The 69,723-nt window shown below is 48.5% G+C and overlaps 1 protein-coding gene across 1 annotated transcript; it reads right to left on the bottom strand.

Annotated features, from left to right (window-relative positions):
* Window positions 1-31,303: 31,303 nt before the first annotated feature.
* TNFSF15 (TNF superfamily member 15) lies at window positions 31,304-46,296 on the bottom strand. Its single transcript, XM_062505941.1, has 5 exons — window positions 46,279-46,296; window positions 45,352-45,840; window positions 37,828-37,879; window positions 37,035-37,082; window positions 31,304-31,839 (listed from the first exon to the last, which is right to left on the bottom strand). The coding sequence occupies exons 1-5, from the start codon at window positions 46,294-46,296 to the stop codon at window positions 31,412-31,414; spliced, it is 1,035 nt and encodes a 344-aa protein (XP_062361925.1). The 3' UTR covers window positions 31,304-31,411.
* Window positions 46,297-69,723: the final 23,427 nt, after the last annotated feature.

Below are 69,723 nucleotides of genomic sequence, written 5' to 3'. Positions count from 1 at the left end.
ACAGAGGTTAAACAGTGAAACTCCCCGGGATGATTGTGGCATGTCAGGGGGAGCCACGGCTGAGCAGTGTCTGTGGGGGCCAGCCCAAAGAAGAATGGGTTGAGCTGGAGAACAAGGGAACAAAGCATCCCTGCCAAAACGTGTCCTGCTGGTGCCTGTGACAAGGCAGTGCCACTGTCACCTCCTCACCTGTGTGCTGCCTGAGCAGGTCTGTGGAATTCCAGCCCACAGCAACCTGTGGGCCAGGTCCAACCCCAGTTATTGTACAGATCTGGTGGCTGTTAAACACACCAGCTTCCCCAGTCAGAGATGATTTCCTAGCAAGGCTGTGGCTGCCTGGATTTGCCGTGCATCCCAACTTCAGGACGCTCCTGAATCACTTGATCTGGCACTTCCAAGGCAAGGCCATGTCAGCACATTGGGAATGAATCACACCAAAGGCTGGGGACCTTTCCAGTCTCCTCCTTCCATCCCCATAAGGAGGAAAGTGAGATCCACTTGCCACTGGTAGCTGTGTCAGGCAGGAGCAACTCATCCTCTTCTTGCTCCAGGGTGTGCTGAGAGGTGGATTCCAGGCTGGGATCCCTCGTTCTGGGGGACAGCAGGCTGTGGCCAGTCCTGCATCATCCACCCCTCTTCCCAGATGTCAGGGCACAAGGCCAGAGCGTGCACAGCTCCTGCAAAGCCCACGGGCTGCCTTCCTCCTTCAGCCTGGATTAAAGGTTAAGGACCAGCTGGGCTGTTTTGTAATCTCATTACAGTAATGACCCCTTCACAGGATTTATCACTCCCATCCTGCTGTGCTTCCTCCTGTCCTGAAGTCTTGTAGGAACAGCTCTGTTGTGTCTGGATGCTCTGTCTGGAACACACAAAATTAGACCCTTATTACTCAGAGCCATTACAGCAGCTGGATCCCCATTAAAGCCTTCCCACCTCAGCTCCACAGGCAGCCCATGGCCAGAAGGATTGATGGGAGAGAAGATAAGAACAGGCCACGGGCTGGATCTGCATCAGACATTCACAGCTGTCCAAATTCCCTGTGCCAGGAGCACAGCTGTGCTTCCCAGGACTGTTTTTCCTGGGATATCTGAGAGATCTCTGATCAGTGGCTGACCCCTACGTTCTTCTGCCACCAATTGCTAACTCAAAAGGCCAGAGACCGCATAGTTATTTGGGGTGAAAGGGAAGGAAAATGTGACTTTTTGGGGAAAGTGTTGATTCCTTAAATTTCCTGGAAGCTCCCTGATGGTGTTTCCTTCAAGCAAGACCTGATAATTCATAGCAGGCAGCTCAGGAGCCTGGGCTTTGCTCAGGGCATGGAATGCACCCTTGGGAATGCAGCCTTGGGACAGGAGCAGCTCCTGGGCAGTGCAGAGAGCAGCAGGCACATGGCCATGTGGCCTGGAAATCCCGGGATCTGTGTGGCACAGGGTGGTGACCACACTGCTGAGGGAAGCTGGAGTCACGCACCAGTGTCTCACACCCAGCTCTGCCAGAGCAGAGGGAAATGGTTTGGAGGATTCAGGGATGAGGTGGGGCTGAACAGCTCGGGCTTGTTGAGAGATCTGCAGGAGTCACTTGGGCACTCCCAGGCTGGGAGAGGTCCTTGATCTCCCCAGTTTCCCATGGTATAATCACCTTTTGGACCAAAGCACCTCTGTGGTACTCGTGCAGTTGGGGTGGGGTGGGGCTGGCTGTGGCAGAGGGAGTCACACCCAGCCAACTCTTCCCACCTAGAAATCGGGGTGGAAAGGGTTAATCCAGGGAGAGGGGCTGTGGCTCTGGCCCAGCAGCACCCTGGCAGTGGTCACTGTGCTTTGGAACACACCAATTTTGCATCCTCCTGGTGCCTTCATGTCTCTGCATCACCTTCACAAAGAGGCCCTGACTCCACGTGGCAGCAAACGGAGGGTGTCACCCTAAAAAGCACAATTTCCTCATCACAGAAGGAAACGTGACAAACCACGCTGTTTGTACCTTACATCATGTGAAAATAATTCAAATAGGGCACTAGAAAGCCACCTCATTTCAAATGTATCATTTTCCCTCCAATCTTCCCCTGCTTTTCCTGTTTGAGAAGCTCCAAATATTTGTCTCTGTATACCTTCTTTATCACTCAGTGCTTATCTGCTTCCCACCCTGCTTCTGTTTTCTTCCTTATGGGCAAACAAGTCAGATTTTCCATGAGCTTTCTCCTGCAGACTCAACCCCGAGGATGTAAATCCCAGCATGGTCTGTGAGGAACATGGAAATTACTCCAAGGGATGTGGATGTCCCTGTGACAAGATAAAGGGCAAGGCAACTTTTGGATTACAACACTGGCAGTTCTGGTGCTGATGCAGCTTCTCTGAGCACCCTTTGAGTCTCTCTCTCCTCCCTGGATCCATCTCCCCTTCCCTCTGTGGGTTCTGGGAAGGGGAATCTGATTCCTCTCAGCCTAAAGTCAAATATTCCTCCTCCCTTCCTACATTTCTCTGCTGGGGAAGAGCCACTGAGCTCCCTCTGGGGATTCCCAGCACTGCTAGTCTCATGCCCAGATTCCTCCCAGAAGGAGCTGTTTACAAAAAGGATCTGCAGGAAGGATCTGGGAAGGTTTGCATTGGCATCTGTTGGCATTTGTGAGGCATTTAGAGAACAAAATCTGAGTAGAGCTTGGCTTCCTTTTCACTCCAGGACTGAAACAGGAACATCTGTCAATGCCAAAGGAACAGATACGAGACACATGTTTGGTTATTTAGTGCTGCTTTTCATTTAATGATGGAAAAGTCCCCCGAGGAGGGTGAGAAATGTGATTTTTCACTCATGCTAAAGCAGAACTGAATCCAGCACAGGGGGGACCATCCACAGGGAGTGGAGTCCATGAGCCAGGGGTTCTGTGCCTGCTCCATCGTGGGGTGGCTGTTGGACCCTTCTGCAGTGAATTTCACTGCAAACAGAATTTTCCTTGTTAAAGAAAACTCACTGGTTACATGCAGTTATGAACAGGAAAAGCAAATTTATTTGAGATTCTCCAGCAGGATGGAGTCAATAGTTGCAGGATTTATGGAATCACAGAATCACAGAATGGTTTGGGTTGGAAAGGACCTTAAAGCTCATCCCACCCCTGCCATGGGCAGGGACACCTCCCACTGTCCCAGGCTGCTCCAGCCCCAGTGTCCAACCTGGCCTTGGGCACTGCCAGGGATCCAGGGGCAGCCACAGCTGCTCTGGGAATTCCACCCTGTGCCAGGGCCTGCCCACCCTGCCAGGGAACAATTCCTGCCCAATATCCCATTTATCCATCCCTGCCCTCTGGTTCAGTTTGAACCCATCCCCCTTGTCTTATCACTGCAGTTCCTGATGAGTAACAAACATTGAACAAAGAAAACATTAAATCAACATTTAATCCACGGGATTTTCAAAGCTGAGTAACATTTTAGGAGAGGATGGAGTTATTTCAGGTCTTGCATCTGCCACTGGAAATCTTTCCCACTTTAAAAGGAGTGGGTCTTTAATGATGTGGGAAAATTAAGGATGCATATTTGAGTTGCTCATTTGTTAAAGTCCATCATCACTGTAGGATATTTTAAATCTATGCAATTGAGCTGAACAGCTTTATGAAAATTAAATGTGCCTTTGGCACTGAATTTAAAACAAAATGTGTCCCACGGAGTATGAGATGGGAGATCACAGGTAGAGATGCTCTGCTCCCACAACTGCCATAGTATTTTTAGTTATTACATTTGTGAAAAAAACCTTGGTTTTGGTGATGTAGTTAAAGAAACCACAAAATCTCTCAGTTTGGGATTGGAAAGATGCATTTAGTGATGCTCTGAGAGAGCCTTACCCCAAAGTGGGATTGACTGGGGCAGTGCTGCAGGGCTCTGCTGGAATCCCTGAGCTGAGCACTTGGCAGGACCTTGTGCAGCCAGGAATATAGATGGAAATCCTGAAGAGACCATCAATGTTGATGAAATTTCCTTCAGAGACTAATACTCTTCAAGAGAATTTTTTATCACTTCCAAATGAGCTTTATTTGGGCTGTTCTAGGGAAGGACACAAAGAATTTTCCACACTCCTTGGAAACACATTCAAGTTCATCAAGAGTTTCTTTAGCCCATCTCCCTCTCTAAGTTTCAGTACAGAACTTCAAGTCTCTGCAGGTGTAATAAAGACTAAATCCTTTGCTTCAGAGCTGATAGAGGTTTCATTATCCACAGCTTTATATAATTTCAGCTGGAAGTGATTCAAGTTGTTGCCTCATGAATAATTGCAGCAATGCCAGAGCCAGCCCAAGCCAAGGGAAAATGCTCATTTCATTCAGTTAATGCTGGGGATGAACAGACACAAACTTTGAGAAATCCTTGCTTGTACAAGGCAGCTTTAAAATTTCCCACCCCTCTTAGAAATTAAAAGTGCCACCAGAAAGAACTTTTGCTGTGGTAGGTCCTGATTTAGGTTATGGATGTGGGCAGAACTTTTGTTTCCTGAGTTGAATCCCTGTTTCTGTCTTGGTGCCTTTGATTCTCTCTCATGGGTGAATCATTGGTGGAGTTTCACTGAGAGCAGCACTCAAATTTATTTCTCACCTTTAATACTTGTTCACAGCTGCTCTGGATCTGATTTCAGCTGTGCAGTTGTTGTCAGGTGACAACTGAGGGAAAAGTCCCACTTGTGTTCCAGTGCCATTGATTTGGAGACTTGTATGGGAATTTACCTGGCTCCAAAACATTGGGAATGTCCAGCTCGTGTAAGGCTGAGACAAATCAGTGAGCAAAGATATGTTCACCTGCCCAACCACCTTGATTATTTACAGAACATATTTGGGTCCAGACTTGGTCTAGATCTCAGTTCCTAGTTTGATTCTGCACAGAAAAGTATTTTTTCTTTTTTTCTTTTTTTTCCTTTTTCTTTTTTTCTTTTCTTTTTTTTTTCTTTTTTTTGGTGTTAATATTGTGTTTAACATCTGATAGCTCCACGAGCTGCTGAAACCTGATTTCATTAATCCTCCCTTTTGTTGGACTGTGTTTCCCTCTTTTTCTGCACCTTACTAGGATGCAAATAAAACCCCAATTTTGCATCAGAAGAGAAGAAAATAGGTGGTAAATTTATACCCTTTTTGTTGCAAATATGGCATTTTGGAAACAATTTTTGGCATGAGATGCTCTGCACCCAAGAAGCTCTGAGTGCAGCTCCTGGGCAAGCACCAGGGCAGTGCTGCTGCTCCAGGGGTGTTTTGCCACTTCCCTCCTTGCAAGTTCATATCCAAAATGGACAGAGAGGCCAGAAAAGTATTTTATTTAATAGGGGAGTTCTCAGAAAGATTTTGTGCTAAAAAAGGAATGTGAGTTCAGACAGTGGTCTGAGTTTATTGTGTTTTTTTTTTCTGGTTTCATTTTTTGTATTCTTACTCTTAAATGCTGAAGAATATTGCTAAACTCCAGAGAATGGGAGAACAAATCAAATTTGCTATTGCAGCAAAAGGGAGCAAATCAATTTGGTCAGCTGTGCCTTGATCAGCTGTCCTGGGTGGGGTGAGGTTTACACTGGACCAGTGCCAGCTGTTTTCCTCCTCTCCAGGAGATTTGATTTGGCCCAGACTGGAAAAGTGAAAGTGCTGGGAGCTGAAAATCAAAAGTCTGCTCACCTGGGAGGTGATGAGTACAGGCTTGAAGAGAGCTCTTGGGAAGGTGACTCAAAGAATGTCGAGTTCCCTGCTCTGGAGGAGATGGGAGAGGTGCCAAGGATTCTAAAATCAGTTGTGCTGTTCCTGAGGAATGATTAATCCCTATGTGGGATGCTGTTTGCACAGGAAGGGAGAGGCTGGGGAGCCTTTTGAGTGTAGATGCTGGATGGGGCAAGGTTTCATTTCAAGGTTTCTGTGTGCAATTGCCCTGCAATCATTTGTACTCTTGTGCATGTACATGTACATGTACTGTTGAGGAAACAGGAGGGCCCTGGGGGCAAGGGCTCCTGTGCTTAGGGCTCCCCACACCTCAGGACAGAGAGGGGCCATGGAAATACTTCATAGAGGATGATGAAATCCTTGCTGTGAAGTTACGGAGGTTGGTTCTCCAGAGGAATACAGTCATGGAATCACTGAGGCTGGGAAAAAACCTCCAAGATGATGGAGTCCCAGCTGTGCCCAATCCCCACCTTGCCCCAGAGCACTCAGTGCCACATCCAGCCTTCCTGGGACACCTCCAGGGATGGGCACTCCAAACCACCCTGGGCTGCTCTTCCCAAATCCTGACCATGCTCCCCACGGAGAAATTCCTCCTGATGTCCACCCTGGTGTCCCCTGGCCCAGCCTGAGGCTGTTTCCCCTCATCCTGTGAACTCAGCACCTGGCAGTGCAAGCTGGGCGTTTTGGAGTTGGGTGAGACTTTTGCATCAAAAGGAAAATCCACAGATTTTCCTGGCACTTAAACTGGAAATGGAATTAGATTTCTTAATTATTACAATACTGGGTCGCCTGCTGCCACCCGGCTCTAAAAAACAACCCAGGGAAACCCTTTCTGTTCCTGGAACTGGTGGAGGAACGCTGGGCATCATCCACCCGAGAAAAGAACCACCTCTGCTGATCACTTGATAACACCTGTGAGCCATGAAAGGCCATTTGCAGTCCAGGAGGGGTTTTCTCCTTGTGTCACTGCTCTTTGGGGTTGTTTTGTCACAGGCTCAACGTCCCAGGCAGAAGATTCAACTCACTCCTTGAGTCAGGTGGCACTGAGCAAGTATTCAGCTCTTTGCAAACCTTGTTCTGAGCCTTTTTGCTCTCAGCAGCCAGGGGATGACACCGGGGCTGTCACATCCCTGTGCATCCAGAGGCTCTGCCTGGGGCAGGACAGTGGGAGGTTCTGGCTCTGGTGTCCTGCAGCAGCCCTGCTCAAAGGCACAGTGAGGTTATTTCATGACTCAGCTTTGTTCTGGCAAGATCTTTTGCTTGAAATTGGCATCCAAAAGAGGCATTGGGGGGGGGGGGGGGGGGGCGGAACCCTCTCTTTGTTCCCTTTAAATCACGGCCCAGCATCCTCCTGCTTTCCTTGCACACACTGCCAATTCCCATCACTCATCTGAGAGTTACAAACTCTGCTGGAAGGGCTGTTGGACAGCTGCTTTGGCCTCTCCTAGCAAAGAAAACATTTGTGTTTGTTTCCTACCCTCCTGAGGGAGAGCCAGTGCTTTTCTCTGTCCTCATGTTTCCATATGTGGCTTCCTTATTCTCTAATTCCATGCTCTAGACCAAAGTCACTCACATTTTGCAACATTCCTGAAGCTGCTCAAAACTTCTCATCCTCCCTTGTCTCCATCAAGTCTTCTTGGGAGCTTTTTGCTGTTTTATCATGGAATCAGCTTCAGGAAGTTCATCCTCACTCCTGGGGATGGGGGTTCAGGGCCAGCTGCAGAAGGGCAGAAAAAAGGGATATTTTAAAAAGTGAACTGGAAAGTAGTGATGGAAATTGAACCTGCAAATCACGAGCTCTCACTGCCAGCCCAGCTTTGGCATGGATGTGTTCCATGAATTGGTTGTTTCCCACTCTTTGGCTTCTCAGGCTGTGAACAAGTGTAGCCTCTGATCCTTCCTAGCTTGGCTAATGGGGCCAGAGGCTTCACTGAACTTGGTGATTTTATGCAGAAAGAAAATCTGAACTAAAAATTTTAATACTTGAAAATAACAAACAGCAAGCTGAGCAGTTTGTACTGAACAAACCAGGAAAGATGGTACAGGGAGGCTGGTTCCATGCACGAGGGCAAGTGGACAAAAGCAGGAGTTAGGGCATGGCAGGGGTGTTTATAAACTTGGAGGAGGGGAGGAATTAGGGCAGAGTTTAGGGAGGGGGTCCAATAAAGAAGGGCTATTAGGAATATTAAAATTGCAGCAAAAAGGAACCTGTGATAACAAGGGAAGCAGAGAACTTTCTGGCAATGATCAACATTCTGGAACTGGAGGATTCTGGGGATGACTATTTTACTCACCACTATTGCAAGGGTTTTCCCCACAACCTTAAGCTGTGATCATCTGCACTTTTATTGGAGCTGACTCCAACAAACAAGTCACTGGTAATTAGGGAGGGAGCTCAGCAGGCCCTGAAAATGTGGCTGAGGCTGAGCAAGTGTTGGTTGCTTATTTTCTTAAAACCAGATGTCTCCAGAGGTGCCACAGATCTGATGTGCAGCACTGGCAGAATCTGGAATGAAGGATTTGTTTTTCAGGGTCCTAAGGGTAATAATAGAATGGGGTGTTTTTTGAGTTAAAAATCACTCAGTGCCACCCCCTGCCATGGCAGGGACACCTTCCACTGTCCAATGTCCAGCCTGGCCTTGGACACTGCCAGGGTGTCCTGGTTTGAAAGAACTAACCCTCAACACAGGGGCAGCCACAGCTTTTCTGGGCACCCTGTGCCAGGGTCTCCCCACCCCGCCAGCCAGGATTTCCTTCCCAATATACAACTTAAATTTCCCCTCTTTCTGTCTGGACCCATCCCCCTTGTCCTGTCACTCCAGTTCCTAATGAAGATTCCTTCTCTGGTTTCCTTGTTGCCCCTTCAGACACTGGCAGGTCCTGTGAGGTCTCCATGCAACCTCCTCTTCTCCAGGCTGAGCAGCCCCCAGGTTATCTCCCTGCTCTGAATTCCTCTGGCTGTGCCTCCTGAGAAATGCTCTGCCTGGTAAATGTCCTGGCACCTTTCCTCTGAGTGCTCCTGGGGACCGTGCTGGTGCTGCCCATGGCTCTGATTCATGGGCAGAGGAGAAAATAATAACAATAGTAATAGTAATAATAATAATAATAATAATAATAATAATAATAATAGTGCTCCATGTCTCCTCTCTGCTTAACATCATGAGCCAAATTTGTAAACTCAGGAGTTTTTGTTCAATGAAACTCCTCTGTTGAATCCCTGGTCTGAGGTGATTCTGTCTCCAGCAAACTCTGGGAGCTCCAGGTGGAGATTGCACAAGAGTTTTAGAGATGAGGAAGGATGTGGGATTCCTGAACTCAGCATGGTGAGATTTTCACTCTCTGTTCATGAACAGCACATTTTCCCTGGCTCTGCTGTCACTGGAGCTCTGTGTCCCTGCCTGAAGGTGCCAAACCAAACTGAGGATGTGTCCAGGGCTGTTCCAGCTCCCTGTGCCAGAGATCCATCCTGCCCAGGGAGGGGACAGCAGGGCAGGGGACACTTGTCCTTGGCAGGACTCAGGTCATGTCCTGAGTGCCTCAATCTTTGCTCTAACCGACAGAGGAGAAAAGGATAAAATTACAACAACAGCAACAACAACAATAACAACAACAACAACAACAATAACAACAACAACAACAACAAACAACAACAACAACAACAACAACAACAAACAACAACAACAATAATAATAATAATAATAATAATAATAACAAGAACAGCAACAACAACAACAACAACAACAATAAAAAAGCTCAGTGTCTCCCCTTTGCTTAACATCGTGAGCCAAATTTGTAACCTCAGGAGATTTTGTTCAGTGAAACTCCTCTGTTGAAGCCCTGGTCTGAGGTGACTCTGTGCTGGGCACACCCCACTTCTGCATTTCAGCACACCCCAAAATTTGGGTCCTGCTGCTGCAGGGCTTCCCTGGTGTGTTCTGGCAGAGTGTGACACAAGGGCTCAGCCAGATTCCCGTGTTCCCCTGATGGAAATCATCTGAGGGATGTGCTCTTATCTCCAGGCACCAAAAATGCACCCTCTGCTCCATCTCGTCGATGAGGTAAGAGGAGAAGAGTAAATAGCAGAAAACCCCCAAGTTTCCCAGCTTTTCCCTAAGGTCCCGTTATCTCCAGCAATCTTTCCACAGAAACATCTAATTGAACAAAAAGCCCCTCAGCCAGGAGTAATGGAATGAGCATCATGTCCTCTGCAAGCCAAAGGCAATTAGGATTGGAAAATGCAACGTGAGACAAGGGAGTTATTTGTGGTCCTGTCGAGGCTTCAATCCAAGGAGCAGCTCTGGCTTACAAACTTTAAAGGAAACCAAAAAATGGAAGAAATTTGGTGGTGGGTGGTCCCCGGGTGGTCCCTGCGGGTTGGGAGGCTGCCAGAGAGGTTTTCTGATAAAGGTCAAAGTAAACATTAATTTTGCTGTTCAAAAAGTGGGAGGAAAAGCTCCTGACTTTACAGCCAGTGTCAATAATGTGCTGTGCTTGGAATCAATCCAGTTGTCGTTATTTGCAAGTCTTGGCTTGGTTTGCCTCATTTTTTTAAACCGAAATTTCACCCCGTGGTCCATTTACAGCTGTGAGTTGTGATGTTGCTTTATGCAAATCAAGCAGAAAGAGAAAACAAAGAATTTTGTGGGTGACTTTCCCTTCTGCCCATTCACCTTTCCGAAGGTTTTTCTACCTCTTTTTTTTTTTGCCTTTTTGATGACCTAAAATATATTCTGTAGGAAACCACCTTGTAAAATTTGGAGAGTTTTCTGAGCTTTCAATTGATTTCTTTGCTTGCTGCTACATTTCCCAATTCTCTCTCATTCTCTCATTTCATATTTCATGTGTTCAAGGCTCTCAGCTGTGAATTTTCTTCTCTGACAAATTGTCTGAGTCATTTTTTTTGGCTTCTTGTCAGTGGCAAAAGTATGTGCAAAGCTCACAAATATTTCCTGCACGATGCGATGCCTTTGCCTTCAAGGGTTGTAGTGCTCATTCCTTGTGTGGTACCAAAATAAAAACACATTTTGAGGGGATCAAAATAATTATAATTCTAGATTTTATTCCTCTGTGACTTAGGTAAAACCTTTTCATTTCAAACAATAATTCCATGGATGATTGATTGATGGAATTTGATATTTTTAATTGGAATTGGGTATTTTTAATGGGAGCTTTATGTTATAGAGGAAAACCTCATTTAGAGAGAGGAAAACATTAGCATTTTCAGGCATTGGAGAAGAAATATGTTTCTTTAGAATTTACAAAAGTTTTTGTTTCATCTTTTTCCCCAGAAAAAAACCAAAACATCTTGGCTATCTTTATTCAGCAAATTTCTGTATTTCTGGTTTTCATCTCACTTTTAAAGTAAAGAAAACCCAACCCAAATGTCAGAAATTGCCCTGGGGTGCAAGTTCTGTTTTTGGCTGTGGTAGACCAGGACTTTAAAGCCGCAAATCTCTCTGTGTTCCCATCATCAAACTTGCTTAGGGAAAAACCTTAAACTTCACAAGAAATCAACCTTTCATTGCCTCCCTGCTTACAGAGCTTTATGTGCTCAATAGTTAAAGGCTCCCAAGATTTTTACCTGAGGAGTAAATACAGAAAAATTGGGTTAATTTGAGGGTTTTTTTTTTTCCCCTGTAGTTTTTAGATTTGGGTTTGGAAGAAGAGCAACAAACTCTGGGAGCTCCAGGTGGAGATTGCACAGGACTTTTAGGGGTGGGGAGGGATATGGGATTCCTGAACTCAGAACGGTGAGATTTTCCCTCTCTGTTCATGAACAGCACATTTTCCCAAGCTTCAATATCTGAGATGTCAGGTTTGGACTAAAACCACGCCAGAACCAGCTCTGAGCACGGCAGGGAAATTCAGAGATGACTTCCTGGGAGAAAAAGCTGTTCTGGAGCTCTGGCTACAGAATTCACCAGGATCCAGCTGTTTGTGCCTCCAGGGATGGGGAATCCAGGATGCAGCCACAGCTGTCTGGTCCCTGCCCTGCTGGGGTGGGTGGCTCGAGGTGCTCCAGCCACAAAGGAAGCTGTCCCCACACAGGTTTCCAGAGGCTGTAGCTGATAAGAAATCTCAGGAGTTGGGCTTCTCCCCAGCTCAGTGACCTGAGGAGTGTCACAGGTGGCTGCTGCCTTTGGAAAGTCTGATGCAATTGTTCACCACATGTTTGGAGCTGGATAAAATTGCTCATCTCGAAGAACCAAAAGAAAATCCCCAGCAAACCCCAAAACAAACACGAAAATCACAGTTTGCTCATGTACACTGGTGTGGAAGGAGAAGCCTGAACTTAGATTCAACTTTTGGTTTTGCTTTGTGCTGGTTTTGTGGAGCAGGAGCGGGTTTAGTCTCCAGCTTCCAGGTCCTGCCCCAGTCCTTCTTTCCCACCTATTGGGATTTTAATATATTTTTTTTTTCTTTGCCAATGTCGGGATTGAATGCTCAAGAGATGATATTTCTTGTTTGGACTTAGATGTTTATTAATTCTTATTTATGTTACAGTGAGTTCTACTTCAAGCTAAAAACGGAGACATATCTTTCTTTCTACAAGGCCCTTTAAGGGCCAATTTCTCCAGTTAGGAACTAACACCTAAATTATTTTTGTTTTTAATTCAATAAGCAATCACCCGTGATTCACAATGTGGAATTTTCTATCCCATTACAGAAGTACCACCCAGACCCACGAAGAAGGTGAAGAAGGAAGACAAAACCTCTTCCCTAAAACCTGCATCTTGCTTTCCATATATTGCTATATTCCAAACCCCCACATTCTAAATTTTTCACTGTGTGATATTGCACACTTCTATTCAAACGACACACTTGTGATCCTAATTCTATCACACAATTTTGGAAGCCTTCTCCACGGCCTCAGGTCAAATGCAGTGTTCTTATGGGGGTCAGTGCCTGACAACACAGAAAGTTCAGAACTCTCCGTTTCCAGGGTTCCAACACCCACCCATTTCCATGTTACTGTGCTAGGCTCAACCTGTCTCTCCTCCTTTGCTTGTCTTGACCCCAAATTTCACCACCAGCTCCTTAATTTTGCTTTCGGGAAGGGGCAGTGTTCAAAAGGACACATTGTGGTCCTTGGGAGAGAGGTCCTGGTGACATCTGGAGTGTTCAATCCTTGGAATAACTGCAAGGAATCCGTCTGTCTGTCTGTCTGGACAGACACAACCCCAGAGTTTTCATGTCCTTCAGTTTTTGGAATGTACCCAATGCAATTTGTTTATTTAGTGGCTGAATTAAAACTCAGACATCCTAGGGATGAATGCCTGGAGATGTTTTATCTTTAAAAAAAACACATTTAGGACAAAACTGAGAGGGAGGAGCTGCTCAGGAAGAGATCTTTTATAACAGGAGAAGGCTTCAAGGAGATATTTTCGTGGCTCTAAAGGGGATCTGTAAAAAAGAGGGGGACAGACTTTTGAGCAGGGCCAACTGTGAGAGGACAAAGGGTAAAGGTTTTATCTTTTAAACTAAAATAGGAACAATTTAGATTAGATATAAGTAGTTTTTTCCTCTGAGGGTGGTGAGGCCCTGGCACAGGGTGCCCAGAGCAGCTGTGGCTGCCCCTGGATCCCTGGCAGTGCCCAAAGCCAGGTTGGACACTGGGACTTGGAGCATCCTGGGGCAGTGGAAGGTGTCCCTGCCATGGCAGGGGTGGGATGAGGATGACTTAAAAGATCCCATCCAACCCAAACGGTTCTACAACCCTCTGTGAGTGAACTCCTGGAGAGTTTAGGCTAAATCCAGGAGAAAAGCAGGAATTCGCACCCTATCCTCACCTCTCTTACAGCATCAGCAGTGCCCTGCTGAGCCAGTCCATCACCTGGCAGCTTTTGCACATCATTTTTATCCTGGAGGCTCAGCAATGCTCTCTTTAGAGCAATATTCACTGATGGACCTTCTCCATTGGTCCATATTGCATCTCCCCCAACATCAGGGCAGATGCTGGTGTGCAGGGGTTTTTTTTGGGTGGCCCAGGGCCACCAGCTACGCTGTGACACCTCCCCAGCCCTCCTGCAGTCATCCAGGCTTTACTCCCTGCTCACCACATTCTGGTCTGATGCAAATCTTGACCAAAACAGAGCTTCAACCAAACATCCCAAACTCCCAAAAGCACAACAACCTTAACACCGTGCTGAATACGTGCAGGATTTATGGCTTTGTCAGGTAATGTTCAGCTAGTTTCTGTTTTAAGGGAGGTTGGGCAAATAAAAGATGATCAACAAAAAATTCTTCAGACACTTAATCCTGAAGCTTCCTATAAAAAATAAATAAATCACTTGGAAAATTCAGAGCACAGGCTGTACGAAGTTCCCAGGAGACAGGAGATGAGTCTGTCCTGCCATCAGCTCGCCCTGAAGTCAGGCTCTCTGCAGTGATTTTCCCTCTCCTGCCCCTGGTGCTTGGAGAAGGTGAGCTCTCCTGGCCATGGTGAATCAGCAGCAGAGAGGCTGCAGGGGCTGCTCTCCTGGGAGAGTTCATTACAGAATCATGGAAAGGTTTGGGTTGGAAGGGACCTTGAAAGGTTCTTGTTCCAGCCCCTCTTTATGAGCAAAACCAGACAAACGTGGATTTTGCTGCTCGGTTTGGCAAGCTGCAGGATCTGGGGTGCTAGGCCAGCTCCTCTCCTTGAGAGCGCGCGCTGCCAACCCTCCCCTTGCCTCCACGGCCTCACAGGAGTTGACCTTTTGCCACATGACAACATTTCTTGTCCCCTCAGCTTCATCTAATTAATGAGTCCAAGGGTTTAGCCCAGTCACGCCTTGAGATCATCCCCAGTTGAGTCCAGCCAGGAATTAACACTCCTCGTGTCTCATCAAAACCACCGTGCTTCCTCGGATGGGGATATGGACAAACAGCAGCGACACCTGGGGCTTGTATTTCCCAGGTGAGGGAGAAGTGTGTCCTGAAGTGTCCCTCTGAACCCACGGGGAGGACACCAGTGGATTGTGTGAGGTCTGGGAGGGGATTTGTGTTTCTCTGCACCATGTGTGGGCTCTGGCAGCCCTCTGGGTCAGGGTGGGTGACCTGCAGTGTTGGGGTTCTCATGGGTTTATGTCTTTAAAGGAGCAGAGCAGGTGTTGGTTGCTGTAAAGTTGTTTATGGTAAAGGCACATCAGTCTCAAGTACAAGAGTCCGAGGCTCTAAAGTCTGTGTTGGAGATTTCTGGTGCAGAGTCCTGAATAAAGCAGAGGCAGCTCCCTGGTGCAAAGTGCTGGGCAGAGGCAGGAGCAGCAGTTCTCTGGTCCAGAATCCTGGGCAGAGGCAGGAGCTGCAGCCTGCTACAGAGTCTCAGAGGCAGAAGCTCCCTGGCCTTTCTTCTTCTGTTCTTTTCTTCTTGTTCTTCCTCTTCTTCTTTCATGTGGTGGTAGTGATGATGCTGATGGTGGAGGAAGAGAGCGAGGGAGCTCTCACTCCAATACGTGGATTTTTATTTACAAATTACCCAATGAGCTAAAAACATGAATCTGAAGCATTTCTTCTAAACCTATTAGAATTCTATTTTTTTTTTAATACAAAAGTTTATGTATAATCTACACATATGGCCTATCTGTTCTATCTGGAGAATGTAAGCAATATTCTTACTATATTTTTATTATGTCTAGAACTATGCTTTTGAGCTCTCAGATTTGTTTTTGAAGCTTGTTTTTGTTTTTGACCTCTCACTAAAACTTGTTTTTCACACTAAATTCTAAGGCTTTTACTTCTTTAGGCCCTTAAAACATACTCTTACTTACTTAAACTTACTTACTTAAAAGTTAAGCTTACACCTCTATTTCATGTATGAGTGGCTTAATAGACTTTAATCCATCCAAAGGTTTTAGCTCAAACCCTGCATTCTGATCTCTCTCTGAGGTGCTCAGAGAGGCCTCTGTTTTTCAGACTCCAACACTGCAGGAGCTCGGAATATTCATAGGAATGACATTTAGGGGATTTCACTCAGCTTTCTTGAACAGTCCCTGGTGTTCATCCACTGGCACCCATCTCTCCTGCTTGTTACAAGGGGTTGGAGGTGGTTCCCACCCGTGACTTTGTCCTGCCTTGGCACAGCAACCTGGCCTGGAGTCTCCTGGCTCTGTGCTGCTCCCAGGTCACCCCCACGGCCAAGCCTGGATAACCAGGAAAGGATGGTGGATTCCCAAAAGCAAATCCAAGCCACTTTGCTGGACAATAAACGCTTCCTAAAATTCCCTCCTATCACAAGCAGGGTCATTCCTGGGACAGATATTTATTACTAAGAAACTGCAAGTGGGATTTATTGACTGGATAACCACTAACCACTGACTTCAGTGGTTTTGCAGGAACCTCTGAGGAAATTCTGGGGAAGCCCTGAGCAGGGAAGGCTCACCCTCCCTGCAGGCTCTGCGAGCTGCCTGGTTCCACAGGTCCCTGCACCTGTACCCTCTCAAATGGTGCTGCTCCCGGCAGTGCCAGCTAGCATCTGATGGCATCTTCCTGATGTGTCTCTGGAGTAGGACCATAAATTAGAGGCTTTCACCCTGCATGGATGATAGTAAGTCCAAGAACAAAGACACATAACAGTAATCAAGGGCTGGATCAATAACTTTAATCCTAGAACACAGACAGCCCCTATTAATTCAAAGTAAAACCCTCCAGACTGAGAAATTAGTGGTTAGAAACAAATTGATTTTGAAAACTCATCTGTTTTATTTTCTTCCCATCCCTTCTCTAATTCAGGAGATGCAGCAGGGGGTGGATTTCTTCCTCCAAGGAGGAACATTGCCAACCTCATCTCCAGTTTCCCTCTGGAGACAGCCAACAGAACAGGCAGGAGTGTGGGAAGAGGCAGGGCAGCTTTCCTGGACACGGAGCATTGTCCCAGCAGAGCCTTTTGCAGGACAACACACAATTCCAGGATATTTGGCCCAAGGGCTGTGCATGCTGCAGAGCCAGCTGGTCCCAGCCCCATCCCGGTGCCTGGGAGCCAGGCTGAAGATTTCCCTGTGGCAGGGAAATATTCCATATCCTGCTGGCAGGCTGTGAGGGGACCCAAGGGACAGCCCAGGCTCTGTGCTGACCCCAGGGGAGACTGGGGCTGCTTCTCCTGGGCTCCTTCACCTCCTGCTCGTGTCCCGCTCAAGGGATGCTGCTGGTGGCCAGAGGAGGTGGATGGTAGCCAGGACAGGGTGACAGCAGTGTCCACCTGACTCAGGCTCTGGAGGAGGGGGAATTCCACAGAGGCTCTGGGAACCCAGGGGCTCTCACTGTGCCCTGACCAACAACCCACGGCAGGGGATGGGTGCCAGGTCAGGGGACAAGTGGGGGGACCTTGGAAGACCTCTCTGGTTCCCTTTTCTTTCCCCACCACAAGTTTCCTGTGTGACTCCCGCGAGTCATTTAATGTCTCCAAGGTTCCCCATTTGCAAACACGGACTTTCCCAATCTCCCAGGAATGTTACAGGGATAAATACACCAACGAGCTTTGAACACTCTTTTGATGCAGCCTGGCTGAAGCTGGTTCAATCAGGACCTCCCTCAGGAGAAAACAAGAAAGGTCTTGATTTTCTGGGAACATCTCAGTTATTTCTAAGTAAACCAGGAGTATTTTGTGTGGCTGCATCAAAGCACACAGGGATATTTGGAAGTTGTCCTTGATAACAAATTCCATTTGTCATGGACAAGACATTGGAATTTGGCTGTATTAGAGGCTGCTGCTTTAGGTCCTTGAACAGCTGAAGTGAAGGCTGGAAAGACAGAGAAAACAAAGAGTAAATTCCAATATGTTCTCAGTATAAGCAGTAAATATTCCTGGTGAGGTCACTTGTGCAGGGAGAGCCTTTTGCCATCTGTGGATGGGATCAGGGTTCCCAAGGAGGACGCAGACGTCTCCTGGCAGCTTCTTCTTCACCTCATCCAAAGCAGAGGCAGCGTGCAGGAAGAAAAGCAGTGAAGGGAATGGGAGGCTGACTGATGTGGCTCATAAGGAGCTCATGCAGTGGGACAGAGCAACCCTGGATCCTCTGGAGAACATGGAAAGGACAAGGCTGGGTTTGAGCGTTTCAGTGGGGTTTTGTCATTGCTGTATTTTCATGAAGAGGAGGGGGCAGAGCAGGGATTTCCTGAGTTGGGGAAATCCTGCCAGGGCAGGGACACACTCCAGGCTGGGGTCACACCTGCTCTGGTCAAGAAGGTGTTAATGAGAGCTAATTGATTGATTCCATTAATGAGAGCTAATTGACCCCATTGGCCTTGCTCTGTTCTTGCAGGTGCAATGGAGAGTGTGTTTGGGTTGGATTTTGCAGCCCAGGAGGTGTTTTGGGGTGGAGGGCAGCTCTGGGTGTGCTGATCCCTGAAGGTACAGAGGGAAACTGAGGCAGAACGCCTCTGCCCTGGAGCCGAGCTGGGGGTGCTCACCTGGAGAAGGGTGAGCCCCTGCCAGTGCCTAAAGGGGCTCCAGGAGAGCTGGAGAGGGACTGGGGACAAGGGATGGAGGGACAGGACACAGGGAATGGCTCCCCACTGCCAGAGGGCAGGGATGGATAAATGGGATATTGGGCAGGAATTGTTCCCTGGCAGGGTGGACAGGCCCTGGCACAGGGTGGAATTCCCAGAGCAGCTGTGGCTGCCCCTGGATCCCTGGCAGTGCCCAAGGCCAGGTTGGACACTGGGGCTGGAGCAGCCTGGGACAGTGGGAGGTGTCCCTGCCATGGCAGGGATGGGATGGGATTTAAGATCCCATCCAACCCTAACCAGTTAGTGTCAATGTCCTATTTGGGGTGGTTGTGAGGGAAGCTGAGGGACTCTGACTGAGTCTGATGCCTGGTCATCTATTTTTAAATTTTTTTATGCTCAGTCAATTCTGGCCCCTTCACGTACCTGTTAAAACCCATTCAAGTCACACATCAGTTCAGGCTCATGACTGTGGTATTTCCTGTCTCCTGTGCTTCTGAATGGACTGAGGGCTTTGCTGCTGCAGCCAAAGGCTTTCCTTGGTCCATTTCCAGTTCAATATTACTGGGGTGAGGAGCTGTGGCTCTGCTCTTGGAGCCAGCTGCTGGCATTTCTGGAGTTCCTTGTCAATCCCTGCTGTGGGAAGCTGTGCTGGGGCTGGGAGCAGCCTCTTGCCACACTCCTCCCTAATCCTTGGAGCTGTCTCTCCAAGAACTGGGTGGGCTCCTGGCTCTCCCTGACTTTGTGACCAGGGAAAGCAAGTAAGGAATATTCATTTTTGCTGCCTGTTCAGCTGGGAAAGCCACCAAAGGGGAGAAGAGTGTCCTGGCTGGCCTCGTTTCTCTCTGTCTCACAGAGCAGAGGTTAATGATATAACAATGGGGGGATGGCAGGGTAAGAGGAAATATCTTGTTCAGTGTCACTGATCAGAGGCTGGAACTGGCTGATGTTGTCACTTAGTCATCCCAAAGCCTAAGGGTGTCCCAGTGTCCCCCTTTGACCCAGGGCTGCTCACTGGGGATGGCCTCAGGCAGTGCAGGGAGCCAAGTCCGTGGATTAGTGGCATCCCTGCCGATTCCTGCAGCTCCAGGATGGCTCTGGTAGCCAAGGTGAACAGGCTGGCCCCTGTGTGTGCATGAGAGAGAGAAGTTCCTTGTGGCTGGGCTGAGGTTTCTTTCATGTGACACAGGCTGCTGTGTGATGAAAAGCTGGGAATGTGGGTGCTGACACACAGCTGTCATGTTCCAGAGCTCCAGCCAAGAGGGAGAGCCTGTCCCAGACTGATCCCAAGCCTCCTGTGCCTCAGGTGAGGGCTGCAGCCTCCAGGGCTCTTCCCAGCTTCAGGTTCAAACAGGTGACAGTGTTCTCACACACTGGGCAAAGAATTTAAAGAATCTGTTACAGGAAGCTGGAGGAACAAATAATGCCAGCTTGGTGAGAGAGGCTGAGGCTGTTAATGATGAGTTTAATAGCAGGGGAATAGGAATGGATGCACCCTCTGGAATCATTGCTGTGGCAGATGTGAGTGTGGAGGCAACAGGACAGGAGGGAGATGAAGCAAACTGTCCTCAGACCCTGAGGTCTCCTTCAACAGCATCTCCTGCCACTGCTGGCTTCAATGCTCCCCTGGCCTGGTATTTTAGGATGTTCCCTATGTCTTTACGGGTCTCCAGTCCCTGATTTCCAGGGCAATGCTCGGGCTGGCAGCATGGCTTGTGTCAGACCCTGCAGGCTGACTGGGAAGCACAGATACAGCAGGACTGGCGCCCAGGGACCCTTGTGCCACAGCAACCAGCTCTGTGAGATCCTTCTTGCAGGGATGTTGAAAACAAACCTTGGTTTTGAGCAGAAAATCATGTCCCAGGAAAGATTTTTCCATTAAATCTGCTCTCTTCTCGCACCAACCTGTGCTTTTGCCCGGGTGGTGTCTTTGGAGGCGAATCCTGAGCTGAGTGTGCTCCCCCCTGCCAGGACTGCAGATGTAGTAGATTGAAATATTCTTGGAGGTTTTTGGGCTCTGAGTGGCAGAAAGTTGCTTGCTCCCAAACTGGGAGAAGCCACCAGAGGTAGAATATTCCCAGATGCTGGGTAGCTACTCCTGAGGCTGGTAAGGGCTCTCAGAGAGGACTGGGTATGTTTAGTGAAGCTTGAGCTGAAGTTGTTAATCTTCTATCAGATGGGCCCTAATTTAAAATGAAGGTAAAATAATCTATTTTTTATCATCTACTGCAAGGGAAAGGCGTCCTGTGTGTGAGCAGAGGGACCTTGGGCACCTGGAGAATGCAGTTCCTTCTGAAAGGAGAGCAGAGGGAGAATTGAGGAGCCACAGTCCCAACACAGGAATTATTGGTTTTATCCTACCAGAAGATGAGCACAAACCCATTATTTATGAAATCAAGACACTGAGCTTTAGCATTTGGAGCTTTGCTTTGATGCCTGGAGCGGTCTTACCTAGAAACAGGGGCCAGAAAAAGTTAAAAAAGATAGAAGTGGATATATTGAATGAAGGACCTTCAGGGCAGATGAAGCTTCCCAAGGGGCTACACCTGAGATGAACCATGGTCATGAGTTTTTCAGACAGGTATAAGTTTGGTCTATTTGCACATCAGGTGTTAATCCTCCAGTTACAGCTTCAGGTAATGAAGTTGCCTTTCCCCAGTTTTCTCTCCCCACAGTTCAGTTTTGTTTCTACTTTTTGTGGTCTGAGGCAGGGGCTATCCTTGTTTCTCAGGCTCAGGAGGATTGTTTGGTCTGACCAAAATGTGAAGGGAGCTCACAAACACTCTGTATGGAGTTCAGAGTTATGCACTAATGCAATACAGGATCTGAATAATATAAAAAGATATAGAAGCTAAAATCTGAAGTCATCAGCTTGTACCTGCTTAAAGGGAAAGAGAAGTGACACAGCTCAGAACAGCCTGGGGTGGCCCAGGAGCCTTCCTGGTGTCCCCTTCCTCTGGCTGCAGGTGAGCAGAGCTCTGCCCTGGGTTTTGGAATGGAGGATGAGGGATGCAGGTGGGAGCAGTCCCTGGTGGCACTGCTGCCATGGCCATGCTCAGCCTGGTGTCTTCTGCTGGGATTTTCCAGGATGAGCAGGGCAGGAGTTGGTGTGGCAGGACAGTGTGCCTCATGCCTTGGGAGATCCACCCAGTGATGCTGTCAGACCTCTCTAGGAAGGAAGGATGTGGAAATTCCCTGTTGCAAGTGTGAGAGCAACTCTTCTTTCCCCAACAATTTTCCTAAAAATAGCGAGGCTTTGTCAGCTGCATCTTGGGAACCTGCCAGAGGCACAAATAAAGTCAGATTTCTTTGAAAAAACTGTCATGTCATTGCTACAATTCCAGCCTCGTGGAACTCCACTGAAGCAGGAAAATCATCCCAGAGTAAGCTGTGCTTACTGAATAGTCTGTGGTTGAACACATGGCTTTGGATGGGTGTGTAAATGTCTTCTGGAAACTGGGATTGAGGTGTTGAAACTGGGGTAAGGACTAATAGATTGGATCAACAGAGCCTGCCTAATGAATAAATACTGAACTGTGGTTTATGACCATAAAGGGTCAGTAACCACAGAATTATTAATGTTGGGAAAGACCTCCCAGAGCATCGACTCCAAGCTGTGCCTGATCCCCACCCTGTCCCCAGCCCAGAGCACTGAGTGCCACCTCCAGCCTTCCTTGGACACCTCCAGGAATGGGCACTCCAAACCTCCCTGGGCAGCCCCTGCCAATGTTTAATCACCCTTTCCATGAGGAAATTCCTGCTGGTGTCCCCCCTGAGCCTGCCCTGACCCAGCCTGAGGCCGTTCCCTCTCCTCCTGTCCCTGTTCCCTGCAGCAGATCCCAAATCCCCCCTGGCTGTCCCCTCCTGTCAGGGAGTTGTGCAGAGCCACAAGGTTCCCCCCTGAGCCTCCTTTTCTCCAGGCTGAGCCCCTTTCCAGCTCCCTCAGCCTCTCCTGGTGCTCCAGCCCCTTCCCCAGCTCTGTTCCCTTCCCTGGACATGCTCCAGCCCCTCAGTGTCTCTCTTACCAAAAGGGACCAGGACTGGCCAGAGCACCCCAGGTGCCCCAGCAGTGCCCAGGATTGGGGCAATGACTCTCCTGGTCCTGCTGGCCACTCTGCTCTTGATACAGTCCAGGATAGGATTGACCAGGTGTGACACACTGATGGCTCCAAAGCTTTCAACTTGTGTGAAAATTGTCTGCAGCCAATGGGTGAAGAAAAGATCCTTTTCCATTTTCCTTAGCTCATCTTCTCTATTAAAGAGTTATAAAGGGAAAAAAATTGGAAGGGAAACCAATGAGATGCCACCATGTGTGAGGTAGTGAGAGCTCCAGGGACTGTGTGGCTGCAGACTTGCACACAGATACTGGAATTTTGCCCATGCTGTAACACCTTTCCTGTTTCCTCACCAGATAATCTGGCAGCAGACAGGAGCAGCCCCACTTCTAGAAAAAAAAGCTGTTTTACATCTTGTTTTTGCCCTAGAGATTCCCCTGATTTCCATACAGGTGCCCCACTTCCTTTTCTTCACGCGGTGAAGTCATCTTGCTGAGGGGCTGGGCCACGAGCAGTGTCCCTTTGGAAGGATTTCACTGCTGGGAGAAGGGAAGAAGCTCTGGGTTGTGTGATTTTCCCACCTGGCAGGTGGATTTTGCCCGGTGATGGATCCCTTCCCCTCCAGGCAGGAATGTGCCCTCGCATCCTGTCTGCAGGGATGAACCCAGCCCTGGGGAGATGTTGGTGTGCTGGGGAGTCTGGGCCACCAGCAGGGAATGCTGAGCCCCTTCCCCTCCTGGCAGGGCTCTGACATCCAATTAATGGGTTTATTCTCATAAATAGAGTAGGGGAGGGAGTTTTGTGCCAGGTGTTGAAAGGGGACAGCACTGAGGGGTGCTGCAGGAGCCCTCCTCAGGCTCTGCCTCTGGGAAACACTGCAAACATCTTCCCAGCCCAACAGGGTCTGGTCCAGCTCAGAAACGAGGCTCGGGGTGTGATTCCTACTTCTGAGAGCTCTGGGATCAGCTGAGCAAAGGAGATCAGCCCATCACTGTTAGACCCCGTGCTCACACCCAAATTCCAGACTCCAGCTTGGAGCCAGCCCTGCTCCTTTAGCTGACACCCATCAGCCAAATCTGTTACAGCAGAAACAAGAATTAATTTTCCCCCTTTTTATTTTTTTGTTTCTGTTTACAGAAATAGCAATATATGGTCTCAGTCCCATGGAGTCTATTGTGAGAATTAGAAATTTAGTTAATCCCCATAAAGACCTGTTTTTTGAATCCCAAAACACAGCAAGGTTTTACTAAATAATCTCTTTATTGTTGAGTAAAAAGCAGTTAAATGGGAGTTTTTCATTCAAAATCAGGGTACTTCGGGTGTTTTGGGTTTTTTTTTTTTTAGGGGATACCCTTAGAAATGAGACTTGGGCACCTTTAGAAATGTAGGTGAGATTGAGTTGTGTCTAGAGACTAAAAAAGGAACCTGTGGAATTGAAAATTATTCAATCAGATGAGACTGGAACAAAATTCTCTAAAGCCCTTAAAGGCTCATGGAAATGTCTGAACCTTGTCCTCGCATGAATGCGGTTTAATTTCACTGCTCTGGAAATGGCAGGATTAACAATTTTCTGAGTGTGTTCTGAATGGAATTAAAAGTTTATATAAAACCCCCCAACCCTACACATTTATAACACACAATAAACTTTGACATGGGGAAGTGTCTGCCCTTCCCAGCTGTGAATAGAGCACTTGGTGGGTGCTTATTAGAATAAAAAAACACTCAGGAATAAATATGAATCCAATAATTTTATTTTTTTTTTAAGACATAAAGAACATTTTAAAGAATTATCTATAAACCTAATTTCCCAAAGAAATAGCGTCAAGTATAATAGACCTAAACTTTATACCATGAATATTACAATTTCTCTTCCATAAAATTAAGACATCTCTATGTACAGTACCAATAAATATGCAGCAAACATTTTCAGTGCCTTTTTTTGACGTTTTAATATAAAACTCTACAATCAACGGCAGAACACAAAGAGATTTGTACAAGAACGAGAGCAGCTGGAAAGCTCTTTTAGTTCATAATTCAGCAAAAAAACCTAACACTGCTGACTTATGTTGCTTAATAAGCTGGGTTATGATCTCCCAGGCAATGGTTTTTATATTGTTCCAAGAGATTTAACAATCAGGAAACAGGAGTTTGGAAGTGTCACTGCAAAGTTTACACTCTGGGAGAGAACTGGACCCAGTTCTGGCACCAGGACCCACAAAGAAATGGAAGCGGAGCTCTCATTTCCTTTGGGAACCTGTCTGGATGCTGATGGGGATGGGAAACACATCCCTGTCCCTCAGCTGGGATTTTTATAGTGTTGGACCTTCCTGGGAGGGAAAATCCCTTCCAGTTCATCTCAGCTCATGCTGCATCCTCCATGGGGACAAAAGCCTTGCCAGAGAAAACCCCAAAGCTGGATGTGTTCCCTGGGATCCTTCCCCAGCCAGGAACAGGGGGACAAAGCTGAGAGGATCAATCCAGCTGTGGTGTCACAGGGGAGAGCTGGCAATGCCCAGCTCCTGCAGGGAGTGTCCTGCTCTGCAGCATGGATTTCCTGGAGGAACCTTCTAGGATGAGAGCGAGGTCACCCTCCCCTCAGGATTCGTGTTCATGTGTGTATCTAACATTCAACCCTGGAGGAATCCTCCCCACAAGGATTTGTCCACCCACCCCAGGGTGAGAGCAGTGGGGTTCTCTCCCTTTCACCACTTGCTTGGGTCATCCTTACCCAGAAAAACAGCACAGAAATCCCTCTCCAGCCTGGGAGAGAAGCAGCCCTGTTATCTCCACCTTCCCTAGGAAGTGCAGCCTTCCAGGGAAGGGTCTCTCTCCCCCTCCGCTCTCGAGAGGAAGCCTGGATTTATTGAGAGCAGACACCTTTTATGTGATTGAAGGAAGCAAAAATGCAGCACAATGCTCACACTCAGTGTGTTTAGACACAAAGAATCTCAAGTTATTACCCTAAATGTGCAAAGCACGGAATAAAATGGCAGTGAAATTGAATTCTGCTCTGCTCAAGTTAAAATAGAAAATAATAATAATAATAATAATAATAAAATTCTGTTTTGCTTTCGCTAAATGTGAGGTAGATATTGGATTAAAAGAAAAAAAACAAAACAAAAAAGAACACAACAGCAAATTAGATCTTTTTGGTGTCACAGGGGAAAGCAGCCTGATTCCCACTGTCTAATCCTAGCTGATCTAAGAAGCTGTTAACAAAACATCTCAGGGATTTGCAAGTGGATGGAAAGCAGGGGAAATGAGTACCCTCCATCAGAGTATTCCAGTGAAAACCTTCCTGGAGCCAGAGCACAGAGCCTTTCCCCAGAAACCTCTCCTGAAGCAATTTAAATGGGAAAATCTGAGTTCAAGCTGGGGAAACAAAACAAATTTTGAGAATAAGAAATCATATGGCAGATGGGAGAATGTCTCTCAGTTCTGTTGGTGGAAAGAAAGGAATTTGCACTCTTGGCAGCAGAGGAATTGAAGATAACAGCAGCCAGGATGAGGAATAAATATCCAGGGGATGCTGCTGTTCTGCTGGGAGGGTGTGGACAGCAAAGCTGGAGCTAGAACAGGGCTCTGCTGCCTTCACTTTGACTCTCATTTGGCCAAAATGTCCTGGCTGGGTTGTGCCTGTCAGCCAGGAGCTGAGCAATTGGGAACATGGAATTCCCAAAATGCTGAGTGTTTATGTGTATGGTTTTTGCTTTCTGAAGTGCAAGTGTCTCTAAATTCCCCAGGGGAAAGTCTGGATCCAACTCCACTGTGCTGAGGGACCTCTAACTGCATAAAATAAGGATTATTCCCACATTTACACACAATCAAACTGGTTTCTTATACATCAGCACTTCCTGGCTGCAGTAACTGGTCACTTTTAAATGTGATTAGTGTTTTGGGAAGGGGACCGGGATCAAAACTGGTCACATTCGTTAACTTGCATTTTTATTGTCATAAAACTTGGGAATATATAAAGAAGCTAAGTCAGTTCTTGTGGTAAAGATACATCCCAGTGCTCAGGCACAAGACAAAAGACAATCCCTTGTAGAAAATCCCTTACAGTAGCAACATGCTATTACTGGTGTGTAACACCCACATCGGGGCAAAGATCCTTGACATTTTCTGATTCTTCTAAAGAACGAATTCTCTCCTCATTTCTCACCTGAAATGATGGGCCCCTCACAAGATAAATAAAGCAAAGGACAGGGTGGTCAGTTGTGCCATAGAGGGGTGAAAAAACAAGATTCCTTCAAAATTCTGGAATATTGCCTTGAAATTTCCAAGTGAATCCCTAAAACTGTTTGGTTTGGCTGGGGACCCCCTTAGTAGAGAGGTTTGCTCATCACAGCACCAAAATCGTCCAAAATCATCTCAGCAGCATCTTTTTGGTTAATGTTTGACACCCTTGGACACTGATCCTGCCGACACCCCTGTGCTGGACAGTCCCTGCAGTCACTCCTGGATTGAGAAGATTGCTCCAAACCATGGTGGAGCTGAAGATAAACACAATTCAAACTTTCTATCCACTTTTAATTTGAGGCATGCAGATTTTACTCCTCTCATCCAGGAGCTGGTTTTTACCATGATCCCCTTCAGCCACGTGCTCGGGGCTATGTTCAGCACAAATAAATGTTGGCAGGATTGGAGCTGTTTTCTTTATACCTCGATTAAAATTTACTAAACTTCCTTCTGCATGTACATGGAGAGAGAGTTAATGCTTATTTATCAATATTCAGCTTTTAAAGGGAAAGGAAGTGGTAGGTAATGAACTCTTATGAATTTGGGATGTGCTTAGTGTTAGTTTTTTGGGGATGAAAGAGATTAGGGAAGAAGACAACTCCTAAGATCCAGAATATTTTGAGCAGTTGTTAAAAAATAATAATAATTTGATACTTCTTCTTTCAGTGGTTTTGTTCTGAAAAGTGCTTTCGGGTTCTTTTTCCTAAGAAATAGAAGGCTCAAAACTTGAAATCATATGTTTTACCTTATTTAGCCCAAGCTGCCTATTTCACCCTTTTTTTCTCCAGATTCTTTTTTTTTAAATTTTATTTTTATTTTTTTTTTTCTTTCTGATAATGGTTTTAGTTTCACAGTCCCCCAAAAGACAGAACATGTTCAGCTTGACCACAGACTTTAAGGTCACTGCTTCCCGTGACCCGATCTCATCAGCTTCTCATTTAATTGAAAATGCTGATGCCTGGGCATTTTCACATCTCCAGAAACACTTTACATTTTTTAACTCAACAAACACAAATTTCTGAGAACACTTGTGTCCTTATTTAACATTTTTGAAAACAAACATCTGATAATCCACAGTTGAGGTTCAGTCTGTTGGAGATATTTCTCTTTAAGCTCGACTTTTGTCTCACCAAAGTGGCTTTACTCTGACTTCACACCTTTTACTTCTGAGGAGGAATATCTAATATAAAACAGGGCCAGAATCAGTCCCTGAACACTAGTTTTATGTGCTGGTCACTGTTACAGTAACATTATTAGCACTGAAAGGGGGGAAAAAAGAGAATAAAAATAATTTCCATGAGCATACACGTGGGGATCAATATGCCTGCACCACTTTAAAACAAGCAATGCCACATATATTGTTTTATGTCCTATAAAATGTGTGCTAAATGTGCTCAAAGCTGGTGTGGGTAATGGGGTGCAAAAGCTCTAACTGGACTAAAATAAATATTTCTATGGCTTATTGATCAGGAGAATCACACCTGGAATGGAGCTGCAGCAAGCAAAGTTTTGCTGCTAAAATTCATCTTTAGTGTGCAGTGGACACAAATGATGTGCTAGAAAAAGGCTCGTTATTGCCAATGGGCTTCCCGGAATTTCTATGGAATATCCACCCAAAACCAAAACACATGTGTGTGTATATCCCACAGAAGGCTCTTTGAATGCCAAATGTTGCATTCCCCACTCCTCTCCCCCAGCCCTCACAGTTCCCATCATTCAGCACACCAGGACTGAGTGATGATGCCTTGGGATAGTGTTTCCCTGGAAATCTGCTGTCCCAGCCTATCAGGATTGCCTTGTGCCCTCAGAACCATCAGCTCATTTGTAGAAAAGAGATGCTTTCTGCATTACTGTCATTATCCCAGAACAGAGAGTATTTCCCTTCCAATTTTCTCCAAAGATAAACCAAATTCACCCTATCTTGCCCTTCACAGAAGCTTTCCTGCCTAACTGCTGGGAATCACCTGTCTTGGAAAGATGATTTCAAATCTTCCTTTATGAGACTGACCACTTTTTTTTCATGTGCTGGTCATCGAAAGTGCTCTACATTATCCAAAAGCTGCAGATTTTGTGTTTTCCTGAGGTCAGATCCTGTTTTGGGCACACAACCAAATGATCAAAGACTCAGCATGAGGTGTTGAGGGAACACTCCACAAAATCTGAGATATGGAAAGTCTCAGGGTTTAACAGGGAGTAATTTTGTCTAGAAGTGCCAAGAGGGGGATTTCACCAGATTTTACCCTGGTTGGGGGGGTCTCTGAGAAGGAGGAAGAGCCCTGGAAAGGAGTTGGATCACCAGAACAAGGCTGAGGTTGTGTGTGCTAAGAACTGAATGGATAATTGGGGAATATCTGCTCTAGACCCAGCTTAAAAAAATAGACTAAGCAGGTGGAGATAAAATAGGAATAAGGACTCAAGGATGGAAGTGAGCTGGCTCATAAAGACATAAGAGGATCCCTTGACTCAGAGTGTTTCCATCTGCCTGCAGGATAATTAAACTCACTTTCTCCAATCCAAACCTATTCTGAGATGTCAGTTTTCTTTGTGTGCTGGAGAAATTGAGTGTAAAAAAGGGCATTTGGATAAAGAAGTGTCCTTGTGGACAGGGCCAGGAAGGCAGGAAGGAACAAGGGATCAAGAGGACAGCTGAGATGTGGATGTGGGGAAGAAGGAGTCAAAGAAAGGATGGGAAGCCAAACTGGGATGAGGTTTTGATGCAGGAATTTGTCAAAGTCCCCAAACAGGCAGAGTTGTGCCAGGGGCCAACACTCAGTGATGAGGCTCAAAGAAAATCTGGAAGAAAGAAGACATCCACAGAGGAAAAGAGGGCAGGGCAGGGTGGCAGAGTCCTGGATGTTGTGATGTGCATAAAACAGGGGAGGACTGAGACTGTGGCATCCAGGAATTGCAGGATAGGGAAGAATGACAAAAAGTCGCTGATTTGAGATGATTTACCACAAAAGACCTGCCAGTTTTCGTGGCAGCAGGAAGGTCCTTACACCAAGACATGAAGACACAGAGATCCTGGTGCTGCCTGGACCTTCTCTCCTCCTGCTCTGCTCCTCTCCTCCCTTCCCAATGTCCTTGGCCTCTCTCCCTGCTCCAGCGGCGCCACCGAGTTCTCCTTGTCAGCTCAGAGCAATAAGTGATCTCCTTTATTGGTGGGAAGGGGTTTGCCACAGACAGAGCTGCAGGATCACACACGGGGCTGTCTCCACTACCAAGCCTGTGCCCAGTTCAGCTCTCCAGACACAACCCCTCGCCCCCAGGGCTGCAATTCCCCCCCTCAGCATCTCCCCAGAACTGAGGGGGGGACTTTGGGCTCCACCATGGCTTGGAGTGGAATCATCAGCTTAGGCAACAAAGCCTTGCTGTCATTTCTGGGCCAGAAGTGGCAAAATGGATGAAATCCAAGGAGGTGAGATGGGGAAGAGCTGCAGAGAGGGGAACCTTGTGGCTGGGGGTGGGTGCTTGGCTGTGAGACCTTGGGGCTGGTGTAGAGTTCAAATCTGTGAGGATCCTGAGATGCGTTTGCTGCAGGAGGGGAAGGAAAAGTGAGAATCTCCCTGAGAGGCAGAAAGGTCTATGGAAATGGGTAAGTGCAAGGTGGGGAGTTAAACACCCCTGAGCTCCACCAGGGTCATGTCTTTGGATTTGTCACCTTCTGTGGGGACAAGTGGTGGCCAGCCTTCACCCAGGGCCAGGCTGGGGAGTCCCTTGGGGTCAGGGCCACCATCAGCAGTGGTTGGAGCCCAAGCAGTGATTTCTTTAGTTGCATTTGTTTTGCATTAAATATAATGGAAAGCAAAACATTGCAGAGGTTTTCTCCCAAAATTTCAGTGGCTGATTTAAAAGTGTGCAAAATTTTGCTCTGTGTCTCTCTCTACCTTGTGTTTTCTTTTTCTGTTATCCCAAAGTTAGGACCTGGAGGGGACATTCCACTTTCATGCTGAAAGTGTTTTGTGTGTTCCCTAGGCCTTTTCCAGAACACTCTGAGGTTGTATATGGACTTAGAGAACTGTAAAGAATTTTTTGGAAAAACCAAAAATCTCAAGTAGCTTCTGCAAAGCACGAGATATAATTTTAATCTACTTTACAGGAAAGTTGGAAGGGATTAATTAAGCAGTTAATAATTAACCTGAGCTTTATGTTAGTGTAAGTACTGAGTAAATCTATTAATAAGGAAATTATGAGAAGTAATTACTTTTTAGAAATGAGAATCTAAAGAAGGGTCATGCAAAATTATAGTGGAAGTGCTGGAGAAAGCTCAAAACCCCCTTTTTTTAATTTGGAGTTGAGGAAATTGTACATTGAAGGTGGAATTAGTGACATAGCCTAGCTCAAAACTTGAGATGAAAATTCCTACCCACAGGTATCAACCATTCCTCCTTAGCTTACAAAGTTTTGAAGAACTTTCAACTTTTGCTTTCAAAAACACATTTTGTTTTCCCTGAAATATGACCTTCATCTTTCTGTTTTGGCTTTTGCTTGTCTGTTTTTCTGTTTTGTGTTTTTTGGGGTTGGTTTTGTTTTTGTTGGTTTTAGTTTTGTTTGTTTGTTTTGGGGTGGGGTTTTTTGTTTTCTTTTTTCTTTTTTTTAAGTTAGTTTTTGGTTTGCTTTTGTTCGGTTTGTTGTTTTTTTTTTTTTTTTTTGGAGGGTTATTTCACTTCAACCTGCAGCTTCACCTCTTCCTACCCATTACATTAAGGCTGTAGCGAGCTGCAGGGGAGAAGAAGAAGAAGATGAAGAAGAAGAAGATGATGAAGATGAAGAAGAAGATGAAGAAGAAGATGAAGAAGAAGACGAAGAAGAAGAGGACGAAGAAGATGAAGACGAAGAAGAAGAAGAAGAAGAAGAAGAAGAAGAAGAAGAAGAAGAAGAAGAAGATGATGAAGAAGATGAAGAAGAAGAAGTAGGAGGAGAAAGAAAACAGCAGAGATCTCACCCCAACACGAGCCCATAAAGCCAAAGTCCAGCAGTGTCCCCCCGATGCCCCTGGAGGGATCCCCCCACAGCTGCTGCCACAGCCCTACAGCAGAAAGGCCCCAAAGAAAGTTTTGTGCTCCTTGGTATAATCCACCAGCTTGATGTCACTCACGTTGACCATGAGCTTGTCTCCCACCTCCAAGGAGACGACAGCGCCCAGGTAAATGGGCTGGAACCAACCATTGCCGTTCTCACTGAGGGTCTTGGTGCCTGTCAGCAGCTGGGTGGGCTCGGGGTAGCTGTCAGTGACCTTGGTGATGATCTCAGTGACAGAGCTGGGCTTGTGGCTACTCTCAACGGGCCCTCGGAAGGTGACCTGAGCGTACACGTAGTAGTCCCCGGACACGGGAATCACCAGAGCGCTGCTGGAGTAACTCAGGTTGTTCTTGGTGAAGGCCAGGCCTCGCTTGTCTTCCCACTGCAGGATGGGCAGGTGGCTCCCCACGGCGCTGGCCAGGTCCTGCTTCTTCACTGCAGGATGGAGAGAGGGGGAGAGGAGGGTGGGTGAGTTTGTCACAGCCAGGGGTGTGCATGTAACCTGAAATCTCTGCTCCAAAGGGGGAAGGATTTAAAGAGGGTGAGCAAAATGCTGGGGCAGAAATGTTCTTATTTCCCAGCTTGTAAACTGAACTGGATGGCCTGCAGGACAAACGTCCAGTGGGATTTTCCAGGCTGCCCACACGGTGTCCAGGTCGGAGCTGTCAGGACTGAAAGCCAAGGGTGCTTTAGGAAGATCTTGACAGTGTAAACTGTGCTTGGGGGTCCTGGTTGTGGGTCAGACCCAAAAGGACGAGCTGCCCTTCCTCAAGGCTGAGTCTCCTGGCACTGAGAAGCAGTGGAGATGGCTTTACCTTCCCATCTCAGCCATTTCCAGAGTGCAAACCTTGTCCTTAAGTGACACCAGCACTGGGACAGCTGTACTAAGGGTTGGGGACAGGAAGAGGAAATTCTAAACCATCTTTTCCTTCAGCAGGGAATCCTGTTTCTTAGAAAGACACTGACGAGCTTGCAAAATGTCCACACTGGTCCCCATGATGTGTCACCAAGCACTGAGACACTCGGACCTCTCTTCCTGCCAAGCTTCCTTTTTAGGGGGTTGGGGTTTCACAGCCTTTGCCTCAAGCTTCTCCTCCTGAGTGCTCTCAAGGACATCTTTTGTAGAATTGCTTTTGGTTTACCAGGGTCACTGGATTTTAGCAAAAACTCCAAACAACCCACTGTGCTTTAAGAGGTCCAATGCCAAAGCAACACATTATGTTTTAAACCATTTTTATCCCTCTCTTTGCATTTTTTCTTTCTTTAATGCTTTTCTGGAACAAAATACTACATTTGGAGTCAGCCTCAACATTCCTGCAGACTTTTTCTTCCCAGTCTTATGGTGAGCTGATTACAAGCATAACTCCAGTCCTGACCCCAAGCATCAGTCTGATCCAAGCTGAGAATGCTTCCCAGGCCGCAGGGGAAAAATTAGGGAATTGCTGCCCTATTGCCTTCACCTCTCCTTCACCTCTTTGATTTCCCACACACAACAGACAGGACAATAAACCCCAACCTTTGCATGCCTTTCTGCAGGGAAGCAAGAGTTGTTTTCACTCTTTACTGACTGCCACATAAAATTGTTGTGGTAAAACAGCAGCAGTGGGAAGAGAATAAAAACCATGAATATTGTATCAGGTATTAAAATGAACCTGGAAAATGAATGATGAATGCTTAGAAAAGATTGAGGGAACAGTTCCAGGAAGGAACCGTTCCAGAGGCATTTTTAATGAGCTTGTGTTAATGTTCAAAGTTGCTTTTTATTCAGTATTTGGGGAAGGGGGGTGGGGTGTGCATGGGAAGGGTGGCAAATGGAATGCAGGTTGGAATTCTCTTGGCAATAACCATTAGGTCTAGCCTGGGTGAAATGAGTCTCAGAAAAAGGAAAGTGCTCATGTCCCAGTGGCATCTGTTTCCCTCTTTTCCAATAATAAATAATCCATGAGGAGACAGGAAGGTGTTAGGAGTGCAATTCCTTTTACATTCTCTGAGTAGCACAACGAAACAATGGCCTTTTTTTTAGTGCTGCTGAAATATCAAATCCTTCTGATCTTTTCCCAGGAGGCAAAGTGGATGAGGAAAGTATTTCTGGGAAAGGGAAGATAAATAGGGATTGTGGCAGCAAGGAAAGCTAAATTACAGAAGTATTATAAGGTTAGAGAGAAAGGAGCTTTGACACAGAGGGGGGAATAAAAGAAAGTGCAAGGGCTCCTGGTCTGCCTTCATCCAAATCCCCCTCGGTTTAGGGACTGGTCTGAATCCTGGGAAAAGCTCAGCTAGCTTTGGATCACTCTAAGGTTTGCAAGAGCTTGGAGCAACCCATCTCAGAGAGCAGAGGAAATCTTATTTGAGGTGGGAAGGATAAGGATGGATCAGAATACTTCCAGGAAACATCCTGGGCTCTATTCCATCTCGGGAATTTTGGGGGAAACTTGAAGAAAAGCTGCCTGTGAAATATTCTTTCCTTGTAGAACGACATGTTCAAAATGTCACTGACACTCAGTTCCACAATTAATTTTTATATTAGTTATAAAATAGATTTGATTAATTATAAAACATTATAAGATCTCAAATGAACTATATGACTCCTAACTTCTATAATTAGTCAGGTTTCACAGCTTTATCCTCCCTCTTAGGATGAACCTCCCTCTATAGATGCTCTCTATTTTCAAGTTAATTACTTTCCCCCATGCTTTCAGTAACAGTCAGAGAATAAAATGAATGTTCAAGTGCTTTTTAATACAGGACAGCTCCTTTTCTAGCAGCAGTTGTACTTTGTACCTGTCACTTATTTATTTATTTCCTAAATTCTGGAGCTTTACTTCCTGCAAATTCCTCTGATATAATATATATATAATAATATACCTCTGATATTAATTCATGAAGGAATTAAAATCTGCTTTTAAGAAGGAATTCATTGCCACAGTTCCTTCTATTTTCTCGCATACTTTAAATTTCTTGCATCCCTTAATTCTCCTGTCCCCAAATCCATTTTGGTTCAGTCCCTTGCCAGAAAATCCCTGTTCCCTGTCAGATTTGGGATCTATTTTTGCTGACTTTGTGGGGTTTCTGCAGTTCTTAGATGGGACAGCCTAGTCCTGAACTCTGAGTCTCAGCAAGAGATTGGAGTCTGTGGTGAAGCCCTTGTAGTGCAAGGTCCTGGGTCTGCAGGGGCTCTGCTGCTCCAGTTCATGCCCTGAGGATTTCATAAAGGTAATTTGGAAGCAGAAATGATGCTCTGCCCAGATTTTGAGGTGGTTTTGGGACCACTGCAGCACGAGGAGCATGAGCCAGGTCCTGCACCATTGGTCATCCACTGTGCCACAGGCTGGTGACAAAAAGGAACAGACCCTGCCCTGAATCTTGACCCCAAATCCAACCAAGTAAATGGGGAGGGGATGATGGCAAGGCAAGGAGAAGCCACAAATAAACATTAATGCACAGGAGAAAATGGGGCTGCAGGGAAGTCTGAGCTGGGTATTGGCACATCTCAGTAGGTAAAGTCATCAGGGAGGGGAGATCTCAATTCCACTCCGGATGAATAAAAATTCTCAGTGTGAGTTAAAAAGGCCAAGAGCAGCTGGAAGATTTATCATAAAGGAACAGACACCAAAACATGGAGCTATTCTGCTACTGCCAATTAATCAGTGCATTCCCAAAGAACTCTGTCTAATTCTCATTCCTCTCACTCCTCTGCTCTCACCTTCACAATAGATGTGCCTAAAACTAGAAAGAGGCAGAAGAGAGGTGTGGAAGAGATTTCCTACAATTTAGGATTTGTAGTCTGCCACCTTCATGTTGAAAAAGGCACCTGAGGTGGGGGAATGTAACAAAGATCAGGAGAATAAATATTTCTTCTACACCTTCCATGCACAAGTCATGGTTTCTGAGAAGAGAAAACCGGGGTGGAACCAAGAAATTATTATGCACAGAGCTGAAAATAACAGGAAATATTTTCTGCCTGCAAAAAGCTGTTAAGCTGAGAAACTCATTGCCGCAGGGAGAAGCACCAGGAATATGTTCAGGCTAAAAAAAAAAAGGTCAAAGATAATCCATAGATATTAGGTTCCTTGATGACTACACAGCACAGCACAGAAAGAGAAAATTCCCTTAACTTTCCCCTTTTCTTGCTCCTTTCTATGGCCAGCAGTGACTGGCCCTCGGTGGAATGCCAGAGGACGTGCACAGACTCAGGGAAGCTACCTGGGAATGATGGCAAAGGAATCTTTGTAAATATGGGGGCTGAGGAAATTTGGAGAAAACTGTTGGGTGTTTCCCTGTGGCAGCTGGGCTTTTGTGCAACCCAGGGAAGTTCCCAGCAGCAGAGCAGAACTTTGGCTGCTCCTCTGAGTCACTGGAACCTCTGGATGTCTCTCCCATGGGGGACTCGAAAAAACCAAATCTTACAGTAGCAGACATGGTCCTCTTGGTCTTTAAAACCTGCACTTAAGCAAAGATGTGATTGTGGGCAGGGACAGGTCAGGTTTGGAGCTCCAGAGACCCCTGTGCCAAAGGGAAAGGCACTGAGGATGTGCATCAGGAAGGAGCTTGCACATTAAGGAAAGAAAACTCTGCTGGGAAATACGTCAGCCCTGAGCTGAAGATTGATTGAGCCCTGTAGGTGGATTTAGATTGAACTCTGCAGAAGGCTTTGAGAGAAGCATCCCAGCACTTCCTGCACTTCTCAAGGTACAAAGTGCACCCTGGGGCAGCACTGGGGCGTGGGGGAAGCCTCTGCAGTGAGCTGTACTTTGGAGAGGGAGAAATAGCCTCAGGCCAGCTAGGAAACCCTTTGGCACTCATTCCATCCACACTGGAGCCAGACAGGAACTTTTCTCTGGGAATACCTAAATTTTCTACGTGGGTGGAGCTGGAGAGGATGGGGGATGTCTCAGGGCAATGTCCTCGGTGTTGTGACAGCTTCAAGGTGGTGAGATGGGAACCTTGGAGATGCTGGCAGCCCCTTGGAAAGGCATGGGAACCTCTTGGAAAGGCATGATAACTTTTTGGAAAGGTGTGATAAGTCTTTGGAAAGGTCTGGCAGCCCACCCTGTGATAGGACTTTGTGATGGCACCTTTCTAGCACAATATAAAGGCTTGGAGGGCTCAGCTTGGTGCTACCCTTTCCATGCTTGCTCTGAAATGTGTCAGAGATTATCTCACTGAAAACAGGGGGGAGGATTTATGGGAATATTGTGTGTGTGGTCTGAGTTAGGCCTTGCAGAAAAATAAAATAAAACTGGCCTGATTTTGACCTGATTTTGCTCCAAAACTTGTAATTCTTGCCAATTCACTGCTCCATGAGGGCTCACTCGAGTCCTTCCTCTGCTTTTACTGGAGGATTCAGCAGATCATTGAGACATCAGGCACCTTTTTCAGTTCAGTTACAAAAGCTGCTCATTCAGTGAAAGAAACAGCTTGGAAAAGTGGTGACATTTCTGTCAGCTGTCTCCTTCTGGGCCCTTTCCTACTGACACACTGCACTCAGTCTGGTGTGGTCAACAAGGCAAAGCTGATTATTAAGCTCCCTAGGTTTCCTGCAACATCTGCTCCTATCAGATCCACATGGACCAAGGTTACTGAACCACAACATCCACTGTAAAAAGGCTTTAGTTTTGAACAAGAATTACCTGTCAGGTGAGCTCGTGGCTTCTCTGCACTGGAAAGGGTGTCTGTAACTGAGGGAAGAGGGAAAAAATGGTGTAAGGATCTTTGCGGCTGTTCAATAATAAAATCACAAAATATCCTGAGCTGGAAGGGACCCACAGGGATCATCCAGTCCTGGCCCTGCACAGACACCCCAACAATCTAAGCCTGGGCATCCCTGGCAGCCTTGGGGCTGTGCCCATTCCCTGGGGAGCCTGGGCAGTGCCCAGGACCCTCTGGGGGAAGAGCCTTTCCTAAGTCACCAAAATGTGAGTGGTGATAGATGCCCACGAGGAAATGTGTGCAGACCCTCTCCCTTTCTGCAGAGGTCTGAGTCAGGAATTATTTGCTGTGATCTCTTATTGACAAGGTAATCTCTTACCCCAAGGAAATAAAATGCAAACGAGGGAGTTTGTCAGACCTGCTGCAGCATCAACAGGGCACATTGTGCCTGTGTCCTAAACTGCTGGAGGGTGAACAGAGGGGAAGTGTGGGGAGCACGGGCTCCCAAATGCCTGCTTGTGCTGGTTCAGGGAGTCCCACCGGCCCTGCAGAGTTGTGGGGGAAGCCTGTGCCTGCACAGCTTTCACAGCCCGGGGTTAGAAATGCTCCCATTTCACTCCGGTCCCAGTTATCCCCCTGCATCTTCTCACCCGGGTGTGCCCTGGCTGGGGTGTCTCGGCAGGGACTGGGGTGGTGAGGACAGAGGGCAGAGGGGAGGTGAGTGCAGGGATTGCAGCACTGCAGCACCCAGAGGGGAAAGGGTGGCAAACTCACCAGCAGCTACTGCTCGTTGCTTCAGAAAGCGAGAGCCCCTCTCCTCTGTGACCTGCAGGGGAGAATTACAGGCAGTCAGCTCAGAGGGTCTTGTAGGAATGATCCCAGAACGTGGAATAGCTGCAGAATAACTGTGAGTTCAGCTGGAGCTTTCTGCCTAAAAGGTGAGCCCTGACAAGACTTTGCTTCACTGCAAGATGTTTCTGCTGCTGGTTTAGAACTGCCTTTGTCTCTGAAAGGGTTCCAGGACCCTGGGGGACGTTTGTTCAATTCTGAGGCTGGACAAGCCCATGTCATAACTGGAGAGCAGCAGCAGAGTGGTCAGTGTGAATCAGCCATCCTGGGAATGTGACTCTGTCCAGCACTGCTGGATCCTCTCCTGCCCCTCAACCCATGCAGAGCAAAGTCAGAGCAAATCCTCAAGGCAGGGCATGTCTGAGCCTTTACAGGAGCAAAGGTTCCCCCACAACACCAGCGAAGAGACTGAGGCGGATCACCTCTATCTGCCTTTTGTCCTGCACCTGTCTTATCCCAGGCTAGTTCCTTAGGTCTGGCTAGAATTTTGGGTGACTTCCTGGGGAGACAGGAGCTGAGCAGATCTGAGAGACAACTGCAGGGTGAGCTCTGCTGCTCTAAGCCTGCTCTGAGCCTGCACCGAGGAAGACTCATCCTTCCTCTCATCCACAATTCCCTTCCAGAACCGAACGTTTCCATTTCCCCGAGGCAGGACGTGGCCCTGGGCCCTGCCCTGCTGAGGCTGAGCACTTCAGAGGGGCAGGACAGTGCCTGTCCCACGCCTGCCCTGCCTCACCTGCTGCACCCCTGAGTCACCTGGGCAGGCACAGCCGGGGCTCCGAGCGCTCCCCGGGCAGCTCCGGGGGGAAAGCGCTGCAGAGGGAGAGTGCTCCAGAGGGAGGATGCTGTGGGTGCTGCTGGGTGCTGTGGGATGCTGCTGGGTGCTGTGGGACGCTGCTGGGTGCTGCAGGGTGCTGTGGGATGCTGCGGGATGCTGTGGGTGCTGTGGGATGCTCCGGGATGCTGCTGGGTACTCTGGTATGCTATGGGGTGCTCTGGTATGCTGCGGGGTGCTGTGGGATGCTGTGGGTGCTGTGGGATGCTGTGGGTGCTGTGGGATGCTGTGGGTGCTGTGGGATGCTGTGGGTGCTGCTGGGTGCTGCAGGGTGTTGTGGGATGCTGCGGGATGCTGCTGGGTACTCTGGTATGCTATGGGGTGCTCTGGTATGCTGCGGGGTGCTGTGGGATGCTGTGGGTGCTGTGGGATGCTGTGGGATGCTGTGGGTGCTGTGGGATGCTCCGGGATGCTGCTGGGTGCTGTGGGATGCTGCTGGGTGCTGTGGGATGCTGCTGGGTGCTGCAGGGTGCTGTGGGATGCTGCGGGATGCTGCTGGGTACTCTGGTATGCTATGGGGTGCTCTGGTATGCTGCGGGGTGCTGTGGGATGCTGTGGGTGCTGTGGGATGCTGTGGGTGCTGCAGGGTGCTGCAGGGTGCTGCAGGGTGCTGTGGGATGCTGTGGGTGCTGCTGGGTGCTGCAGGGTGCTGTGGGATGCTCCGGGATGCTGCTGGGTACTCTGGTATGCTATGGGGTGCTCTGGTATGCTGCGGGGTGCTGTGGGATGCTGTGGGTGCTGTGGGATGCTGTGGGTGCTGCAGGGTGCTGCAGGGTGCTGCAGGGTGCTGTGGGATGCTGTGGGTGCTGCTGGGTGCTGCAGGGTGCTGTGGGATGCTCCGGGATGCTGCTGGGTACTCTGGTATGCTATGGGGTGCTCTGGTATGCTGCGGGGTGCTGTGGGATGCTGTGGGTGCTGCAGGAGCTATGGGATGCTGCTGGGTGCTGCAGGATGCTGTAGGATGCTGCTGGGTGCTGTGGGATGTTGTGGGATGCTCTGGTATGCTGTGGGGTGCTGCGGGGTGCTGCCTCTGCATCCAGCCTCACGGGGCTGAGAGGAGCAGCCCTTGGAGCAGCCTGGGTTGTGCTGACCCTCAGGGCTGTCAGGAACCCCCATCCCAGAACGTCTGTCAGGAACGCACGGGGCTGGCACGGTGCATTTTATGGGCAGCCACCAAACCCACACTAAATAAACTCAATAAACACCTCGTAGCAAAGGATTTGAGGCATTTTGGCCAATAAAAGTCAGAAACAATATTAATATGTAGATGCTGAAGCCGTCTCCTGCTGGCTGTATCTCACACAGATCAATAGAAAATAGATAATTTATATTGGCTGGGGAAGGGGAATGTTTGTGGAAGGAGAGTCAGCCTGCTTGGGGTTGGGGACTGCTGGCTGCTCCAGTAAATCCAAAGATAGTTTAATGTTTTACTGGAAGTAAACATCCGTGTACTCCTGCAGAAAACAAGTCATTTCTAAAATAGTTGCTTCAGTGTGTTTGGGAAAGAAATGGAGAAGAAAAACAGCAGGGAAAAATCTCCTTCTTGTTTTTTTTTTAATTTTCTTGCCCACCTGCACACAAATGTGTGGCCCAGCCCCAGCAGCCTCCTGGCAGAGAGTGGTGTGAAATTCCAGTGTGAGGTTGAGGGGAAATTGGTGCTGTGCTGTCCAGGAGGTTTCTGAGCCTTTCATTATGTGTAAGGACTTTCCAAGTCCTGCTTTCTGTGGTGACTAACAAATGAGTGCCCTGTTGATGTGACTCAGTCACAGCCAGGTGACTTTGTCCCTGCCCTGGTGGGAAGTACAAGGTCAGAACTATGGATTTTCTTCACACTCCCCTTGCATTCAGCCAGGTGTATTCACCTAGGAACATATTTACACATTCCTTGTGTGACATTTCCTACATATTTCCCAAGTGACTCTCATTAGTGATCCCATTCTCTTAGGATTCTGCAGCCAGTGAAAAATCAGTCCCAAAACTACATTTAAGAATGTAACTTCTGTGGAACTGTTTACATACTTGAAGCCTAACTTCTGCTGAAGCTCCTTGGATAAACTTGGATGTTGCAATCCAAACAGAGGTGGCAGGAAAATGGGAAGAAGAGCAAGAAGAATTTTGCTTCTTTACAAAACATAACAAAAAGGGTTTGTTTAAACCTAAATTTACTTGTTTCCTAAGATATCCCGTTGTAAACTCCAGGTCCAGGAGCTGCATTCAGAGATGCTGAAGGACAGAGCAGATAGAGCATGGGGATAGAGCAAGGTGTGAAATTATCCTGTTGCTTGGCAAAGGTGTTGGTGCTCTTTATTTCCCTAATTGTGCTATTTCACATGGGTATAAATATAAATACCCTACAGAAGATGTTTTAGCAGTAGACAATGCTGCATAATGACCAGGTGTCAGTAATACTTATCCTGAATAGGCACAGATGTTGTGCATTGATGGAAAGGGAGAACTGAGCAGCATGAGACAATAGAGAGAACGTTCACACAATCAGTGCTTTTCTCTTTTCCCTTTCTTGCTCCGCTGTGATTCTGAAAAGTTCACAGCCTCAATTTTCCCCTTGTGACTGTGGGGAACCCAACCACTGATGTTGAAAATCCCACCTTGAGCTGATTCACAGATATTTGCACAGGCAGTTCTAATTACCCTGGGGATTGCTGTGTGCAGAACACTTCTGGATACCTCTGGTACCACAAATGCTCAAAAGCTCCCGTGTAGATATTGCTAAACCCAAAAAGAAGAGATGATATCCAATGGCATGGGAACAGCAGCTGGCACTGCAGGCAGAGGGACTGATAAGCAAAATACCCCCAGCTCCTCCATGCACTCCATTTTCAGCAGTTTCACAGGGAGGATCTCTGCAGGTCTTGTACAGTAAATAAACTCAACTTTTTTTCTAACTCCAGAGATGCTCTGTGGCCGGGACCAGGAATTTTTGGGAGGAACTGGTCTGTGCCAGTAAAAACTGGCTTCAGCCAGAACATTCTGCTGCCCAGTGGAAGCCTGTACCCAGGGCACGTGCCCACAAGGAACACTTGCATGCAGCAGCAGTGGCCAGGCAGGGATTTAACTGGTGGTGGCTTTGGAAGGGGAATCCCAACACCTGGGTCCATCCAGGTGAGGTTGCTGCTCCTCCCCAGGCAGGGCTCCTCCTTCCCCAAAGATCAGGAAGCCTTCTGAGGTTCTCCTTCCTTTACAGGCAGGCATGAGGGCAGATCTTTCCTGGGATTTGTTGCCAGCTTTCTGGCAGGATCCAGGTGGAGCCTCTGGGATTCTCTAACTCCTCCTGCTCTGCAGCAGGTCCCTTCTCCACTGCCAGCTGACACGGCCTAAACCTGGCACACAAGTGCGTGTCCAACCCTTGGGATGGGGTTTGGCATCTTCTTTATGCTGCTTGTGGCCCTGACATGCCAAGGATGCCATGAAAAATAAACCCAAACACCACAGGCCACAGGACTTGATGCTCTGTTGAGTGGGATGCTGAGGCAGCCAGAGCTGCTCTCCTCTGCCATTCCATTGATGGTTCTGGGAACTCAGACTGAAATTTGGCTTTCCTTTGAGGAAGGACAGCCCCTCCTCCAGCAGGGCACCACTATGGCCTGTATATAGATTTCCTGCTTATAACACAAGCCACATGTTCTGGTTTGAAAAACCCAATTTCCTCTCCTCACTCTGGATTGAGGAACAAAAGAAAGTGACTTCTCTTTCCCAAAGGAGCAGTGGAAGGAGCCTGGAAGGTGTCCAAGGAAAATCATCTCTAGACTGGAATTCTTAATTCAAGATGCATTGTACCATGACACAGAGAGAACACTGGTGGCCCACACATGTGGCTGTAATGACATAATTTTCCCTGCATTTCCTGAAAGGGACATCTCCAGCCCAAGAGGTGACTTTACAGGATCACAGTAAACCTGGGTTGGAAGAGACCTCCAGGATCAAGTCCAACCCACACCCTAACACCTCAACCAGACCATGGCACCAAGTGCCACATCCAGTCTTTTTTAAAATACATCCAGGGATGGTGACTCCACCACCTCCCCAGGCAAAGCATTCCAATACTTTGTTATCCTTTCTGTAAAAATCTTCTTCCTAATATCCAGCCTATATCTTCCCTGGTGCAGCTTGAGACCGTCCTCTGGTTCAGTCAGTGCTGCCTGGAGAAAGAGACCACACACACCTGACCACAACCACCTTTCAGGGAGCTGTAGAGAGTGACGAGGTCACCCCTGAGTCTCCTGACTTTGCAACCTTCAGAGGCAGCAGGTGCTGCCAGGTACACCCACGGTGAGGCAGGGATGCCCGAGGTGCCTCACCCTGCAGCAGCGTGCTCAGGTACACGCCCCTGTTGCACAAACCTCGCTGGGCTTCCCTTCGCCCCCTTGCTCCAGGAAGGATGCAGGAATTTACTCCATCTGCTCCTCACCTGCTGAGTCCCTCCCTGCTCCCAGGACTGTCCCCAGAGCACCAGAAGGTGACACAATGGTGTGTGGGCAGAGCTCTGTATGGCAGCCAGGGGTCAGGAGGCCAGTAGTCACCTGGGGCAAACTGGGGGCTGCCCACTCAACCCAGAGTGCCCAGGGCACCCCCACCCCAAAACCAGTGCCCCAGAGAGCTCTGCCACACGCGGCTGGTCCCAAAACTCCTGATCCGAGCTGTCTAAGGGCCACACGGGCATGGAGTCATTTAGCAAACTTCCAATGCAGAAGGAAATGCAAAAATACATTTTCCTGAGAGCTTTTATGCCCAGAAATATTCCCAGGGACTGAGCCACCCTGAACTTGCACACTCCTGGGGGATTTGGCTCCTTGGGGAATTCACAGCCAGGCACACAGGCAGACACATCCACCCCTGTGCGCTGTCCGGCTGGACAACGCCGATGAACACGGAGAGCAGGAGAGTGAATGAAAAGTTGGGAACAGGCAGGACCCAGCTGAGGGCAGCTCCTCCCACGGCACCCCGGGCACCCGGCCAGCCCCGATGACTTTCCTCTTCCTCCCTGGGAGTCGCAGAGCTTGTAGCTCTTCTGATCACCTCCTTACATCATTGTGGGAACATTACGTGTTGCTAACTGGGAGCAGGTGCACGGGAACGCACACCGGCGCTGCAATTCCAACGCTTTACACTGCGCTTTTCCGCTTGAGAAACCAAACCCGCTCACAAAAAGACTTTTCTCTGCTAACCCTGGCAAGAGGATCACGAGGCAGGAATGCATTGGATTGATTAAACAAGTTAACATTTTATTACTCTTCCCCTCCGAGATTGTTTCGAAACGGAGCTGTTCTGCTCTCGTGGGACACAAACAAACCCAGAGCAGCAGCACACTGCCCAAAGCACCTCGTGTCTCTTACCCCCAGCCTCAGGCAGCACCCAGCTTTTCAAGCTCCTCCACGTCCCGCTCTGCTGTAATTCCACACTGGTGGAACTGAAGGTCCCCAGATGCTGTCAGAACGTGCCCAGCCCCTGAAGAGAGCGGTGTTCTGGCACCTGCAGGTAGGGCAGCCCGGGTTTCTACAGCTGGAACGCACGGCAGTGACAGGGGCAGGGCAGCATCGCGGCTCACACACTCCAGGAACTGCCAGGTTTAACAGCGCCAGGGGCTGCGCCAGGTCAGAACCAGGTGAGACAGAGGATGCTGCAGGCTGAGCTCGGCATCACTCGGGCACAGCCTCGGCGACACCCCGGGGTGTCAGCACAGGCACGGCTCTCACCCTCCCTAAACACCCCGGGGCTAAACGTGAGCCAGGTGACAAACCTGCCTTCGAGGGCACCGAAAACCACCCCCCTTTCCTCGGACCCTTCCTCCTAACGAGCTCTCTGATTAACCGGGGAATTTCAGACCTGAAGCTAAAATTCGAACTTAATTCACCAGACCTACAGCATGGGGCACTCCGGCTGAACTCCCAGCCTCCCGTGGGAATAGGCACTTGCACAGGGGATGGAGCAGCGTGGAAGAGGGCTGGAAGCAGCACAGCACGAGTTTGTACGGCTAGGAACAAAGTGAGAGTAGTTGTCTGGCAAAGGAGAAGAGATGAGAAGAGCCCTGGGTTGAGAGAAAGTTATAAGGGACAGTTAAAAACAGGATGCAAAGTTTACGGTAAGACTCCCTTAATTGTCTCAAACCAGATCTCTGCAGAAATTCACATTAATAGTAATTAATAATCCACAGAGCTGTAGCTGTCAGCTCAGTGACGGGTGTCTGACCCACTGACATCAACAGATCTTCCTGAAATCAGACACTGCGAGGGGAAGCCGCAGATTTAATCCAAAAGGAGGGAGGAAAATGAATCATAGGGTCAAAAATCTGTCAGAAATCAGTGCAGAGACACTGATTTCCACCAATCAGCGATTTTTTTTTTTTAAGCATTCCCTGCGGGACAGCAATTAAAGTTTTAAAGTCGCGTACTCTGCTTGTGATCTCGGTTTAAGTAAGGAACCGTTAGTTAAAAAAGAACGAGCAATAACCAGATTTATCCTCGGGGTAAGGAAGAAGGGACGCAAACAGCGAGTCTCACGTGCCCTCGAACACGAGAAATCCATAAAGAGCATTAAAAGAACTCCGCAAAAGCTCCGTCCGGAGGCGCGGGGCGGACTCAGGTGCGCCCATGCCTTACCTGGTTGCCACAGGAGCGGGGCAGGTTGCCGACCAGCAGGTACGCGGTGGGCAGCATGAGCAGCAGCAGGGCCAGCAGGCACAGCAGCAGAGCACAGCGGATCCTCCTCAGGTCCTTGCGGAGCTGCATCCCAGCGCCGGGAGCCTCCTCGCCCATCTCCACCGCGCTCTCCATGGCAGCAGCGCCGGGCTCGTCCTGCGAGGGAGCCGGGCACCGCCGCACCTCTCGTGGCTCCTGCCCTGCATGGAGACCCCCATTAAATAAGAGCCGGGCCGAGTGTGGGAAGGCACCGGCGCACACGCGGTGCCTCCCTCCCTCCCGAGGAATGCACCGCCTACAATAGAAACCGGGGAGCGCGGCGCTGCTGCCCGCGCTGCCCGGCCCGCTCCTGCCAGCCCCCTCCTGCTGGAGGAAGCCAGGAAAGTCCCGGTGGGTGGAACCAGGATCAACCCCGCTGCTGGCCTGGAGGAGCTCCGCCGGCTTTTCCGCCTGGCGGAGGGAAGGTGAAAGCCGTGGCAGTGAAAGTGAGAAGCAGGGGCAGAGCGAGAGGCAGAGGCGAGCGCAGCCCGGCGGGTCCTTCTTTCCCAGAGAAAGGGGAAGAGGCTTTTTTAGGGAAGGTGAGAACGACGGCAAGCAAGTGACCCCCAAGAAGGGGTCTGCTTCTCCGAAGTGTTGCTTCGTGCCCCCATTTTAGCGGAATTCACAAGAGCTGCCCGTTGCTCAATGTGCACCTTCTGCACCGGGCGATGTGCACCTTCTGCACCAAGCTGTCCAGGCTTAGGCCAAAAATCACATATTCGTCTGCTCTGGGGCTCGTCTTCTCTCAAATAATCTTAATTAAAACTTTTAATTAAAAAAAATGTGTTATTGCTACTTGGAAAAGTGTGGTTTTACTGTAATTGGGGGGGGAAATGATGTCAGTCTTACTCGACTGACAGCTGCCATCCCTGACAGAGAGGGGCTGCAGCCTGTGGGGATCCTCTGGAGCTGATCAGCAGCACAGCCAGGAGGAACAAGCTCTGCTGGCAGCTGATGTCCAGCTGGAAGGGGTTCCTGTATCCCAGGAAACTTCCTTCCTTGCTCCTTCCCACTCTGCAGCAGCCCACTCTCCCCCCAAGGAATTCCACTCATCTAGGAAGCGCTTGGCATGGAGATGTTGCCATTTAGACTTGCCTTACTGTTAAACTTGGATTTATTTATTTACTTAATTTTTTTTTGTCCCCAGGAAAGTTCTCATTAAAACAGAAACTTTCTTTGATGTGTATGTGTGCACACGGTGATGTGCAGGAACTTCTTTTTCCCTGGATAGAGAAACAGTCTGGAAACTCCAACACTTTTTAGTGAGAGGGATTTGGGTTCCCCCACCTCCCTGTGACAAGCGTTTCAGATTTGGGCTTTTAAAAATAAGATCAAAGAAAGAAAATTATTTTCTCATGTCCTAATCTATCTATATCATCCCTTTCCCTAATAAAAATTCAGCCGGCTCTTCTCACTTCAGTGACAATGCAAAAAATCTTCCTATTACAATTGTTGGGTGCAGCTCTTGATTCACTGGAGAACTACAAGTCGTGCTATGAGCAGAACACGTGGTTTGGTCATCGAGGCTGACTGAGGCTGCAGCAGCAAGGATGGGATCCCTGTCAGCAGAGCAGAGAGGGAAGAGACCAGGGAAAGAGAAAGTATGAAAAAGTAAGCAAGAAATAGTGAAAAGCATGGTGGTTTAGGGAGATAAGAGAGAATCCCAGAATGATTTGGGATGGAAAGGATCTTAAAGGTGCCCTAGTCCCACCCCTGCCATGGCAGGGACACCTCCCACCATCCCAGGCTGCTCCCAGCCCCAGTGTCCAACCTGGCCTTGGACACTGCCAGGGATCCAGGGGCAGCCACAGCTGCTCTGGGAATTCCACCCTGTGCCAGGGCCTGCCCACCCTGCCAGGGAACAATTCCTGCCCAATATCCCACCCATCCCTGCCCTCTGGCAGTTTGAAATCGGGGTCCCTTGTCCTGGCACTCCAGACCCCTGTAAATTGTCTCTCTCCATGTTTCTTGTCAGGCCCCTCAGGCTCTCCAAGGCCACCCTGAGGTCACCCCAAAGTTTCTCCTCTCCAGGTGAACAATCCCAGCTGTCCCAGCCTTTCCTCCCAGCAGAGCTGCTCCATCCTCTGATCCCCCTGGTGCCTCCTCTGGATCTCTCCTTGAGCTCCAGCTCCTTCCAGTGCTGGTTCCAGGGCTGGGGCAGCTCTGCAGGTGGGGTCTCACCTGAGCCCAGGGGCAGAATCCCCCCTCCCCTGCTGCCCACGCTGGGGCTCAGCCCAGGGCTCAGGGGGGGTTTCTGGGCTGGCTCCTGCCCAGCCCCTCACCCAGCACAGCTTTGGAAAGCACCAAAGGCTGCGTGCTCCAATCCCAGCCAAGCCACATCGCTCCCGTCCGAACTTCGACAAGTGACTGACTCTGTTTTCTTCCTTAATTCACTGTTTGTTTTCATTTAGACTGTAAAACCTTAGGGACAAGGAATTCTGTCTGCTTTTACAGGGCCCAAATCTCATTTCAGGGTAGGTGTGACTCCATGTATTCTCAAATAAAAGTTATATTTCTGTGAAGTTCTGTGTAGACAAGTGATTTTTTATATTTTTCTCCTGAGGTCCCAGTTGCATATTCTAGAGCAAAATACTAAAAAAAAATATACTAAATATTTTGACTATAAGTGTCAAAATTAATTTTCTCTTCACTGTGAGTGCTACAAAAAGCTTAAAGTATATTCAAGGCATGGGCCTTGCCAGCAGACGGACACAGATATCTCCAGGGAACACCCTGGAATTTATTTTTATTTTATTTGCCAAGGATTTCCAGAGCAGCCAGCTCTGAGTTACAACAGCTTGTAAGAGCTTTTATTGGCCTCAGCCTTCATGCAGTGGTGCCCTGCAAGCCTTTGGCTGGAAGAGGATGAGCAGAGGGAACAGGCTCATGCTCTGCCCCTGAGAGCCGAGCTGAGAATTTCCTCTTGAGGATCCTGAGAGAGGGAGGAGAAATTTGTTTTTTCCTGTGCAGACAAGTGTGCCTGGCAGACAGCAGCCTGGTACTTGCCAGGAGGGGACTCTCTCAGCAAGGCAGCTCTGGGGATGCACTGGGACACACTGGGATACACTGGGATGCATTGGGGTGCAATGGGATGCACTGGGACACACTGGGATGCACTGGGATGCATTGGGATGTACTGGGATGCACTGGGATGCACTGTGATGCACTGGGATATACTGGGATGCGCTGGGATATACTGGGGTGCACTGGGATGTACTGTTATACACTGGGATGCACTGGGATGAACTGGGATGTACTGGGATGCACTGGGATGCATTAGGATGCACTGGGATGCACTGGGATGAACTGGGATGTACTGGGATGCACTGCGATGCATTAGGATGCACTGGGATGCACTGGGATGAACTGGGATGCACTGCGATGCATTAGGATGCACTGGGATGCACTGGGATGAACTGGGATGTACTGGGATGCACTGCGACGCATTGGGATGCATTGGGATGCACTGGGATGAACTGGGATGTACTGGGATGCACTGCGACGCATTGGGATGCACTGGGATGCACCGGGATGTACTGGGATGCGCTGGGATGCACTGGGATGTTCCCCAGCCATCCCTGGCTGCAGGACAGGGAATGGGGACCTTGGGGAACCGCCGTGGTCTCACCTTTCCCATGAGGGGATCTGGACCAGGGCACTCAGGGCACTCAGGGACAGTCCCGCTCGCTGTCAGTCATGTCACATCATGTCACATCATGCCACCCTTCACATGTCTCCTGCTGCTCCCCATTTGTCCCCAGCTCCTCTCTCAGCCCAGCCTGTTGTGCAAATTCTCCCGCTCTTGTCAGACATGTCCCAGCCTGTGATCCTTGAGTAGTTTCTACTGATTAGAGAAATCTGCAGGGGTTACCAACCCTGCCACAGCTCTGCGAGCTCTGGAGTGAGCAGATGTTCTGCTGGGGAATTACTGTGGGACTCAGAGATGTTTTTGAAGAGTTGAGAAAGTATGAAAGGAATTAGGGATCCAAAGAAAACAGCTTGGCACTGGGGCATGTCACTGCTGTGCTGCTGAGTTTTTTTCTCTGCTGCCTGAAGTGCTTTTTGTTCTCCCTGCATGTTTGTGCCTGATGTTTCTGAGGGCACTCTGAGGACAAGCTGGATCACATCTAGAGTGAGGAGAGAGAAGTGCACAGGGATGGTCTGACAGCTCTTCCTGTCTTTAGCATGGAAAATGATCATTATATTGAATCCTTATTTATCCTTGTGTACACTGAGTACTGACTGTGCTCAGCTTTTAGGGTCATCATGACTAGAATGACACTGGAGCATGTCCAGGGAAGGGAACAGAGCTGGGGAAGGGGCTGGAGCACCAGGAGAGGCTGAGGGAGCTGGAAAGGGGCTCAGCCTGGAGAAAAGGAGGATCAGGGGGGACCTTGTGGCTCTGCACAACTCCCTGACAGGAGGGGACAGCCAGGGGGGTCGGGCTCTGCTCCTCAGTAATAAATGGCAGAAGAAGAGGGAACAGCCCTAAGTTGTGCCAGGGGAGGGTCAGGTTGGATATAGGGAGAATTTCTTCAATAAAAAGATTGTCAAGCCCTTGCACAGAGTTCCCAGGGCCGTGGTGATGTCACCATCTCTGGAGGGATTTAAAAGCCATGCGGATGTGGCACCTGGGGTGGCCTCAGCAGTGCTGGGGCAATGGTAGGACTTGATGACCTTGGAGGTCTTGTCCAAGCTAAACAGTTCTATAGATGGATGATTCTATGTCTGTGATTTAGGTTTTGCAGCTTGCACTGAGCATGGAGCATTCTTGAGCATTCAAAGCCCATTTCACTGATTTTCTGAGGGTTTTCAAAGTAATTTTTGTTCACTCTGTGGAGAATGCTTAATGTTTTATTTGCCCCACCATTTCAGCTGAATCCTGAGAGACTGCCCACAGAAAGACAAAGCACAGAGCATCTCTCAGATGGGAGGAGAGGAGAAAGTGGGGTGTGAGTTTGCTCCCCTTGATCTCATCACTTCCTTCCTGCTTGGATCATCCACAGTCTCCGGCCAGAGGCTCCAGAGGAGCAGCAGGACTGGAGGGAAGGCAGAGGGATGGGAGGGCTCCCCTTGGCACGAGCAGCTCTTGGGCTGTCACCCGTGCTGTGGAAGGGTTTTCTCGTGGCCATGGCCAGGTGAGGGGTGTTCAGGTCACTCCTTGCCCTCACACAGCTCCCGACTTCCAGGGAGCAGAGCTGTGGGGAAACATTTCCCAATGAGACTGGCTTTGTCAGCAGGCAGGAGACGGGGAGCAGCTCCTCAAACACCGCCGGCCATGGGGTGACATAAGACGGGAAGGAGTGGGAGGATGAGGGACGGTCCCACCTGAGCCGCTGTGTCCCTGCTGTGACCTCCCACCTCCGAGCTGCTGCAGCGCTGCTCCTTCCACCTCTCCTGCTTCCACCTCTCCTGCTTCCAACCTCTCCTGCTTCCACCTCTCCTCCTGCCACCTCTCCTGCTTCCACCTCTCCTCCTGCCACCTCTCCTGCTTCCAACCTCTCCTCCTTCCACCTCTCCTCCTGCCACCTCTCCTGCTTCCACCTCTCCTGCTTCCACCTCTCCTCCTGCCACCTCTCCTCCTTCCACCTCTCCTGCTTCCACCTCTCCTCCTTCCACCTCTCCTGCTTCCACCTCTCCTGCTTCCACCTCTCCTCCTGCCACCTCTCCTCCTTCCACCTCTCCTGCTTCCACCTCTCCTCCTTCCACCTCTCCTGCTTCCACCTCTCCTGCTTCCACCTCTCCTCCTGCCACCTCTCCTCCTTCCACCTCTCCTGCTTCCACCTCTCCTGCTTCCACCTCTCCTCCTGCCACCTCTCCTCCTGCCACCTCTCCTCACCCACGCACGGAGTGAGGGCTGGGCTGGGCTGGGCTGGGCTCTGCTGAGCTGGGCCGGGCTGTGCCGTGCTGTGCCGGGCTTTGCTGGGCTGGGCTGGGCTGGGCTGGGCTGTGCTGGGCCGGGCTTGGGCCGGGCTGTGCCGAGCTGGGCTGGGCTGTGCCGGGCTGTGTCGTGCTATGCCGGGCTTTGCTGTGCTGTTCTGTGCTGAGCTGAGCTGGGCTGGGCTTTGCTGGGCTGTGCTGAGCTGTGCTGTGCTGAGCTGAGCTGAGCTGAGCTGAGCTGAGCTGGGCTGGGCTGTGCTGAGCTGGGCTGGGCTGTGCTGAGCTGTGCTGTGCTGAGCTGAGCTGAGCTGAGCTGAGCTGGGCTGGGCTGTGCTGAGCTGGGCTGTGCTGTGCTGTGCCGGGCCGGGCTGTGCCGGGCCGGGCTGTGCCGTGCCGTGCCGTGCCGTGCCGTGCCGTGCCGTGCCGTGCCGTGCCGTGCCGGGCTCGGCCGGGCCGGGCGCTGCCCAGGTGTCAGGAGCTGGCAGGAATGTCATGACCCAAAGGGATGCTGCTGCTCCCGTGTGAGCGGCTGCGGGGGAGGCGGGGGCTGCGGGACCGCAGCTGAGCCGTGCCGGGGGCTCCGGGAGAGCCTTGCAGGGTAAATCCTGGCCTGTCCCCACGCGTGTGCTGTGGGAAGAGAGGATGACATGGACAGCCTGGAATTCTTGTTTAGAGTGGCTGCACAGGACACCACTTCTGCTGGAGCTTTGCAAGCAAGTTTGGTATTGTCAGGCACAGCTTGGCTGGACATTTGTCCATCATTCCAGCTCCTACCAGGAAGCTGCTCTGTAAAATGCTCCCTCCACGGGCCGGGGCTCTGTTCCCCTCCTTGCTGCAGTCCCCAGCAGACGCTCCAGCGAGGCGGGGCCCTGGCTCTGCCCCAGGCTCCCTGCTCTACGTGCCTGGTGTCCATCAGCAAGCAAACCACAGCTGGCTGCTGCTCTGGGGAGCTCGGGGCGTTGTTCAGGATACACAGGGCAGCATCGGGGAGACGTGGTTCTACGTGACAAATGCAAAGAGAAACAGAAAATCTGGTTATACACAGCAGTGACTGGTGATTCCCTAGAAAGGATTGTATGGCGTGGAAGAATGACTTGGTCACTGCCTTCCTTTAACACGTCACAGCTGGACACAGCTGGACTTTCCCTTTCCCTTTGCCTTCTTTGGGAGTGATGCAGTCCAGAGCTGTCCTGAGCGAGCAATGGGATCACAGGATCTTTCAGCTCGCTGGCTCCAGACTCCGGATTTCCCGAGCAGAGCAGTGGTGACATGGTCTGAGCTCATGGTCACAGCCTGCAGCAATCTAAACCACTTCAGCTCTTGACCTCAGCCTGCCGAAGCTTTGTTTCCCTTTTAACATAGTCCTTCAAGTTTTAGGCTGCCATGTGAAGTGAATGCTGTAGAAACCCAAGGGATGGGAATTGTACTCTTTGCTTGAAGGGGTGCCCCATGTTCCCCCAGACAAAGTCTGCTGCTCCCATAGGCACCAAAACACCCCCAGGCATGGCTGGAGTGCCAAGTGGCACAGCCGTGTGCCAGCCAGGCAAAGGAGCCAGAGCTGAGCACAGCCAGGGTACCATTCCTGTGCTCCTGCACCCTCAAAACCACAGGGCATTGATCCAGGGTGCCATCCCCACGTTCCTGCACCCTCAAAACCACAGGGCATTGATCCAGGGTGCCATCCCCACGTTCCTGCATCCTCAAAACCACAGGGCATTGATCCAGGGTGCCATCCCCACGTTCCTGCATCCTCAAAACCACAGGGCATTGATCCAGGGTGCCATCCCCACGTTCCTGCATCCTCAATACCACAGGGCATTGATCCAGGGTGCCATCCCCACGTTCCTGCATCCTCAAAACCACAGGGCATTGATCCAGGGTGCCATCCCCATGTTCCTGCATCCTCAAAACCACAGGGCCTCACCAAATCCTGCAGGAACACTTTCACAGGAGGCAAAAATTCAGAAGCAAACCCCAGATGGTTCCTAAAAGCTCAATGAGAAAGGATTGTTTGCATGATGAAATGGGGATTTATGGATTTTTCTCAAGTTTATTGTGGAAGGCTTGTGTCAGATCCCAACCTTTTCCACTGTGTTTCTAATTTAGCTGCAGCCTTTGCTCAGTGTGTTGTAAACCCACTCACAAGAGGAAAGGTTCACACGTCAGGCTTGGCTCAGTGGCTTCTCAGGAAGCAGAGAGGTGGCTCTGGAGGAACAGAGGGAATGACTCTGCTAAAGCAGAGCCCTCTGACGAAGTGCATGGACTGTGAAATCCACGCTCTTAATCTTTGGGCCCTGGGGAACACATAACTGTGGTGAAAAGGAGGGCTCACACTTCATCAGTCACTCATCACACACTCATCAATCACAAGGCCCCAGGTCTTGGCCAAGGGCAGAGTTGGGAAAGAGAAATCAGCACAAATTTTCATCAGGACCTCGCTCTCCCTCTGTGCATGTGAAAAGACAGCGGAATTTAGTTTTCACATCTGGGAGTAATTGATGACTTCCCATGTGCCAGTGACTTTCTGGCACTGAGCTGAGCCCGGTTTTCCCTTGAATGAGCAACGGCATGGATTTGTTCCTCGTTCAGCCATCCCCTGCCACACTTCTCCTGTCAGATCATTTGCCCTTTTGTGCCATTCTCTAATAGCTTTATGGCTTGCTTTGGAAGAGGCTTTATGGATCATTTCCCATCAGGTAAATAAACAAAGACTGGGCCAGTGACCTCCACTGGGATTAATTTCAGAGCTCTCCTTCCCCACAGTTCACCCAGGAGAAGCAACTGATCTCCTGTGAGTCCTGTGATGTGTTGATCTGTCTATAAAAGTTATTTGTGAGTGTGGTGATATCAAGAATGCCCTTGTTTAGGTGGGGAGAATGCAGTTAATAATTCAGTTGATGGTAATTAATTTAATGTAAGTAATAGCTGTAGAGGAAGAAACACAGTGCCCTCCTGCTCTCTCTGGTTGTGGGCAGGATGCCCAGCCCTGAGCAGACCAGGGTTTTACAGCTGATGTTACAGCTGATGTTACAGCTGTGAACATCCACAGCTTGGTTCACGCTGAGTGAACATCAAAGGAACTCACACAGAAATTTTCTCATCAGCCTTCACTGCCAGGGGTTTATGGCCACCATCAGCTGAACCAATTAAACTCATAAAATCAAAGAATTCCAGACTCATTTTGTTTGGGGGACCTTAAATATCACCAGATTCCACCCCCTCCCATGGCCAGGGACACTTTCCACAATCTCAGACTGCTCCAAGCCCCATCCAGCACTTCCTGAGATGGGACATCCACAACTTCTCTGGGCAGCCCATTCCAGTGCCTCATCACTCTCACAGTAAAGGATTTCTTCCTAAATATAATGCATTCAATACATGAAAGTATTACTAGGACTGATTGAATTAATGCTAGGATGGGTTCTAACACTTAATAAAAATTTAAACCACCAAAAGAGAGGGTAAAACTCCCCTGTTCCCAATAGGTGAAGCTTTATAAAACCTCACCTACCTTGGGGTAACACTTCCCAAGTATTCCCCCTTTCCATTAAAGATGTAGAATTCCTTTCTGTGGTATTTTGTGGATGCCGCACATTTTCACAGCTTCAAGCACATACTGGATATGTTTATAGAAGAGGAGTTCTTTGTGGGGACAGAATACTCAGGATTTGTGTGTCTCAGGAAAGTTCTTGGGCATGGGACAGCTGGAAGCTGAGGGAGTATTTTGGGGAGAGCATTTTGTAGATTTTCCAAATGTATGCACACCTGCACTGGGGCTGGGAAGATTTGGGACCTGTGGAAAAGCCCCTGTTGGAGGTGTCCAGCTGCAGGTAGCAGTCAACAGGCAGTGCTGAGACATTTCTGGAAATTACTCCACCGTGACTCCCTGATCTTGGCAGCTTGTCATGGCTCCAGTGGGAGGAAATGGATGGAATCGCTGCCAGGTCTGGAGGCTGGAGCTGCAGAGTGATGTAGGGGCAGGCTGTGCCCAGCAGAGGATGGGATGGCCACGCTCAGCCTGCTGCCCTCTTCATCAGGATTTTAAGTGACAATCATGAGATTTCCTGAGCTGGAAGGGACTGAAGTGGGGTGCACCCAGTGCAACCCCTGGCCCTGCCCAGACCCCCCCAACAATCCCCCCTGTCCATCCCTGGCAGCGCTGTCCAAACACTCCTGGAGCTCTGGCAGCCTCGGGGCCGGGACCATTCCCTGGGGAGCCTGGGCAGTGCCCAGCACCCTCTGGCTCAGGGAAGAACCTTTCCCTCATCTCCAGCCTGAGCCTGCCCTGGCCCAGCTCCAGCCGTTCCCTGGCTCCTGTCCCTGGCCCAGAGCAGAGCCCGGAGCTGCCCCTCGGGAGGAGCTGCAGCCCCGGGGAGCTCTGCCCTCAGTGTGCTCCAGGTGAACAATCCCAGTGCCCTCAGTGTGCTCCAGGTGAACAATCCCAGTGCCCCCAGTGTGCTCCAGGTGAACAATCCCAGTGCCCTCAGTGTGCCCCAGGTGAACAATCCCAGTGCCCCCAGTGTGCTCCAGGTGAACAATCCCAGTGCCCTCAGTGTGCTCCAGGTGAACAATCCCAGTGCCCTCAGTGTGCCCCAGGTGAACAATCCCAGTGCCCTCAGTGTGCTCCAGGTGAACAATCCCAGTGCCCCCAGTGTGCTCCAGGTGAACAATCCCAGTGCCCTCAGTGTGCTCCAGGTGAACAATCCCAGTGCCCTCAGTGTGCCCCAGGTGAACAATCCCAGTGCCCCCAGTGTGCTCCAGGTGAACAATCCCAGTGCCCTCAGTGTGCTCCAGGTGAACAATCCCAGTGCCCCCAGTGTGCTCCAGGTGAACAATCCCAGTGCCCCCAGTGTGCTCCAGGTGAACAATCCCAGTGCCGTCAAGCTTCTCCTCCAGGCCGTTCTCTGTGCAATAATTACACATTTCCTGCTCTCAGCCTTTCCTGTCCATTGCAGAAACCCGACCCTTTGGTTTTCCAGGCGGGATGGGGCAGGGTATCCCTGCTGGGCTGTGGCCGCTGTCCCGTCCTGTGAGCCTGGCGTGGGAGACTCCTCGCTTGTATCGCCCTTCCCCTCCCTCCAACACACCCTTTCTGTTGGCTGCAGTTCTGAAGAAGCTGCTTGCCCACACAAAACTCTTACTGAAATGAAGGATTAAGAAATAAATGCCCCTAGCAGAGGCCGGAGAGTCAGCGTGCTGAATGTTCACTGCTTCAGGAGCTGAGCTTCAAACCGGTGTTCTCCAGTTTGAATTTTGGTGCTCCACGTGGAAATGCAACAGAAAGTACTCCAAGACTAGTGTGAAATTTTTAAATATCTGAAGCAAATCTGTTTATAAGAAACAAAGCAGGCTGGGAAAGGCATATGGTTTGTCCATGAAATTTTTTCAGGATGATCTTATTACTTCAGCCTCCCTCTCTCAGAGGCTCTGGATGAAACTGTGTCATTTTGAGTCTTTTCATTATTTCAGGGGGATTTTACTTCTATTGACACTGAGATTACAAACCCACCACAGGTACTTTTTCGTGGAATGTGAAGTACAAACAAACAACTGCAATTTGATATTGTGACCCTGAAGAGAGACAGGCACTAGTCCCAGCCAGGGTAGAGCTCCTACAGTTCACCTTGCAGTAGGATAATGGCTTATTGTTGATTGATTCCCCTCCTGTAAAAAACATCCCAATTTGTTAATGGAAACAAATCTTCCATGGGGGTGGAGCCCAAATATTTCTTGCACAGATGAGAAACACCAGATTGTTGGGTGGACAACAAAGCATAATAAATTTCTTTGTGCTTCAAGACTTTTTGTCTCTCCCTCTTTTTCCTGGAGAGCAGTGGACAACCACTGGGAGGGCTGCCAGGCTTGCAGGAGATGCTCAGCTCTGGGGGACAGAGACCTCTCAGGGCCAGCCTTTTGCCAGGTATGTCCATATGTATTTGCAGGGTTGTCAATATATATTTAGGTAATGAAGGATTATATTTCTCTTTAGCCAAACCAACTTCAAATTGAGCCTCTATGACCCACTGTGTGACTTAAGAGCGGTTATCAGGCAGCATTATGGTTCTTTCCATCCATCCATCCATCCATCCATCCATCCATCCATCCATCCATCCATCCATCTCCAAAGTGCTGACCTTGAGTTTTGTCCTTGGAAGTTACAGTGTGTGTGTCTCAGATAATGTGTGATTATGTTCACTGAGATTTGGGAGGGTGGTTCAGCCCAGAACACAGCCCATGCCATTAAAAGAGACACTGTTGACTTTCTGTGAGGTCTCATGAGTCTCTGTGGTGGGTGGGCAAATTCTACTCATGGTGAGCAAAGAAAACCACAACCTCATGGCTTGTGAAAACCACAGACTGCTGGAATGAGAGGTGAGGGCACGGAAATTACAAAGGGCCAGTGGAAATTACTGTTATCATGCACAAAATGTGTTGTCGTGGCTTTGCATGCAGAAGTGACGCAAGTGTGAATGAAGAAGGACAGACTCCAGCCTTCACTTCCCTCCCCTCAAGCTTTGTGGTTTTTAATATTTTAATAATCCCTGAACAGGTTCAGGGATGATTAAAACACCCATGGAAGCTGCACAGAAATGCAGAACCCTCGCAGTTTTAGAGAAGTACAGAAGAATTTCATTAGCTCTAGACAGCATTTATCTTGTCTGGGTGGCTTCTCCCTGTGCCTGGCAGAGGATGGGATGGCCAGGCTCAGCCTGCTGCCCTCTTGATCAGGATTTTAAGTGACAAAAATATAAAAATAGGTTAAAATTGTCTCAACACCTGGGAAATTATTGTCCAGAGAAGCTGGGGCTGCCCCTGGATCCCTGGCAGTGTCTAAGGCCAGGTTGGACACTGGGGCTTGGAGCAGCCTGGGACAGTGGAAGGTGTCCCTGCCCATGGCAGGGGAATGGAACTGGGTTATCTTCATGGTCCCTTCCAACTCAAAGAAGTCTATGAGTCTATGAAATGCAGCTATTATAGGAACAATTCCTGATGTCTGCTTTTCTTGGTCAGATCAGGCCTGCTTTTCTTGAGCTGATGCCTGAAAAAAATTGCAGAAAACTGTAGCTGCATTCCTGAGATGCACCATTTGGACAGGAGTAAAGCTGGAAAGCTCCTCCTGGTTATTTGAGGTGACATTTGAGAGGCAGGAAATCTGTCACCAGGACAGTTTTGTCTCCTACCAGGACAAAATGTGTTTGCATTCATGTCTTCCAAAGGAATTACTTTGGAATTCATAATTTGATTTTGATTTTGAGTTGGGGCTCGTAATTGGAACTGTTTGAAGAACTGGGATTGGTTAGAAGAGTTAATCAAGTGAATATATAAGAATGTGCCTTCACCTTATATTGCCTAACTACTGACCTGGGACAGCAGAGAGCTGCACTTGCAGAGGGTTCACCTCCCAAATACTGACCAGGGAGAAAATAATTGCACCAAGCATCAGTGCAGACCACAAAAATGGTAGCAATAAGATGGGCCCTCTTCAGGGGAGTCCTGACCCCCAGGTCATTGTGCAGAGGGGCTGCACGAGCCAGCTGCTGCCATGAGCTGCTCAGTGAGGCCCCATCCCTGGAGGAGCGTGGTCAAGCAGGAGACACACATGGACTAGGAACACATCCGGCTTTGTGGGCAGATGTGGCAGCAGGATGAAAGAGCAAAAATGGGAAAAGCAAATCTGGGGAAGAAATGATGGCCAAATGTCATGGTCAGCCTGTGCAGAAGGACCTGCTGGAGGTTTCTAACTGGTTTTACTTAGAGGGGCTGAGATGGGGAAATGGGATTGTCACATGCAAGGAAGGTGCTTGCAGTAGCTTGAATATGTAAAGGGTGGTATTTGCACCACTTAATTATTGCCTTGTCTGAAGTTTCTTCTGTCTTCACTCAGAGCCAGGATTAAAAAAACACAAAGGAGATGAATTTTCTTGTGTTTGGGCTTGGTTGTTTATTAAATCTTATCTAAAATACAGAGAGTTCTGCAACACTTCTAGCTACCATCTAAAGGCGAGTAAAATGGATGTGAACCTAGCTAGCTGCAAGGTCTTTTAAAGCTAAACAGTCCAATAAAGAACTAACACCTGTATTATTTATACTTTTGACCCAATAACCAAACTCCTGTGCCCTGCAGTGCAGCACTGACTGTCCAACTAGAAACTACAACCTGAAACCATGGAGATGGAAGATCACTGAAAGGAGACAACACTCAAAATCCTCCATCTTGTCCTTTACCTATTACTATATTATAAAAACCTCAAATTCAAAACCTTTCACCATGTGAAAATACACACTTTTATTTAACTACACACCCGTGACTCTAACTCCATCACTCAAATTTGGAAGCCTTTTCCTGGGCCTCAGTGTTCTCCAGAGGGTCAGTGCCAGAAAGCACAGAAAGCTCAAAAATTCCAGGTTTCTGGGATCCAACAGAATGCACCTGGATGAAGCCTGCCCTGATACCAGCGTGCTTTGGTGAGGGTCATGGTGGAACTGGGATGGACTTGCAGCTTTGAAGCCAGGTGGGGATGGTGCTGAGAGGAGCTGCAGGTGTGGCTGAGGCAATCCTGCCAGGCATCACTGCTCTGTCAGCTCCATGGGGGCACTGACATCCTGAGTGGGGGAGGAAGGAGACTTGTTGGGACAGCCCAGCCTGGGATGCAGGATCTGGGAAGGTGTGTGCAGGCTCTTCCTGGTTGCCTTCTGAGGTCAGGAGTTTGCCGCTTCTTAGCTGGGCCTTACACGCCGAGGAAGTTAATTAGTCAATTCCTGAAACTTTCCAACAGGGCTGTGCTCCCTCATCTCTTCCCGTGGGATCTGCTGGCACAATCTCAGCTGTGGGATGAGGAGGCAGCCCTGTGCATCACACACTGGCTTTGTGGGTGAGCCCTCACCCAGCCCATGGCCGCACTGCAGGACACGACGGGAGCAGCAGCATCCATTGCTGCATCCTGAGCGCCCGGGCTGTGCCTGTGTGCGCATGCAGACCAGGAAACTCCGACATCATCTTCTCCAGAGTGTCCACGAGCCCGGAAAAGTGATGTAACAGCCCTCACCTCCCAGCCCTGTTGTTTGGGCAAAGCCACTGAGTCAGGGACCTCTGGGGAAGAGCAGAAATGCTTTGTACTGAGCATTGAAGCTGAGATTTCTGGTGGGTGAAATACTGAAGTATTGCTAGAGCACAGCAGTGGCTCGTGGAAGGATCTATTGACACAGGATGTGACTCTGCCTTCATCCAAATGAGTTTTGACTACCTGATAAGGCTGATTGCTGCTAATTAAAGCTCGTGACTTTTGTGGAGCTGAACTCCAGACTATAGTAGGCAGGAGAAGTTATAGGTTAACCTAGAGAGAAATCAAGCAGTAAAACTTCTTGTGTTGTTTTTTTTTTTTTTTTCAATCTGGAATCAAAAAATTAATTAAAAACCAAAATTCTCTAAAAGCTTCATTTTTTTTTCTACTTGCAGCCTCTCTGGTATGGTGCAATAAAAGGACAGTGTTTGATGTGAAAGGTGTTACATGGGGAAAATGCTGAAAAACAGATGCTCAGTTTAATGGCACAGTCTGTGCTTTATCACAAAATTATACCTAATTCTATACCTAATTATACCTGCAGGTTTTATCTAAAAGTGCTTGTCATTTCCCAGGTTAAACATCAGTTTGTTTTTGTACTGCCATCTATACTAATTGTTACTTACACACAGCTGTCAGGACACAATGCTTGGCAAAATGTTCTGCCTCCAGAATGTTCCATCAGCTGATCTGGTGGGATTTGAACCCTGTAAATTAACACACTGCCATTGAAAAGGGGAAGAGTTTTTATGTTTTTGAATCTTTTAGAGTAGAGAATGCAGGAATGTCATGAATAACTGGAGGTCTCTTGTGGAGAAAGCTCGTTCCCTTGTATTCTCCCCCATTCAATTATTTAAGGCAAATCACTTCTGTTTTACACTGATCAGTAAAAATCTGGTCTTGGTAATCTAAAAACAGAATGAAGTTGAGGATGTAGCCTGGGGGAGATAATAATTCTATTAGACCAAATATCATGGGGATATCCTGGGAAATAACACGACAGAAACATGTGATGTTCCTTATCCAATTTCCCCTTGCCACTCACAACTGTCCTGTAGCTCACACTCCAACACTTCCCATTCTGGCCATACTATGGCAGTGATGTGGCCTTACAGAGCCACTCCAGCCCCAAAACTGTCCTGCTCCTCCAGGCACAGCGATTTCCCAGTGACAATCCCCTGTTAGACCCAGCTCCACGCGTGGGGAGGGGACAGGGACAGGGAAGGTTGGAGGGAAGTGCTGGAGTGCTGCCATGGTAAATGAAACAGGATGCAGAGGGGTTTTAGCCTCTTTTCCTCAACCACCTCTTTTCAATATTTAAGTCTCCTTACTACAAAGGTGAAGATTGAGGACGAGGACATTCAGAAACACCTGGGGAATGAGCAGCACAGATTAGGGGATCGATTTGGACTACTGGGAAAGGCTCTGTGGTGTAAGACTCACTAAATAAGGAGAGAAGGGACACAAATCACACCCTGTCTCCCTACCTTCTGCTGTCATAGGTGGATCCAGCAAAAAATAACACAATTTCTAAATCTGCAGAATAATTTTGCCCTGTGTTCTCATCTCTCTGTCAGGTACAAGACAGTATCAGCTGTAGCTGAAGGACTATTGTCTGTTTTTTTGTAATTAATATTGATTAAACTCTCCTCTCCTGTTGCTGGAAGATGAGTTATTGTGGATAGCTTGAACATCTGTCTGTGCTGTGTGATAAAACTCTTCCATTTGCAGAAATATCATGCAGTCTGCCATGCCATTCCCAGTTATTTTGCTTATTATCTGAAATTGTGAAGAATAGCAAGAGGGGAAAACATCCTAGATAATCTCATTTCCTTGAATAAGCAATGGTCTCAAGAAAATGACACTGAAATGCAGAAAAACCACAGGAGGATCATCACAATGACTTCTACAGCTTTCAACAAAAGACTCTTGATAAATAAAGGCAAATGATTCATTTGTGTGTGTTCATTTGGAGCAGGATGAAAGGTGCCCCTGTACTTCCTTTCTCCTGTTCCACTGAGCCTTCAGCAGAGCAGCCTTCCCCACGTGATGAGAGCAAAACAAGGAGCTCAAATCATGAAGCTGTTCCTGCCTCCCTACCTCATTTAGAGACTCCTCTGATTTGTTTTTGCATCAATTGGTTGAGACACAGTTTCCCTCATCTTCCTAAGTTCCGCTCCCCTCTTGTTCTCCGGGTCATTCCACTAATATATTTTTACAATGATGAATATTCTTTGAAATTCCCAATGGGATGTTTCACTGCTGAGCCCTCTGGATTTTGAGTGTGCTACCTCTAGTCTTGGTCATTCATGGGGAAAATCTTCCTCACTGGATCATCTAGGACTGGTGTTTGGGATGAGTAAAGGAAGGACATTGGGGTAATGTGGTATCCGTGCAAGGAGAGTAATGTTGTGTTTAGTGGAAATTATGGAAATTATGGACCTTGGAAGAGAAAAACTAGGGAATCATGTAGGAAGGCTTCTCTTTTATCTATACGTGGATTATTTTTTTATTTTCCTCCATGCCTTTCTCAAACTGGGCTTGATCCAGAAGGCTGCAGCACCTCTGCTCTGCCTCCAGTCCCTGCACATCCCCACCCTGCAGAAACCTTCCTGTGAGTGCCAAGCCATCCATGCCACCCCTCAGTCATGGCTCCAGGTGTGCCTGGCTGCTGCCAGCAGGCAGCACACATGAGCAGGGTGAATAGTTCTCATTGTGGGGCTGCTCTCCTGGCAGGGAAGTCACCCAGCTCCTGGAAATCACCAGCACCCCTTGCACAACCCCTGGCACACACAGCCTGTGCTGACATGCCAGGAGCCAGTCCTGGCTCAGTGTCAGGCATGGCTGTGTAGCCACACTGGGAGCCCAGCACACCTCCCTGGGGTGTCCCCAGCCAGAGCAGAGCCCAGCACACCTCCCTGGGGTGTCCCCAGCCAGAGCAGAGCCCCGCACACCTCCCTGGGGTGACCCCAGCCAGAGCAGAGCCCAGCACACCTCCCTGGGGTGACCCCAGCCAGAGCAGTGCTGCCTTCTGCTCTCGGGTGTCCAGCTCCCCTCCGTGTTGGGCTCTGGTCATTCAGTGAATCATTGTCACACGTGGCTGAGGAGCTCTGTGTGTGTCAGGGCTTTGCAGTGCTTGGTGTCAAGGGATTTTTATTGACGTTCCACGGAAGAGACAGCAGTGAATAACATAAAGAGCTGTCACAGAATCCCAGCATGGGTTGGGTTGGAAGGGGCATTAAAGAGCATCCCATCTCATGGCAGGGACACCTCCCACTGTCCCAGGCTGCTCCCAGCCCCAGTGTCCAACCTGGCCTTGGACACTGCCAGGGATCCAGGGGCAGCCACAGCTGCTCTGGGAATTCCACCCTGTGCCAGGGCCTGCCCACCCTCACAAGGAGCAATTTCTTCTGCATATTGAACTGAAATCCCCCTGTTTCAGTTTGGAAGTGTGATTGTCTCTGGTAACTCTGTACCAGCATGTCCAATTGAAGTAAATCCAGGAAAATTCAGTGACGATTGATTACTCAAGGTGTGTAGAATGCAGGCAGCATAAGAAACAAACACATGAAGTGTGTGGCTAAAAGATGATTACAGGGCTTCTTTGAGACCTATGGCATAAAATATCTTTGAGAGGATGAAAAGAACAGAGAACTGATCAACATCTTAAAAATGTGCCTGGAAAAAGTCTTTAAATTGTGTATTCTGCACTGGCCAGTTGCTCTTATTCTCTGGGCTTTGAATTTACAGTAGAAAATACAGCCTGGGATTCTGGGATTCTTATTTCTCGTAATCATTAAGGTTGGAATGGACTTCCAAGGTCATTGAGCCCAACCTTTGTGAAGCACTTGATGACTTAATCAAAGAATTTTTTATTACTAATGTTACTGCTCTTAATATTACTACTGCTATTCTTATTGTTTTTGTTGTTAATATTGAGTAAACGTCTTCAACACAGACATTTCTTAAATGCTAAAAATATTTACACCTGTAATATCAGTGTTGATTAGATCAGTCTCTGCTCTTTAGGATTGCAGATCTAGTACTTTTAAATTCTTCCCAGATTGCACAACATGAAAGTTCTGCTGTTTAAAATAATAGCTGGGAAGAAGAGAACCAGCAGAACTTAATGTGCAAAGAGGGTGAGATGGAAAACTTCAATCCCAAGGTGCATCCACCCCTTGGCACCTCACACTGAGCCATGTCAGAGCTAAACAGAATCTTTCTGATAAGAATATTTTTCCTCTGGAAAGAAAATTAGCTTGAATCAAGTGAAAACTTGGAAGAATTATGCTGTCAAGAGGAAACATCAGTACTTTTCATTTCAATTATATTTGATTGTTCTGTTTCAACTCAGTTTGACTTCATATAAAATTAAAATAATCCTTATTTTCTCTGTTTTGGTGGAATTAAAAAAAAAACAAACCCAAAACATCATGACTCTACTGAGGTTAAGTACTAGACAAATCAAGGAATTATATTTAGAGAATAATTTTCAGCTTTTAATTCTTTACTGAAAGAAAACAAAGTGAAACATCTGAACATGGCCCACAGAAAGAAAATTTCAAGTATCATCTCTGTTTAGCAGTGATCAAACCTGTGGCTGTCACACCATGAGACAGTTTCAGTGAGAAAAGAGCAATTTTTAGTAATACAAACAGTACTTGCACAGAATATGGACAAGCATATGTCCAGAGCTGTCTATGTCCTGATTTCACTGGTCAGAAACTATTTTTGCAATATTTCCCTCTGCAGAGTGTTTATTTATCTATTTGCTAATTTAGAAAAAGGATGTGCTAAAAAATAGAAACAGGATTTTGAGCTGTTTCATGATAAAATGGTGCAATCAGCAGAGTGTTTGTGAAACGAACCCAATGGCACAGACATGTTTACATTGTTGTGATGTTATTCCAAGGACCTTAGTCTGTATTTGTCAGAATTCTGTTATTAGCTCATATTCCAAATGTTGTCTGAGGTTACCAGAATGAGCTGGACTGGACCCCAGTGAACACCCAAACCTCTGACCTTCATCACTTCTCAGCTGGCCTTCCTCTCTTTTCTTTTGGAGGAGCCGGTGAGTGGCTAAATGCAAAAATACCAAAGTTTGGGTCTGAGGTCAGGCTTAGGCCTGGCACACGTTAGGTTGCACCCAGCGGGGTAGATGGATTGTTTTACCCTTTGCTGCTTCCCCCATCCCATGTTGAGGTCTCCTTGACAAGCTACAGGAGCACGAAGGCTCCTCCAGCAGGAGCTGCAGCCAGAGGAGCTGGGGAGCAGCTCCTGAGCCAGCTCTGTCCCCAGAGCCACAGAGCTGTCCCTGTGGCTGCTGGGACCACTGGTGCTGTTTGGTCACTGGTCCTGCAGTGCCCCACCAGGTGAGACCCCACCTGAAGAGCTGGGGCAGCTCTGGAAGGAGCTGGAGCTGCTGGAGAGATCCAGAGGAGGCACCAGGGGGATCAGAGGATGGAGCAGCTCTGCTGGGAGGAAAGGCTGGGACAGCTGGGATTGTTCACCTGGAGAGGAGAAGCTTTGGGGTGACCTCAGGGTGGCCTTGCAGGGCTTGAAGGAGCTCCAGGAAAGATGGAGAGAGACAATTTACAGGGGTCTGGAGTGCCAGGACACAGGGAATGGCTTCCCACTGCCAGAGAGCAGGGCTGGATAAATGGGATATTGGGCAGGAATTGTTCCCTGTGAGGGTGGGCAGGCCCTGGCACAGGGTGCCCAGAGCAGCTGTGGCTGCCCCTGGATCCCTGGCAGTGCCCAAGGCCAGGTTGGACATTGGGGCTTGGAGCAGCCTGGGAGTGGAACTTGATGATCTTTTCCAAGCCAAGCCATTCCATGACTCTGTGACTGTCACTTTCAAATCCCATGGGCATTCTCTCCTTTCTGTCCCAGCTGGCAGCTCCTAAGGAAACCCAGGATTGTCAAGATCCCTTGGTCACAGTCTTGTGTTGCAGAAAGTCCCATCTGGTCACTTCAGCTTGGAGAACATCTGAGGCTTTGTTGTGGTTCTTCATGGCAGCATCACATCTCTTCCACATGAATTCCCACCAGCTCTCTTTCCCCACCATCCTGCACTGTGTGAGAGGTGAATGAATCAGATCATTTCATGCATCACAAACGTTCCTGTGGTCACTTGGAACACTTTACAGGAAGGACACCTTGTGACAAGCCACTCATTGCACATTTCCTGAGGGGAATGTTCTGGGGACAAAGCTGATGAGCACAACATGCAAGGACTCCATGTGGCCCCTGGTGAGGTTTGGCCCACGATTAACACAGATCAGAACCCTGATTAAGTTGGAAAATACTGAAGAGAAATTTCAATTTCAATTTTTGTTTTGGTTTAAAGACAAGATTCACTTTTCTCACTTTGCTGGTCAAACAGAGCAGCCATGTTTAATTCAGGAAGCTCCACAGCCATGATAGATGAAAGGAAAGTTCCAGAAATAGGGCAAAGCTTGATATTCTTATACTATTATTCACCTTTCCAGTGAAAAATACCTGCTTCCATCTCTGGATGTGATTTACATGAAGATGCAGAGGGAAAAGAAAAAGAAGTAAAATCCTGGAATCCCACACATATGACCACATATGCTGAAAATCCCATTGCTTGCCTCAACACACCCTCTGCAAAGGGTTTCCTCTCCTCCACTGCATGTGGGGGTGGGTGAGAAGGCCACCCCCACGCAGAGAAACTGCTCTGCAGCTCCTTGAGAGGGAGGTACTGAGGAATGACGTGGGTGGGAAAGATCCAGGGAAACCTGGAGCTGCCGGAGCAAAAAGGGATTGAAAAGAATTTTTTTTTTTTTCCCCTCCAAGTACTTGTGCTCAAAAGGAATGCTTTTGGGAGGTAGCACAACTGTGGTGGGGTGACACTGTTCGTTTGCCCCAGGGAGGGGGAAACAACAAAATCCAGGGAGGAGGAATTCCAGCTCGTGCTCTGTGTGCAGTTGGCAGTGCTGTTGGGTTTGCAGCAGTGCTGGTAAAATTGGGACTGCTTGTTTCCAATTCAGTGAAATTAGTGGAAGGAGTTTTACAGCTTCAGGTAAAGATTTGGGTGAGGCCTCATTGCACCAAGTTGATGGCAAAACCAGGTGTTTTCTTTTGTCTTGTTAAAAGTCAGGAGAATTGAGGCCAGAAAACCAAGGGATAAGGTTAGAATGAGAGTGAGACTGTGTTGGGAATGTAATGTCCATTTCTGGATCAGGAGAATAGAATAGAATAGAATAGAATAGAATAGAATAGAATAGAATAGAATAGAATAGAATAGAATAGAATAGAATAATCTCAGTTGGAGAAGATCTACAATGAACATCTTGTCCAAATGCCAGACCCCTGCAGGGCTGACCAAACATTAAAGCAAATTCTGAAGGGCATTGTCCAAAAGCCTCTTAAACATGGCCAGGCCATTCCATTGCAGGAATTCTGGTCCAGCCTTTACCACACTCTATAAAGAGTCAATTCCCACTGTGGAGTCTAAACTTGCCCTGATGCAGTTTTGAACCATTCCCAGATGTCCCATCCCAGGGAGCAGAGATCAGCACGTGCCTTTCCACTTCCCACAGAGATGCTCAGGGTCCTACCCAACACAACCTGGGAGATGTTGAGGAAGCGGTGCTGGTTTTTTCTTTTTTTTTTTTTTTTTTCTTTTTTGGGAAAAAAGTGCCTTTTAGGAGTTGGATGGTGGAGTCTGGGATAACCTTTTTCACTCAGAGGGTGATAAAGCTCAGGAACAGGCTCTCAGAGAACTATCTAAAACCCTTCCCTGGGCAGATGTCAAGACTTGGCCAGAGAAAACCATGACCAAACTGATCTTGTGTCAGTGCCAGTCTTGCTTTGAGCAGGAGGATGGGCTACAGATCTCCAAAATCTGGTCCAGCCAAATTATTTATATCCACATGTAACTCTTTCAACCAAGCACTCTGATTAAATAAAACTGATAATGATATCGATAATCATTTAAATAGCACCCTTGTAGTGTCGAGTTTTCCATGTTTCAGATATTGTGCAAAGTGAAACAATCTTTGATTATGCAGCCAAATTCCTGCTATTTCCTGAGCTAACTTCCTCCAGCTTTGCTTAATTGGGAGAGTCACTGACAAGAGACAATTCCAACACATAGCTCTGCTTTAGGGTGGGTCCAGTTATCGCTGCATAAAAATTTACGTAGCAGAGAAGTCGCTTTTTCTGGGATTTTTCTGGGGAAATGTTTGGACGCCTTTGGAGATAACAATTGCTCCCTGCAAGGGGAGACATGACCACATGTCCCTGAGAGGGGACAGGGATTAGGATGAGGCAACACTGGCCATCAGAGTAGGCAGCACTGTGGATTTCTATGTACGTCATTGTTTTATTTTCCTAATCGTGAGATGATGACCACAAGCAGAGGTAGAAAAGCAGAAGGAAGATTAAAGCAATTGCTGTGAGTCAGCAGGACCAGAGGTTTGTGGAGCCCTGCCTGCAGACCTTCCCTGGCAGGGAACAGCACGCAGCCAGGGCTCAGCTGAGGTGTCTCTGTGTTTGGGGGTGTGTGTGGGGCCGAACTGCTGGCAAGGCAGGGGGGACCTCACCCTCCTTTTGGCCTCTTCTGGCACAGAGGACAGGTTCACCTCGTGGATCCTGAGCAGATGTGGAGCACCCTCAGCCTTCCCTGAGGATGTGCAGGTCCAGGAGGGCAGGAGGCTTTTCTGACCCTGTGATGGCCACTGGGATTCCTGCCATGGGAGCCCACATGCTACAGATGGCTGGCAGCATCCCAGAAGGACAGGCAGGAGCTGGAGGAATCCCAGGAAGCATGTGGGAATGGGTTGTCACTGACAACACAGAGGAGCAGTAGGAGAGGATGTTTTCTGGGGCTGGGGAAGCCCAGTCCTTCCCACAGAGCTTCCAGGTCTGTGGTTGCCCACAAGTCAACAGCAAAGGAAGTGTGGAAAAGGCTGACCAGTTTTTGGAAGATCAGCAAGCAGAGGGGTCAGACAAAGCAGAAAAACCAAATCTTCAGAGCTGAAACATCCTTTTGTTTTTCTCCCTCTCCTTTTCTGTGGCTGCAGTGGGAGAACATCCCAAGCCCTGCTTGGAATGAATCTGCAGCCAAGGCTTGTGACGAGTAATTTATTTAACTCTGTTAAGATTTTCTTTTCTAAAAGCATTTCTCCCAAAAACCAGTCTTCCCTTCCTGCCAAGAGCAGGGTAATTGTTTACTGGATTGGCCCAAGTCCTGGAGTTATTCAGCTCCCTAGCAAGATCCCACTGATTGTGCAATGTCTGGCAGGGCCTGGTCACATGTCGTCTTCCTAATTAAAGAGCCCCACATCTGTGTGATTCAGAAGAAGACCAAGAACAGCAGAAA

This window comes from Cinclus cinclus, chromosome 19 (assembly GCF_963662255.1).
Source record: "Cinclus cinclus chromosome 19, bCinCin1.1, whole genome shotgun sequence".
Taxonomy (NCBI): domain Eukaryota; kingdom Metazoa; phylum Chordata; class Aves; order Passeriformes; family Cinclidae; genus Cinclus; species Cinclus cinclus.
The sequence above is the reverse complement of the archived record's forward strand: the minus strand, read 5'-3'. Positions and strand labels throughout refer to the sequence as shown.

Bases quoted from the DNA above. Each gene is read 5' to 3' on its own strand.
- TNFSF15 (XM_062505941.1), bottom strand. The intron at 37,083-37,827 runs GTGAGTTTGCCA...CTCTTCCCTCAG, and splicing joins GCAACGAGCAGTAGCTGCTG to TTACAGACACCCTTTCCAGT. The intron at 31,840-37,034 runs GTAATTCTTGTT...TCCATCCTGCAG, and splicing joins GCCACGAGCTCACCTGACAG to TGAAGAAGCAGGACCTGGCC.